The sequence below is a fragment of the Microcaecilia unicolor genome, chromosome 7 (assembly GCF_901765095.1).
Source record: "Microcaecilia unicolor chromosome 7, aMicUni1.1, whole genome shotgun sequence".
NCBI classification, from domain to species: Eukaryota; Metazoa; Chordata; class Amphibia; order Gymnophiona; family Siphonopidae; genus Microcaecilia; species Microcaecilia unicolor.
The window spans coordinates 88,092,566-88,164,654 of record NC_044037.1 but is presented as its reverse complement, the minus strand read 5'-3'; the positions used below and the strand labels follow the sequence as shown (position 1 = coordinate 88,164,654).

The 72,089-nt window shown below is 43.7% G+C and overlaps 3 protein-coding genes across 3 annotated transcripts; 1 reads left to right on the top strand and 2 right to left on the bottom strand.

The window, feature by feature from the left end:
• Positions 1-29,812: 29,812 nt before the first annotated feature.
• RPS4X (ribosomal protein S4 X-linked) lies at positions 29,813-43,031 on the bottom strand. The gene is made up of 6 exons (XM_030210745.1): positions 42,924-43,031; positions 40,924-41,104; positions 38,295-38,392; positions 37,103-37,274; positions 35,268-35,425; positions 29,813-29,994 (listed from the first exon to the last, which is right to left on the bottom strand). Exons 1-6 carry the CDS (start codon positions 43,029-43,031, stop codon positions 29,893-29,895), a joined length of 819 nt encoding a protein of 272 aa, XP_030066605.1. The 3' UTR covers positions 29,813-29,892.
• Positions 43,032-45,703: 2,672 nt separating this feature from the next.
• Positions 45,704-47,834, top strand: PYROXD1 (pyridine nucleotide-disulphide oxidoreductase domain 1). The gene has a single exon (XM_030210250.1). It carries the CDS (start codon positions 46,010-46,012, stop codon positions 47,513-47,515), a length of 1,506 nt encoding a protein of 501 aa, XP_030066110.1. The 5' UTR covers positions 45,704-46,009; the 3' UTR covers positions 47,516-47,834.
• An 8,330-nt stretch (positions 47,835-56,164) lies between these two features.
• Positions 56,165-69,294, bottom strand: CITED1 (Cbp/p300 interacting transactivator with Glu/Asp rich carboxy-terminal domain 1). The gene is made up of 2 exons (XM_030209386.1): positions 69,065-69,294; positions 56,165-57,997 (listed from the first exon to the last, which is right to left on the bottom strand). The coding sequence occupies exon 2, from the start codon at positions 57,976-57,978 to the stop codon at positions 57,466-57,468; it is 513 nt and encodes a 170-aa protein (XP_030065246.1). The 5' UTR covers positions 57,979-57,997; positions 69,065-69,294; the 3' UTR covers positions 56,165-57,465.
• Positions 69,295-72,089: the final 2,795 nt, after the last annotated feature.

Sequence of the window (72,089 nt, the reverse complement as noted above, 5' to 3'; positions counted from 1 at the left end):
GGTCCACCTGTCTGCAGTGCACTGCACCCACCACTAGACTACTCCAGGGACCTGCATGCCGCTCTAATGGGCCTGAGTATAACATCTGAGGCTGGCAAGTTATATTTTTAATCACATTTTTGGGGGTGGGAGAGGGCCAGTGACCACTGGGGGAGTAAGGGGAGCTCATTCCTGATTCCATCCAGTGGTCATTTAGGGCACCTTTTTGTGCTTATTCATTATAAAAACAGGTCTAGCTCAAAACACCTTCGTTTTAGTCCTAGATGGTTTTGTTTTGTTCCATTATGGCTGAGAAAACGTCCAGGTCTTAGAAACACCCAAATCCCACCCTGAACACACCCACAACATGCCCACTTGAGATTGGACACACTGCTGAAGAGCAGCATAGAAAACCATCTGTAGGTTTTGAAAATAAAGATAGAATGTTTTTGTGAGAAAGACGTCCAAATATTGCTTTATGCTACTTTTTAGACGTTTCTGTTTTGAAAATGAGCCCCTAAGTCATTTAACAGACCTTCAAGATCATTTTCCCCAACTAAATTCCAAGGGTTTACTCCATTGTATTCTCTCCTGCCTGAACGCTCATTCTTCTACTTAAAGTAAACTGTTCTATCCTAGAATACAGCTAACAAATGATAGCAGGGACTCTGAAGAGCGAGTAATGTGGTCAGTAGGTATCAACACAGCTCCCTGTGCCATACTCTCTTAACATCTTGTGGAGTTGTGTCTTTTTTCGGTTGTGCAGCTGCTGTTAAAGGATTAGGGGTACAGTACCCTAAGCTCCTGGTCTGTGTTTGAACTGTCTTTCAAAATGTGAGGGCAATTCAATGCACTTTCAGTTTGAGTCATGCCTTTTAAAATGTTGAGACCAGTACACAACACAACAATGACAAATAAAATACAATAATAGATAAGTAAATGTATTTAAAGAAACATAAGCCAATAATACAGTAAGGCTGTTCATGCATATCTAACTCATCTATATGGATATCCTGAAAACCTGATGGACCGGGGTTCAGAACCACTGCAATAATAATCTTGATAACAATCATTAAATACAGAAGCAGATTTTAGAAAGGACATTCAACTCCAAATAGGGACGTCCAAGTCAGTACATTGCATATAGACTCCCATTTCTCATGTACTTTAGAACAGGATCTGCCAACATACAGCATGTTCTAAAATACATGAGAAATAGATGTCCAAGTGCAGGCTACGTCCATCTTGATCATCCATTTTACAAACTGAAACATCCAAACTATGAGTGGGGCATAACAAGGGATATGGAAGTCTGTTTAGGAGCACAGGAATGTCCATATTATAAAATGGCCACAATAGACATCCATGTGGAGGTGTAGCCTAATGGTTAGAGCAGATGACTGAGAACCAGCGCAGAGAACCAGAGGATGCTGGTTCACATCCCACTGAGGCTTCTTTTATTTGTGAGTCCTCCAGGGACAGAAAATTACCTACTGTGACTTTCCTTACTTCTTCCAGTGGAGAACTGCTCAATCGGAGCACATTTCCTTGACCAGATCCATTTCCTTAACCTTAACCAAATCTAAATATAGATGTCCAACTTTTTTGAAATGGACGTCCCTTCCCCTTCTGCAACAGCAGTTGGATATCCATATTTTGGCCCCTGCTTAATTCCGCCTACAACATGCCCAGGCCACACCTTCTTGCCATATGGACATACTGCAATTTTAGACTTCCATATCCGGACTTTGTAAAAATGAGATTTGGATGTCCATGCAATATGAATGCTAAATGCCAATTTTCAGATGTCCAAAACAAGAATAGAGCTTCTAAAATAAGGGCCATAATGTCAAAAGTAAAAATACTTATAACTATAGCATTAATTAATAACAACTTATATCCACATTTAATAAATATTTAAAATACTTAAAGATATTTACAATAAACTTTTCACAACTATCAAACTTTCACTACATTTAAATTATATAACAAACATTTCCCCTCTAACTAAGGCAGAAAAGAGGGTGCTTAACCGTATCACTATACCCTGCACAATAAGTAATAAATATTATCTCAACATTTGAGCAACTGTACCAGTTATAACCACACTCCAACACCACAACACTAAATCCTACTAAATCTCTCATAGCTCATTGCTGCTCCCAAAGAACTTCCTACCAGATAACCCCCCTTAGGTTCATCTCTGGGTGAGACCCAGCTCTAGCAGGTACAGTACCAGAGAGGCAATCCATGCGGACTGGACAACCACAGGCCCTCTTAGTCATGCAGCTGATCTCAGTTTGGCTTCATGCTTTGCTCCTCCTTTCTCACCCTCTGCCTCATCTTATGAGCCAGGCTTTGACAGCAATGGGAATATATTTTGTTGTTCCATTAGTTGTCCTACACTTACTGGCAAAAATTTCCATTCTGATCAGTGCATTTTTTGTAGAAAAAAAGGTGCCGGTACTCATTATGGGCGGGGTCCACCCCTATGATAGCCACACCCCTTATATCCGCCATGGCGCATATAAACAGACATCATTGAAAATATACTAGTATAGGAGAAAAACAATAACTTGTGATTTTTTTTCATTATAAATCATTTCTGTAAGATGTTACAGCTCTAGTATACCCAGTGCAAAATAAGACAACAGATGTAAATTCTCAAATTGGACAAATTCCAAACACTAAAATGAAAATAAAATAATTTTTTTCTACCTTTGTTGTCTGGTGACTGTTTTCTATCCATACTGGTCCAAGTGTCTGATTCTGCTGCTCTCTATCTGTTCTCTTAACTCCGTTTCCAGGGCTTCCTTTCCATTTATTTCTTTACTTTCCTCCTTTCTTCTTCCATGTCCAGCATTTCTCCTCTCTTCCCGCCAACCCCTCCATCCATCTATGTCCAGCAATTCTCCTCTATCTCCTGCTCTGCTCTCCTCTCCATCCATTTCCAGCATTTCTCCTTCCTCTCCTGCCATCCCATCCATGTGCATCTCCTTCCTATCTTCCCTCCCCTCCATCCATGTCCAGCATGTCTCCTCTCCCCTCCCCTCCCATGTCCAGTGATTCTCCTCTCTCTCCTGCCCTCCTCTCCTATCCAAGTCCAGCAATTCTCCATTCTCCTCTCTCCCCTGCCCAGCAATTCTCCATTCTCCTCTCTCCCCTGCCCTACTATCCCATCCCCTCCATGTCCAGCGATTCTCTTTTGCCCCTATCCTCCCCCTCCCTTCAATGTCCAGTGACTCGCCCCAGCCTCCACCTGCCCCCGAGATCATTCAAACCCCAGCCCTACTTGCCCATACACACATACCCCCAGCCCTACTTGCCCACACACACACACCCCCAGCCCCACTTGCCCACACACACACACACCCCCACAGCCCCAATTGGCCACACAACCCCCCCAGCCCCACTTTCTCACCCTCCCCTGCTCGCTCCCTGTTGTTTGCACCAATCCCTGCCTCGTAAAACTTCCTTTCCCTGCATTCTGAGCGCGTCCCGCCCTCCTCTGATGTCATTTCCTTTCCTCAAGGGCGGGACGCGCTGAGAATGCAGGGAAAGGAAGCAGCCGACGCGATCGAAGGAGGCAAGCCTGTCAGCTGTTTGTTTTATTTCTTCAGTCTGCCGGTTCGCAAAAAAATAATTTTTATGAGGCAGGGATTGGTGCAAACAGCAGGGAGCGAGCAGGGGAGCCCCAGAAAAAAGGTGCTGGTACGCTGTCCCGTTGCGTACCAGCACAAAAAAAAAGCACTGATTCTGATGTACACAATTCCCCCCCCCCCCCCCCACAATACTTCCTGATAACATCTTATGAGCTTAACTTTGCACTCAGTATCTATCAAATTTTTTAAGCTGTGTTGAAATTTTACAAATGTGCAAATTGGAAAGGGAGATAGACTGTAAAACAGATTCCTTATCTTAGTTTATTTGTTAGTACACTTTATCACATCATAATTGTAGTGTTAAATTTGGTTTCCAGGTGTGCAGAGTGCAGATTTAAAAAATCACATGAATTTGATTGTTCTATCATTTCTGGAAAACAAAGTAAAAAGAATGCAGTGGTTTGAACTTGACGGAATAATGTGTTTTTTCAAAGGAAAAGGTCTCAATACACATTTTTATCTTTCTTTCTTCCAAGTTTCTGTGTTCTATACCTGGCTTCCTCTATTACTTCCTCTTTCTTAGATCCATAATTAGGGATCGATGAGAGAGAAGGGCAGCCATCCAGGGTGCAAAGCCCATTGAGGATGGGAAACAAAATGAAATGCTAGTGTAGACAGGCAGCAGATGAAAATCTAGGATGAATATAGTTCTCTTCCTAACATTCAGGCTGTGGGGAAGAGGACAGAACAAAAAAGGACAGCGCATCAGAGCGGAGGGAGTTAAGGAAAAAGGAGATGGGAGCAGAGTGAGAAATGTGGGGCACAGGTATTCTTGCCTGCCTTGGAGGTTAACACGCCTAGTTACAGCTCTACCTTCTCACCAAACACACACCTAGAAATCCAAATTGTTAAATTCATCCAAACCTGCCCTCTTGATACTTTACCCCTCCTGTTCTGTACTCACTAGGTATCTGTGACTTTCTTTTTCTTTTTAGGGTTTTGCTTTTTGTGTCTCCTTCTTCCTGAGTGGACAGTTGATAAGAGGTTCCAGCAGATTCAGTAGAATTCTCACTGCATGGCTGGATGTTCTTCTGAACCAGAGATTCTCCGATTTCAAAGATGTCAGGTTCAGAGCATGTGCCGCCTTCACCAGACACACTGGGTGCAGCAATCGCTTGCTGTATGTACAGCAATGGCTCCAGTATTAGGCTATGGAAGTCATCCTCTTCAATTACATTCTGGAACTGGAAATCTAGTAAGGAGCAAAGGTTTAAAGACTGGTATTGGTTTTGATTGTGTACATTGTCCACTGGATTGTCAGTAATTGCATCTCTAGACTGGAGCACTGAATCTTCCTGGGATACCAGTCCATTTTCTGTAGACTCTTGAGCCATTCTAGTTGCACTGTTGGAGGTGCTTGCCTGAGTCCCCCGTTCCTCAGACTCAGGATATCCGTCAATAGTAGAAGATATTTCATTCACCTGCACAGAGTCTGTTAATGTGCCACGTGAAAAGGCCATCTTTTCAGATCTTCAGAGATCTATGGCCCTGAAAGCTTAACCCCACAAAGATTTCAGAAGAAACTGAGTTCAATGCAGATAAGCTTAGCTGAGGAGCAAAACTATATGTAAATACTGATCTGTGAAATAGAAAATTAAACAGGACATTATCAATAGAAGCTCCATAGCCCCATTAATAAAGAAAGAACATTTCAAAAGAGTACAGAAACCCTAAAAGAATAAACCCATTAACCCTTCAAGAACAACTCAAAACCCCTCTTGAAAATGATGAGTTCCTCAGCCCAACCTTCAGAGAATGAAACACCAATCACCTACTCTCTTAAACACACTCAATCAAGCACAGAATCCAACCATCAGTTCAAACCTAACCTTAAAATTCACTGAAGGATACAGTCAGAATATCAGATGAATTTAGAGAAAGGTTACTACTGCAGGTAACAGTTAGAAAATCTATAATGACATACCTGATTATTTATAAAGAGAGAGAGAAAAAATATGGGTAAAGCATTCAGTACACGCCAGAATGCAGGTAGAAACAAGCTAAGTAGAAGAGATGACACTGTGACTCTCCACAAGCTGTCTGTGTACTCCGTTTGAAAAATGCCAGGAATCTACTGGTATCTTTTAAATTTGTTTGTTGATTTTTATTTCCACAGTAACCCTGAAGATTCTGTGATCCACTCTTCTAATGGAACCTGATGAGGTCATATTGATGATCAGAACTTTCAAACCCAGCTCAGAGACCAACAGAGTAAAGAGAGGGAAGGTTGCTGTATACCACATTGGGTGATTTTTTTTTTCTAAAAAGTGGTAAATAAATCCTAATAAATAAATTAATTGATTAATTTCATACACCTCTCAGTTTATCAATAGAAATCAAACAAAATAAAACATGGAAAAGAAAATAAGATTTTCTTTTCCATGTTTTATTTTGTTTGATTTCTATTGATAACCTTTAAGAGTGGACTAACACGGCTACCACACCTCTATACACCTCTCAGCAAATCTAAGAGAAACACCACCAACTTCCCCTTCAAGGAGACAGTGCAGCCAGAGCCTTCGCTAGAAGCAAACACACATTTAATTTTCACTGTGTCCTTATCCCACCTCCACACCCAACATGATCTTCTCTCTCTCTCTCTCTGCCCTCCACTGCCCCCCCCCCTACCGCTTCCACAATCCTCGCCCCCCTCTGATTCCCAGCACACCTGTACAATTTTCTCTCCCCAATTCACGATTCCTTCTCTCCCCGATTCCTTGCCTCCCCCCACTCCCACACAGAGTTTATTTCCCACAACTTCTCCTCCTCTGGCTGGCTTCATTCTGCTAATCTGAATGCTTGGTGTCAGCAGGTCCTGCAGGACTATGGGGCCCCATACATTCAAACTGCAGACTAAGGCCAGTAGGCAGAGGCAGACATGGCAAGAAGTACTGCTCACTTCTTTTTGAATAGGGAGAACAGCACGGTGTGGAAGATATCTGGAAAATGAGAGGGTCTTTTACTAAGGTGCGCTTGACATTTTTGGCATGCACTAAAATTGTGGTTGCGCTAAACGTTAGCAATGCCAATGCATTCCTACATAAAAATCATACATTTAGTAGCCAAGATGCATTAGGTCTGAAGATCCTCTACAACATACTACATATATATATTGTTCTATACCAACAAATTGCAAGTGTGCCTGGGAATGAATTGAAAAATAGAATGCATTCCTATGGACATCTCTAACATTTAGCGTGCCCACAATTTTAGCTTGTGCCAAAAACGTGAGCGTGCCTTAGTAAAAGATGCCCTGAGAGAAGATTAGGGGGGAAATAGGTATTTGGGAGAAAGAAAAGTTAAAGAGGGGAAATCATGAATTTTCAACAAGCAAAAGAGAAGGAAGGAGGCTGCTGTATAGGGGATCCTGAACCTGGACAGGAGCAGGCCAAAGAGGTGGGCAGATACAGCTAAGGACAGGGAATATATTTACCTATCTCCTCCGGACAGCTCTAGCTGAATGGAAGCTGATTTATGAAGTTCATCAGAAAATAGCCTGTAAAGTAATCTGATTGGTCCAGCAGTGCATTCGTAATGCACGTGTCACTGAATGAGTATTTATTACATCACAGATGGGCTTCTGACCTGGGCTTCAATCACCTTTCAAAAATCATACTGCTAGAAAAATAAAATGTGCTGAAAAACACTTTTTAAAAAGGAAATTTTATTCTAACTAAATTCAAGCCTTACAGCTCATAAATTGATGGTACAGTCAAGAAAAGAAGTCTGACTTCTCTTTCAGACTTTTGGTCTTCCAACCTAACCAGAACTGGCTTCTGTGATCACTGTTTTATATCCTTTTTCAACTCACTTAGCCTAACACTTGTAGTGACAGTCATTGGCTGGGGTCTACACACCAGGGCTCCCAATGGAAAATGGGACGTGGAGTGGACCCTAAGTCCTCTTTCTGCAATGTCTTCCCCCACATCAAAATTCCACTCGCTTAGTCCATTAATTCACCAGTGCTATCAATTATATACTCAATGTGCAAATTTGCTTCTAATCAAATGGAAGGAAAAAGACCTCAATATTGTAGCTGGGAAAGGGCTAATGCCAAGGGGAAAGGGGGTGGGGTGGGGAGGAAAGGAAGATCATTTTGTGCCCTAACAATGTAAACCTAGTGTTGGGACTGACACAACACAAAATATATTGAGAACAACTGTGCCTTGTAAATATATTCAGACATTTATATAGTTTTCACATTCTGCTTTCTAAAAAATGCAATTCAAGATACATTAAAGTAGGGGGTTGTTTTCACTGGTCTATAAAACAGACTCTACCCTTTCAAAGTGAAAGAACAATTACAGAAATATTCATAATAGAACAATAAAACCAGTGGTCTTCTTTGCCTAAGTCCTCATACCCCTTGAGACAATACTTAGGGAAAGCCAATTTGAGGATACAGTAACCCCTCTAATTCTATAAACTTGTGCTCAAAATTTCACATGCAGGTTATACAATACTGCCAGTTATGCACCTAACTTCATTGTTAAACTAGGCACTAATTGACTTTAAGTACCAATAATGGCCCTTAACTGGCACTGATTTGCAGTTATTAATTGCACTTAGGCATGATTCTATAAACATAGCATCTTTTTATTTGTCATTTTATTAGATTTATATCCCATAAGCATCCAGATATCAAATCCAGTTCTAAGTGTCTTACAGGAGTTATAATAGCAGCAAATACATATCACAAAAATGAAGAGAAAGTGAAATGAAATAGTAAGTAGAAAGCTATGTAGTAATTGTTAGCAAAAGGGCAGGTTAGTTTCAACATACATCAATTAATACATGTTTCTTAAGTAGAAAAGGTTTTAGGTTTCTATGAAATCTCTCATAAGACAGATCTAAATGCTATAGGGGGTCTTTTACTAAGCAGTGGTAGCATTTTTAGCTCACAGTAGAAATCAGCTGGCGGTAAATGCAGAGATGCGCAGCTCAGCTTTTACCGTCAGCTGATTTCTACCTTGAGCTAAAAATGATACCACAGCTTAGTAAAATACGCCCAGAGCACACCACTGCAACGGGGGTGTGCATATGAGCAGGTCACGAGCATGTCTTGCAGTTGCACACGTATGTGATATAATACTATCACTGGCGTTAATTGCTTGTGCCTAAAGTTAGGTATGTGAATGCCGACTTACGCTACTTTTCTAGAAAGGCAATTATTCGCATTTGTATTATCGAATTTATTTATTTATGCATTCCAATTATCCAAAAACAAGTTTCGGTTCAAAGTGGCTTACAATTTACATTTTGGTGGAGTTACAATAGTGTTGTGCAATGTTGAGAGGGCATCTAGAGTTTGTGTGGTTATTCATAGAGTTTTTGAAGAGATAGATTTGAAGTGGAAAAGGTAGTGGTAGCCTTTGTGTTCAATTGTAGAGTTTTGGTGATATTTATTCATATAGTTTTCAAAGACATAGATTTAAAAGGACAGCGACGATATCTTTATGACTAGCTGTAGAATGTTTTGAAGAGGTAGGCTTTCATTTCTTTTTTGAATTGGAGAAGATTTGTGATGCTTCTGATGGTTTTTGGTATCGAGTTTCACCATTTGGAACCCAGGTAGCTAAATCCTTCTGTGTAGATAGTTTTGTAGATGGTGTTTTTGAAGTTGGGTAGATGTAGGAGTAGGTACTTTCTGTTTTCTGGGCTGGCATTTCTTGAGGATAGTTTAAATGGCTTAAGAGGAATGAAAACTTTACACATATTTTTTCCAGCCTCAAATATCATACCTAGCTCCATGACAGCAGTATGCAGGTCCCTGGAGCAGTTTTATTTATTTATTTATTTGTTACATTTGTACCCCGCGCTTTCCCTCTCATGGCAGGCTGAATGCTGGGTACTGCAGTGCACTTCAGGCAGGCGGACCCAGGCCTATTCCCCTCCCCCCCCATTAAACTTGTGGTGGTAAATGTGAGCCCTCCAAAACCCACCACAAACCCACTGCACCCACATCTAGGTGCCCCCCTTCAACCCTAAGGGCTATGGTAGTGGTGTACAGTTGTGGGGAGTGGGTTTGGGGGGACTCAGCACACAAGGTAAGAGAGCTATGCACCTGGGAGCTTTTTCTGAAGTCCACTGCAGTGCCCCCTATGGTGCCCGGTTGATGACCTGGCATGTGAGCGGGACCAGTGCACTATGAATGCTGGCTCCTCCCACAACCACATGGCTTGGATTTGGTCGTTTCTGAGATGAGCATACTCGGTTTGCATTATCGCCAAAAATCGTGGACGACCATCTCTAAGGTCAATCTAAATGTTGAGATTTAGGGGTCCCTGACCATATTATCGAAACAAAAGATGGCCGCCCATCTTGTGTTTCAATAATACGGATTTCCCTGCCCCTTCGCAGGGACGTCCTGCAAGGACGCCCTCAGGAAAACTTGGGCGCCCTGTTCGATTATGCCCCTCTATGTGGTTTACAATTTCTATTACAGGTATTTTTGCACTGTCCCTAATGAGTTTACAATCTAAGTTCTATATTGTACCTGGGGCAATGGAGGGCTAAGTGACTTGCCCAGGGTCACACGGAGTTGCAGATGGAATTGAACCTGGTTCCCCAGCATCTCAACCCATTGCTGACCTTCAGGCACCAATGGGAATTGAACTCAGTTCCCCAGAGCCGCAACCCACTGCACTAACCATTAGGCCACTCCTCCACTATTTATTGGTGCTCATTGGCTTCTTAAGATAATTGAGCGCGAAATACAGAATATGACCTGAATTGCATGTGCAACTCATCGCACTACATAGAATCTGAGGTATTTGTATTCCCTGCTGCTGCTTGGCTCCCAAATAAATTCACAATTAACCAAGGGGCCCTTTTACTAAGCTGTGTTAGGTGCTAATGTGCACCTATCACAGCTTTAAATGGCATACGGCGTGATGCACTCATGCATCCTGCAGTAACTGCCAAATTAATACATGCTCATCCAGGCTCTAATACATTTTTTGGAGGGGTATATCAGGGTGGAGAAAGCGCGTTCCTGCACTAACCAGTTAGTGAATCCACCTTACCACATGCTAACTGGTTAGCACAGAATTACTGCAAGCCCTACAAAATAGGTGGTCATAAAGACTCACACGATAATTTTTTTAATGGCCACACATTAATGGCAACAATGTATGACAAAGATCTATTTTATTGATTTGACCTATCTTCAGATTAATACTTTGATAATTCTTCAACTATTACTTCACATTGTTTAAAATGTATACTCATCTCTATAATGTGGCAAGTATCAGACGGGGGACTCTGCATCAAACATGATTATGTTTCTCCCATAGGGCTGTCTCAAGGCCTGCCCCCTACAACCAAACCACTGACATGAAATATCGATCATGGGAAGCTGTTTTGTTACAATAATTTCTGTCACAGTATTGGTGAAATTCAGTCATTGATTTATTATGCACCATATACGCAAATTTTGCATGACAAAAGCCATTCTAAGTCCTCATCCAAAATTTTTACCGAAGGTGGTTTCACCTTTCTTTCTCAGTCAATCTATAATTTTCACCAGTTTTTTATCCATCGCCTCATCATTCTTCAAAGCAGGAAACTCTTCACACATTGGATTGTGCTAGAGCACTCATCACTTGTATTCAGCATACTCAAGTGGTTCATTGTCCATCACAATTGTTTCTTTAAATCTAGCAGACCCACGTCCACTTAGCAAAAGAACGCTTTCACAATGGATTGCTAAGTGCATTCATTTTTGCTACACGAATCAATTTTCTCCACACACAAAATCTGTTCCATCCGAGGACATGGATTACGGAGACCGAGTCAGCACGGCTTTTGTGTGGGGAAATCTTGCCTGACCAATTTACTTCAATTCTTTGAAGCAGTAAACAAACATGTGGACAAAGGGGAGCCGATTGATATTGTGTATCTGGATTTTCAAAAGGCGTTTGACAAGGTACCTCATGAAAGGCTACAGAGGTAATTGGAGGGTCATGGGATAGGAGGAAACGTCCTATTGTGGATTAAAAACTGGTTGAAGGATAGGAAACAGAGTGGGGTTAAATGGGCAGGATTCACAATGGAGAAGGGTAGTTAGTGGGTTTCCTCAGGGGTCTGTGCTAGGACCGCTGCTTTTTAATATAAACATAGTAGATGACGGCAGAAAAAGACCTGCATGGTCCATCCAATCTGCCCAAGAAGATAAATTCATATGTGCTACTTTTTTATTTGTACTGTCCTCTTCAGTGCACAGACCGTATAAGTCTGCCCAGCACTATCCCTGCCTCCCACCACCGGCTCTGGCACAGACCGTATAAGTCTGCCCAGCACTAGTCCCGCCTCCCAACCACCAGCTCTGCCACCCATTCTAGGCTAAGCTCCTGAGGATCCCTTCCTTCTGCACAGGATTCCTTTATGTTTATCCCACGCATGTTTGAATTCTGTTACCGTTTTCATCTCCACCACCTCCCGCGGGAGGGCATTCCAAGCATCCACCACCCTCTCCGTGAAAAAATACTTCCTGACATTCTTCTTGAGTCTGCCCCCCTTCAATCTCATTTCATGTCCTCTCGTTCTACCGCCTTCCCATCTCCGGAAAAGGTTTGTTTGCAGATTAATACCTTTCAAATATTTGAACGTCTGTATCATATCACCCCTGTTTCTTCTTTTCTCCAGGGTATACATGTTCAGGTCCGCAAGTCTCTCCTCATACGTCTTGTAACGCAAATCCCATACCATCCTCGTAGCTTTTCTTTGCACCGCTTCAATTCTTTTTACATCCTTAGCAAGATACGGCCTCCAAAACTGAACACAATACTCCAGATGGGGCCTCACCAACGATTTGTACAGGGGCATCAACACCTTTTTTCTTCTGCTGGTCACACCTCTCTCTAAACACAGCCTAGTAACCTTCTAGCTACGGCCACCACCTTGTCACATTGTTTCATCGCGTTCAGATCCTCAGATACTATGACCCCAAGATCCCTCTCCCCATCCGTACCTAGCAGACTCTCACCGCCTAACACATACGCCTCTCTTGGAGTCCTACTCCCTAAGTGCATCACTTTGCATTTCTTCGCATTGAATTTTAATTGCCAAACGTTAGACCATTCTTCTAGCTTCCGCAGATCTTTTTTCATGTTTTCCACTCCCTCCGGGGTGTCCACTCTGTTGCAAATCTTGGTGTCATCTTCAAAAAGGCAAACTTTACCTTGTAACCCTTCGGCAATGTCACTCACAAATATATTGAATAGAATCGGCCCCAGCACCGATCCCTGAGGCACTCCACTACTCACCTTTCCCTCCTCTGAGCGAACTCCATTTACCACCACCCTCTGGCGTCTGCCTATTAACCAGTTCCTAATCCAGTTCACCACTTCGGGTCCTATCTTTAGCCTGTCTAGTTTATTCAAAAGCCTCCTGTGGGAAACCGTGTCAAAAGCTTTGCTGAAATCTAAGTAGATTACGTCCATAGCACGTCCTTGATTTAATTCTCCGGTCACCCAGTCAAAGAATTCAATGAGATTCGTTTGGCACGATTTCCCTTTGGTAAAACCATGTTGTCTCGGATCTTGCAACTCATTTTCTTCCAGGAAATTCACTATCCTTTCCTTCAGCATCGCTGCCATTACTTTTCCAATAATCGAAGTGAGGCTTACCAGCCTGTAGTTTCCAGCTTCTTCCCTATCACCACTTTTGTAAAGAGGGACCACCTCCGCCGTTCTCCAATCCCTCGGAACCTCTCCCATTTCTAAGGATTTATTAAACAAATCTTTAAGAGGACCCGCCAGAACCTCTCTGAGCTCCCTCAATATCCTGGGGTGGATCCCATCCGGTCCCATGGCTTTGTCCACCTTTCGTTTTTCTAACTGTTGATACACACTCTCTTCCGTGAACGGTGCTATAAACACTCCATTCTCAAATTAACTTTTGCCAGTCCATCGCGGTCCTTCTCCCGGATTTTCTTCAGTAAAAACAGAACAAAAGTATCTATTTAGCAAATTTGCCTTTTCTTCATCATTATCTACATAGCGGTTTGCAGTATCATTTAGTCTCACAATTCCCTTTTTAGTCATTCTCCCTTCACTAATATACCTGAAGAAATTTTTGTCACCCCTCCTTACCTTTCTAGCCATTTGTTCTTCCGCTTGCGCCAGACGTACCTCTCTCTTGGCTTCTTTCAGTTTCCTCCGGTATGCCTCCCCGCTTCCACGGGTGTCCAATGACCCTGAGCATAGCTTCCCTGGCAATGAGCTCCCCAGCCCGAAAGGCTGGCATCCGTTGTCACCAGGCACCAAGAAGGAAGTGCGATTAGCATTCCCTGTCGCAGCATCCTGTCGGAGAGCCACCAATCCATAGTGTGCCGGGCCGCAAGGAGCCATGTATGCCTGGGACATTGGAGACCATTGCTGAAGCAGAGCATTCTGCAGCGGCCTCATGTGAGCTCTCACCCAAGGAACCACCTCCATGGTGGCCATCATCGACCCCAGGAGCTGAACAAAGTCCCAAGCTCGTGGGCGAGGCATCCTCAGGAACAGACGGACTTGATTCTGAAGCTTGCACCACCTGTGGTCGGGGAGAAAGACGAACCCCAAGGCTGTGCCGAACTGGACCCACAAATACTCGAGAGACTGAGAGGGGGTCAGGTGACTTTTGGGCCAATTGATCACCCAGCCCAGAGTCTGAAGAACAGTTATAACTCTGGTCGTTGCGAGTCGGCTCTCATCTGCCGAATCCACCCTGATGAGCCAGTCGTCTAAATACAGGTAAACTCTGATACCCTCTTGCCTGAGAAAGGCAGCTATCACCACCATCACCTTGGAAAAGGTACGGAGAGCTGTGGCTAGGCCGAAAGGCAAGGCCTGAAATTGGAAATGTTGCCCAAAACCACAAACCGGAGAAACCGCTGATGCGGAGGCCAAATAGGAATGTGCAAATAAGCTTCCTTGAGGTCCAGAGACGTGAGACACTCTCCTGGCTGTACCGCCACAATGACGGAGCGCAGGGTTTCCATGCGAAAGTGTCGCACTCTTGGGACCTCGTTGACTCTTCGTAAGTCGAGGATCGGCCTGAAAGACCCGCCTTTCCGAGGGACAACAAAATAAATGGAGTAGTAACCGCAGCCGCGTTCGGCGAGAGGCACCGGCATCACCGCTCTGAGGTGCAGCAAGACTTGCAAGGTCTCCTCTACCGCCGCTCGTTTGACGGCAGTGCCGCATCAGGACTCCATAAAAGCGTCTCTCACCAGGGCATCAAATTCCAATCGGTAGCCTTCTCTGATCAGGACTAGGACCCACTGATCTGAAGTAATCTTGGTCCACGCCTCGATGAAAAGGGAAAGATGACCCCCTACTGCAGGAATCGACGAGTGGACCAGCGTCCCATCATTGTGGAGGACGCCCCTGAACTCCTGGCCGTTGGCCAGCCACTGCGGAACATTTGTCCGAGCGAAAGGAATTCCTCTGCTGAAAATGGGCACGTTGAGAAAACCCAGCAGAGGGCGACACCTGCGAGCTTCGCGGAAACGTGGCCTGGAAGAGGAGGGAAAAACAGGACTTTTGGAAGAAGGCCGTGGCCTATCCTCAGGTAACCGTTGAGATTTAGAGTCCTCTAGGTCCTTCTCCAATTCCTCTCCAAATAACAGAAGGCCTTGAAAGGGTAACCTTACCAGCCTCTGCTTAGAGGCCATGTCAGCCGCCCAATGCCGCAGCCAAAGAAGGCGGCGGGCAGCAACCGCCACAGATATCTGCTTAGCCGAAGCTCAGACCAGATCATAAAGGGCATCAGCCAAAAACGACAGAGCAGACTCCATATGCGGGCCAACCTCAGAGAGGGAACCCGTACCATTCTCGGACTGATCAACCGCCTGCTGTAACCAGGAAAGACAGGCACGGGCTGCATAGGAACTGCAAATCGCCGCCCTTAAGGAAAGGCCCGAGATTTCAAAGGACCACTTCAGTGCGGATTCTAGCCGCCGGGCCTGCATATCTTTCAAAGCGACCCCTCCCTCCACCGGGAGAGTGGTCTTTTTAGTCATGGCCGTGACCAAACATCCACTTTAGGCATCCCAAAAGGGGCCAAGTGATCCTCACTTGTAAGGTAAAGTTGACTCATAGCCCTGGCTACCTTCAAAGGCCCATCAGGGTCAGACCATTGAGCAGAAATAAGCTCTTGGATGGAGTCATGCACAGGAAAAGCCCGAGAAAGCTTCTTGGTACTAGCCATCCTAGGATTAACAGAGGAGGCATCGCCCTTGGCCGGATCTTCAATAGAAAGGGTCTGCAAGGCATCAGAAATAAGCGCTGGCAGCTCGTCGCAGTGGAAAATCTGCACCGCTTTAGGATCATCCAAATCCTGTGGCAAACAGGGACCCTCATCTGGATCATCCATCCATGAGGGCCTACCAGACTCCTCAGACTCCCAACAGCCTGACCAGAGGGGGGAAAAGGGAGAGGCGCCACCCTCAGATGGGGAATTTACCCGTCTACGTTTAGCATCAGTCCAATGCTCGGGGAAGAAGGAAACTCAGGAGCGAAAACTGGACTATCAAAACCTGGAGGGAATCCAGCCCGCAACGCGGTGTCAGACGCCTCCGTTAGAGTCCTTTTTAACATAAAGGCCTTATGCATCAGCAGCACAAATTCAGGGGAGAAAAACTCACCCTGGCCCTCCGCCCCCGAATTAGGAGAAACGAAGGAAGGAGCTCCTTTAGCAGCCTCAGAACGAGGCGTTCCCCTGCACTCAGGCTCCTCCGCAACCGCGAGGGCCAAGTCACGCGGCACTTCCAAAATGGCGCCTGCTACCAGCTCCATCGAGTGGGAAGAATCACCGCTCACCATGCCCGTACTAGCACGAGCATCTAAGGAGCACCTACTGCAAAGCCCCGCTGCCGACTTGCGTTTACCACAGCGGGAACCGCACTTAACGCCTTCAGCAGCCATTACCCAACCGGATGGAAATATAGAAATAAAATGGCAGCTTCGCACCAAAACTTACCCCGCACAGAACGCTGTCCGCGGGAACCTCCACGGAGGAGCTGGACACCACTCTCACCTCAGAAGACCAAGTCAACAAGCTCCGGTCAAGCTGCACTGAACCAGAATCTCTGGAGAAAGCTTCAGAACAGCCACGCAGTAAAAGCACACCCATTTTTTTTTTCACACTGTGAGGAAAGTTGGAGGCAGGCAGCAACAGGGGGACTCCGGGAGGAGGGGGGTGGGGTAAGGCAGGGACAGGGAACAAAACCAAGTATGCCTTCAAAGTGGGCACCACCATCCACAACACCCCCGCTCTACTGGCAAAGCACAGGAGCCACCCCAGGCAGAATTCCAGGAGCTGATCAAGCGATGTCCACACCTGCTGGGAGATAGAGATATACTGAAGGCAGAAGGGGCTAGCCGTCCAAGGTCTCTGCGGTTTTTCAGTGCTCTCTATCTCCACCTACTGGTAGGCGGATACAACCCATCTGGGCCATTCCATGCCAAGTGGTCTAAACCTTCCCACCATCATGTCTCCAATTTTGTTCAAATTTTATCTGTTGTGCGAGTCAGGTGTTAAACGAAGTTTTTCAAAATTTGAGGTCTCTAACTGCAATATATTTATAAATGATTTAGAGATGGGAGTAACTAGCGAGGTAATTAAATTTGCTATGACACAAAGTTATTCAAAGTCGTTAACTCGCGACAGGATTGTGAAAAATTACAGGACGACCTTACGAGACTGGGAGACTGGGCGGCTAAACGGCAGATGACGTTTAATGTGAGGAAGTGCAAGGTGATGCATGTGGGGAAAAAAGAACCCGAATTATAGCTACGTCATGCAAGGTTCCACGTTAGGGGTTACGGACCAAGAAAGGGATCTGGGTGTCGTCGTCAATAATACATTGAAACCTTCTGCGGCTCGGAAAGCGAATAGAATGTTGGGTATTATTAGGAAAGGTATGGAAAACAGGTGTGAGGATGTTATAATGCCGTTATATTGCTCCATGGTGCGACCACACCTTGAGTATTGTTCAATTCTGGTCGCCGCATCTCAAGAAAGGTATAGTGGAATTGGAAAAGGTGCAGAGAAGGGCGACTAAAATGATAACGGGGATGGGACGACTTCCCTATGAAGAAAGACTAAGGAGGCCAGGGCTTTTCAGCTTGAAGAAGAGACGGCTGAGGGGAGACATGATAGAGGTATATAAAATAATGAGTGGAGTGGAACAGGTGGATGTCAAGCGTCTGTTCACGCTTTCCAAAAATACTAGGACTAGGGGGCATGCGATGAAACTACAGTGTAGTAAATTTAAAACAAATAGGAGAAAATTTTTCTTCACCCAACGTGTAATTAAACTCTGGAATTCATTGCCGGAGAACGTGGTGAAGGAGGTTAGCTTGGCAGAGTTTAAAAAGGGGTTAGACGGTTTCCTAAAGGACAAGTCCATAAACCGCTACTAAATGGACTTGGGAAAAATCCACAATTCCGGGAATAACACGTATAGAATGTTTGTACGTTTGGGAAGCTTGCCTGGTGCCCTTGGCCTGGATTGGCCGCTCTCATGGACAGGATGCTGGGCTCGATGGACCCTTGGTCTTTTCCCAGTGTGGCATTACTTATGTACTTAAGTTACAGCTCATAGACTTCGATCTATGGCAACTACAACAGCACATCTCCATAATGCCTCTTATGGATAGTTGCAGAGCAACTTGGATATCTATACATATGTTCACAAAACACTATTGTCTGGATTCTGCTTCTTGTGCCGACACCAGTTTCAGGTATGCAGTCCTAGATTCTACTACTTAAAATGACAATTGCTTGCCGCCTCCTCCTCATCCAGACACAGGTAACGGACTTCTACCTATTTATGCAAATCATTCCTATTACTTCTACTTTGTTACCTGCATTTTAAGCTTGGGAGTCTTCAACTGTGTGACAACCAGATCTTCTAGTCCATGGAAAAATAAAAGTTGCTTATCTGTAATGGTAGTTCTCCATGGACAGAAGATCCGATAGCCACACAGACCCTCCCTCCCTACCATCAGTCGTTGTGTTGCTTTTTTTCATTTAACTGTCAAGGGGGCATGGTAACATGGTATATAGGAAAGAAAGGACATGCGCATAAGGTAATTCTAGAAATTTTCATAGCTTTAGAAAAGACTGGGTCGGTCACATCACCGTGACATCATTCAACTGTGTGCCTACCAGATCTTCAACTCCATGGAGAACTAGAACTACTTTCCTGTGCTTTGCCCCCACTGCCTTCCCATTGACTGGATCCTACCTACAGTCTTCCCTGTCAGTTACAATGGAAGCAGGCAGGGCAGGCTCACTCACATTAGTTCCTCTGCCTCCCCCCCCCCCCCCCCCCCCCCCAATCTAAAGAACTTCAGATACAGATTTTAAACTCAGAAAAATATCCAAACATATTACCTACCCTTCTACCTGCAGGGCATTAATGTAAAATTCTGACTTCTGAAAAAAGCCAGACTGTTGGCAATCCTAACCTCCCGAGTCCTGAGCACCTCTCACAGTCACAGGGCCCCCCCTAACTGTAGGTACAAAATATACACAGTTTGCTCAATGGCTTAATCGGGCCAAGCCCACAGGAGTGGCCTAGTGGTTAGGGTGGTGGACTTTGGTCCTGGGGAACTGAGGAACTGAGTTTGATTCCCGGCACAGGCAGCTCCTTGTGACTCTGGGCAAGTCACTTAACCCTCCATTGCCCCATGTAAGCCGCATTGAGCCTGCCATGAGTGGGAAAGCGCGGGGTACAAATGTAAAAAAAAAAAAAAACAGATGTTACTTGGGAATACACATAGCAACCAATATAAAACTGATTCTTGAATTAGTTTCCAGAGTAGAAATAACAAAGCAAGACAATAAATGAAGGGATAGGAAATTACTAACATTCCCTGTGTGGGTCTGTTGCTGTTTGGCAGGACCAGGGCTATTTATGGGCTGTAGCATACAAGGGCAGGATGGTGGGGGCAGTCCGCCCCAGGAGCAGGCATGGGGGTACACGGAGCAGTTGCGCGGCTGTCGTCTCTGCCGGTCCCCTGCCCTTTTCTTTTTTTTTTTTTTGAAATATTTTTTATTAGCAAGAGAAACGTACAAACATCCGAAAGTTCTCCATATAGCAATGACACATATTATCACTCGAGTGCTTTACATTTACGAATAATAATAATAGTGATATGTTACATCGCAAACCAATAGTGGCACAAACAATCAAATGACATGTTCTATCTCATCGCTGTGTGCACATCCCTCTCTAATTTTCATCTTTTCTCCCCCCCCTTCCACCCCTACAGAACCAAGACCTGAGTGTCTAAGGTACAGAACGTTCCTGTCACCATGATTGGTTGTACCGAATGAGTTATGTTGTTGTGCAGTGGTTCCCTTGAACCTTTATTCCTTTGAATATCAATCATTAAACATTAACCCCTAGAGGCTTTCCCAGGGGGCAGCTGTGTCAGTTTCGCAAAGCTGTTTCTCCAAAGAGAGCGGCCCTGTGGAGGCCTATCCCATGGGAATTCAAACTGGCCTCCCCCTTCCCAGCCTGCCATTTGCTTCATGCTACGGTGCCACTGCGTAAGAGGAGGAGGGATTTCGTTCGCCCAATACTGTAGGATGATTTTTTTCGCTAGGATCAGCGCCAGTAAAACAAAACGGCATTGATACAGGTTCAGTCCCTGTGTGACCAAATCTGAATCCAAGCCCATTAATAGGACTCTATAATTCCATTCTATAGGTTGTGCTAGCACATCGTCCAGATGCCCCAACACACCGTTCCAGAACGTCCGCAATGCCGAACACTCTAGAAATTGGTGCGTCAGGGTACCTTTGTGGTTTACACATCTATTACAGTCGTCTGATGCCCATAGTCCCATGGCCTTTCCCCTACTCCTAGTAAGATACACCCGGTGCAGGATCTTCAACTGAGTTTCGTGACAGCTCACATTGGGGGTTACTTTGTAGGCCAATTCAAAGCATCTCTTAATCTCCCTTGCCGACACCGCGCTGCCCACCCCTGAGCTCCACCTGGCGGCCAACGTGTCCACATAATTGGTTGGCCTCCATGTTTTACCCACTTGGTACCAGACTGAAAGCTTATTGCGTTCCGGGGGCAGTTGCTTGAACACTACATCTAGTGCGGTAAAGGATGGGAGTTTATTACTCTTCTTTTTCAAGGATGACACATAGTGCCTGATTTGTAAATAAGAAAAAAATAAATGTTGTGGGATATTCCATTTAGCCTGACACTCTGCGAAAGATAGAATGTGGGATCCCCCTTCTTCTAGCACCTGCCCTACATATCTACAACCTTTCTGCTCCCATTCCTTAAAATATCGAGATCCCCTCCCTGCGGGAAAGTCAGGATTATCTAGAAATTCTATGAATGGAGAGGGACCTACTGCTTCCCCCACCCTCTGTCGCCACCAATCCCATGCCATGCGTAATGGCAATAAAAGAGGAGAGATCTGTATCTGTGATCTCCTACCATGTAAGGTGTTAAATACCGACCAAGGGTGGGCTGCGAATTTCCACACCCGTGGCGGTGCATATTTGAAGCAACCCGTGTGTATTTCGTGAATCCATCTAAGGAGCGCTGCAACATTGTAAAGACGGAGATCCGGTAAGTTGACTCCCCCTTCCTTTCTGTCCCGGACCAGCTTGCCATAACCTATCCTAGCCCTTCGCCCCCCCCAAATGAAGGAGGTTATAGCTCCCCGGTATACCCTCTCATCCTTACTGTGAACCCATATTGGCAGCATCTGTAAGCAGTACAGTATCTTAGGGATAAGTACCATTTTGACAAGTGCCACTCGTCCCAAGAATGATACTGGTAGGTCTTTCCATTGATGGCACAATTTTCTTATCCCGTCCACCTTCTCGGCTACATTCTTTTTATACATGACCTTGTGATCTACGTGAAGGAAGACTCCCAAGTACTTCATCGGCCCCTTTGCCCAAGTTAACGGAAAGTCTGGACAGCATTGGCACTTACAGTTTTTGGATAGCGCCATAGCCTCTGATTTGTCAAAATTGATCCTGAGGCCGGAGAAGGAGCCAAACCGTTGGATCATGTCTATGAGGGTGGGGATACCACAAGTCGCCTCCCCTAAAAAGATTAACATATCGTCCGCAAAAAGATTTATTTTATATTCCTCCTTCCCTATCCGAATTCCTGTTAGTTCTTGGGACTGCCGAATCTTACTCGCCAGGGGTTCCAAGGCCAGTACAAATAGCATTGGAGATAAAGGGCATCCCTGGCGCGTGCCCCGGAGCAGTGGGAACGACTGCGACAAGGCGTTGTTTATCAAGATCTGTGCCATCGGATTCCTGTATAGCGCTCTCGTCCCCCGCAGAAATTCCCCGTAGATGCCGAATTGGGGAAGCACCCAGAAAAGATATTCCCACAGTATCTTGTCAAAAGCTTTTTCTGCGTCTAGGCTGACAATAATATTATCTCCCGTCTTGCCTCCCTTATCCTGCAAGGCACTAATCGCTCTGAGGATGTTTGTGGACGCATATCTCCCCGGCACAAATCCCGTTTGGTCTCCATGTACCAAATGGGGAAGCACCTTCCCTAGCCTGGCGGCCATGATGCTGGCAAACAGCTTAATGTCTTGGTTTAGTAAAGATATAGGACGATAAGATCCCAGCACTTCTTTATCGCGCCCCGGCTTCGGCAGCACTATGATGGTGGCATGTGTCAAAGTCCCCGTGGGTTGCCCTTCCGTGCACAATGCCTCACATAGATCACCAAACGGCCCTGCTATCTTTCCTCCTAAAATCTTGTAAAATTCTGGCCCTATCCCATCAGGACCCGGCGCTTTGGCTAGTTTTAGCTTTTTGATGGCTGCTTGAATTTCCTCAACCGAGACTCTCTCATTCAACGCTTCTCTTTGGTCTTGAGAAAGTGTCGGGAGCTGAAGATTCTGGAAAAAGGCCTCCCTTTTACCCTCATCACAAGTCCCCTTATCATACAATGATTTGTAAAAATCCACAAACGCTGCCTGTATTTCTTCCTCCCTTTCTAGTTTTTGTCCCCCTCCATTTTTAATTTTAGTGATAAAATGTTTTGCAGATCTACTGCGTACCATGGATGCTAATAGACTCCCCGTTTTATTCCCCCACCTATGTAATTTATATTTGTATATTTGTATATCCCGCATTGCCCTTTTGTTCAACGTCTCGCTGATCTGGACTTTTGTTTCCTTAAAAGTGTCCTTTGCCCTCTCATCTCCTCTCATCATCGCTGCCCTAGCGTTCTGCAGTTTTGTGAGCTGGTCAAGGAGCACCCCCTCTCTTATCTTCCTAGTCCTAGCAGTGTATTCAATGATTTTGCCCCTCAATACAGCCTTCCCTGCCTCCCATAGTACGACCGGATCATTTACAGAGTTTTTGTTATCCTCTAGAAAAAACTGCCATTCCTGTTGCAGATAGTCTCTAAATTCTTGCTCCTGGTACAGTGTTGGGTTCATTCGCCATCCCGCTTTACTCCTAGCCCCACCCAAGGCCACATCCACCCATACCAGGCTGTGATCTGATACCACGGCTATTTCAATCCCCGCCGCCTTGCTCACAGAAAAAAGGCCCTGTGTTAATAGGATACAATCCAGCCTTGCCTGACACCCGTGGACAGTGGAAAGGAAAGTATATTCTCTCTCGTCCGGGTGCAATACCCTCCACACGTCCACAAGTCCCAGGTCCCTCTGTAGCAACCCTACGCCTCTGTCTTCTGCATCCTTAGGCCTCATCTTTGGTGGATTACAGTCAACTAGGGGATCTGCTGTGATGTTAAAGTCCCCTCCCACGATCAGTTTATATTCTTGTAGTGGAACCAGGGCTGCTATAAGTTTGAGAAAAAATTTTTGGGAGTATACGTTAGGGGCGTACACCGAACATAAAGCCACCTTTGACCCACTCAGGGTGCCCATCCATATCACAAAGCGGCCCTCAGAATCTTGGACCGTCCTGTGGCACGTATAATCTAAGCTTTTACTTAAGAGGATGGCCACTCCCCTCTGCCGATTGTTAAAGGACGAGTAGGCTAGTTCTCCCACCCAGCTTTGTTTCAATTTCAGATGTTCTGTGGCTGACAAGTGGGTTTCCTGTACCAATAGAACCCCTACTTTTAGTTGCTTGCTATATTGCAAGATCTTTTTGCGTTTAATGGGTGAGTGTATTCCATCTGCATTTAAAGAGGCTATACGAATGCTACCCATTTCTCCACACTAGTGTTTTGTTACTGTGTGTTCTGCCTTTGAAACCCTTCCGGAGCGGCATCCCAGCTATGCCTCCCCTCAAAGTCATTCTCCGGTGTGCGTCTTGTGCCACCCTTAGCCTCTGAGCACCACAGTGAGAGCCCTGATTCCACTGCCGCATTTCCCTACCCTTTCTCCCAGGTCTCGGTCCTATATGCCTAATTCCCCTCTCCCCGTCCCCTCGTCCCTCCCAGCCCGCCCCCCCATCCCCTCTCCTCTCCCCCCCTACCCTGAGATCCCAAACAGCCTCCTTTCTCATCCCCAGACTCACAAATGCATCCATTCTTCGTGACATCTCATCCTTTCCCCATCCATCTTCCATCCACTCCCTCACATCCTCACTCACCTTCCTTTTGTATCCTATGATTGAGGTTTGAACCCCCTCAACCAACCCCGACTAAGATATGCCTCAACTCCCCGCCCCCGCCCGCTCCCCCCATATCAACATTGTTGATTCAGAAAAATAATTTGCATTCCAACATATCAACATTCCAACTTTAGGACCATAGCCCATTCCCACTTATCTGAACTGCAAACGAAACCCAAAAACATAACATTGAATAGTAAATGGTAAATAGTATGGTACCTAGATCAGTTTTAACATTGCAGCAATTTAAGCCTCATTTTAAGCTTACTGTCTGTCTCGGATGGACTTTATATCGTTCATATATTTCGCCCATACATTTCGCCTAGCCGCTCCAAGGCCACTGTGTTAGTGGCTCCCGGCGGCCAGGCCAAACATACGGTCCCCTTCAAGACTCTATCGTTGGTCGAGTGACCAGCGGTGACGGTGATCCCTGGCTCCTGTGCCGCTGAAGCTCCGCTCCACGTGCGCAAAGTTTATTCACCAGGCGTCTCAGGCCAGTCATATCTTTCATTGATCTCCGATCCGCTAAAGCACTGATCCATTTATCTGCCAAAACTTTTTTTGCACACATGCCTCCACATCAGATCGACCACACTTAGGCCGCTGCTCCATTCAAGGCTTTCCAAGTCCATTGTCTGCTCTGTTACTCCTCTAGTGAGGTACCTGTTCGAGACAGTTCCTGACTCACTGCTCTCCCTCTGCGATCGCCTCCATGTCTTGCCGCGGCGCTTTCGCCACTCTCTCCAGAAACGCTTGGATTTCCTCCACCTTTGTGTAGGTGGCGGTGCGGTTGTCGTGAGTAACTCGCACTTTGGCCGGGTATTGGAATGCGAACTTGATGCCTTGCTCAAATAGTTTCGTGCAATATGGCGCCATCAGCTTCCTCTGCTCCATGACCCGGAATGAAAAATCTTGGAATAATAAAATCTTTTTCCCTTTGTATTCCAGATTGCGTTGTCTCTTGTATTGCTCCAGAATTTTAGCTTTATCTGCATAGTTTAAATATCTGGCAATGACTACCCTCGGGCGATCCGTTCCCTCTCTTCGCGTTCCTATGCGATGGATCCTCTCCATCTTGCCCGATTCCAGTGCAAGTCCCATCTGTTGGGGCAGCCATTTTTCTGCCAGTTCCTTTAGGTCCGAGTCCAGAGCTGTTTCGGGGATGCCAACAAATCTAACATTGTTGCGTCTTCCCCTATTCTCTTGGTCTTCCACACGGTCGAGCAGTGTGTGCATCTGGGATTCCAGGGTGCCGAGACGCCCCTCTGCCGCCACTGCTTGGTCTTCTTGTGCAGAGATGCGCTCCTCTGCTTGCTGTAGCCTGGCTGCGTGCCCTGCTAGGCACTCCTTAATTTCGTCCATGCCGGTACGCAGTTTAGCTAGTTTGTCATCCAGCAGCTGAGACATATTTTTCAGGGACATTTGGACTATGTCCTCATGCTGCGGAGTGAGGCTCTGACCGCGTCCCGGCGATATCGATGAGGCAAATGGGGATTGCGCCGCCATTTTGTTTTTCGCCACGTTGCTCTTCTCCTTCCCCGATCGCAGCGTCTTTACTGGCATGCCGCTTCGCTCTAGCCTTCTTCTAACCTCACGTCCCGCGGCTCAGCTGATTCTGTGTGCGCGCTGGTCTGTTTTAGAAGTGATTAGTCATCTAACTCTTGTTCCATGGGGGAAAAATTAGGTGAGGAGCGGGGAGCCGAGCCACCAGGCGTCCGCTCAGGTCTCTTGCATCACGTGACCCCCCCCCCCTGCCCTTTTCTGATGTTACTTCTTGTTCTGGGGCAGGAGACCGGCGGAGCCAAAAGCCGCGCAACTGCTCCATCCACCCCCAGGTGGTGAGAATGATGCACTTGGGGGTGGGGGGGTAGCAGAGACCAACCCTGGGTGGCAGCCAACCTAGGTATGCCACTGCAGAAGAGTAGGGAGAACTGCATCTTTAAACTGCCTTGCCCTATTCATATTTCTATGCTACAGCAGCTGGAACTCCTTTTCCCATAGAAATAGCCATAATTTGGTGGTGGTGGGGAATCATTTCAATAGAAGCCCTGGGCAATTTGGACCATTTTAGAACTCATGTATTTTTTTTTTTTTTTATTAATTTATATTTTACATTCAAGTACAATTCTTGAAGTTAGAAAAAGATGATTATAAGTCAATAATAGATACAGGAACTTAGGTATTACATAATATTTCAAAGTATTGATTCTATTTCTCATCTTTAGTCCACTATTAAGGGACATTACACAGTACTTAAGGTAACCAAAAACAGAGTTACAAATTAACTTCTTTGATAAGAAAAAGGCGGCTGAGAAGACGACCCAGGTATAATAATACTTATTACGGAGTTGAAGTTGTTATGGGCCTTGGTTGTAACATGGACAGCTCAGCCAGCTTAGCTTCCAGAAGAGTTTAACTGTTTAGGTTCAAAAAATACATATTTATGGAGTTTAACTTTAAGACACATTTGCAGGGAAAGTTCAGCCAAAATAAAGCGCCCAATTGCGAAGCTTTCGGGTGTAATTTAAGAAACTCTTGTCTCTTCTTTTGTGTAGTCTTAGAGACATCTGGATATTCTTATTTTCAATCCAAGAAATCTTGTTCTCTATGTAAAAAATATTGCTTAAGTATCCAGTCTCTATCAGGTTGTAATATGAAAGAAACTTTGAGTGTATCTAAAGTTGCTACATGCTCATCAACTCTCTCTCCTTGTTGTAATTACATAAGTAGTGCCATACTGGGAAGACCAAAGGTCCATCTAGCCCAGCATCCTGTCACCGACAGTGGCCAATCCAGGTCAAGGGCACCTGGCACGCTCCCCAAACGTAAAAACATTCCAGACAAGTTATACCTAAAAATGCGGAATTTTTCCAAGTCCATTTAATAGCGGTCTATGGACTTGTCCTTTAGGAATCTATCTAACCCCTTTTTAAACTCCGTCAAGCTAACCGCCCGTACCACGTTCTCCGGCAATGAATTCCAGAGTCTAATTACACGTTGGGTGAAGAAAAATTTTCTCCGATTCGTTTTAAATTTACCACACTGTAGCTTCAACTCATGCCCTCTAGTCCTAGTATTTTTGGATAGCGTGAACAGTCGCTTCACATCCACCCGATCCATTCCACTCATTATTTTATACACTTCTATCATATCTCCCCTCAGCCGTCTCTTCTCCAAGCTGAAAAGCCCTAGCCTTCTCAGCCTCTCTTCATAGGAAAGTCGTCCCATCCCCACTATCATTTTCGTCGCCCTTCGCTGTACCTTTTCCAATTCTACTATATCTTTTTTGAGATACGGAGACCAGTACTGAACACAATACTCCAGGTGCGGTCGCACCATGGAGCGATACAACGGCATTATAACATCCGCACACCTGGACTCCATACCCTTCCTAATAACACCCAACATTCTATTCGCTTTCCTAGCCGCAGCAGCACATTGAGCAGAAGGTTTCAGCGTATCATCGACGACGACACCCAGATCCCTTTCTTGATCCGTAACTCCTAACGCGGAACCTTGCAAGACGTAGCTATAATTCGGGTTCCTCTTACCCACATGCATCACTTTGCACTTGTCAACATTGAACTTCATCTGCCACTTGCACGCCCATTCTCCCAGTCTCGCAAGGTCCTCCTGTAATCGTTCACATTCCTCCTGCGACTTGACGACCCTGAATAATTTTGTGTCATCGGCGAATTTAATTACCTCACTAGTTATTCCCATCTCTAGGTCATTTATAAATACATTAAAAAGCAACGGACCCAGCACAGACCCCTGCGGGACCCCACTAACTACCCTCCTCCACTGAGAATACTGGCCACGCAATCCTACTCTCTGCTTCCTATCTTTCAACCAGTTCTTAATCCATAATAATACCCTACCTCCGATTCCATGACTCTGCAATTTCTTCAGGAGTCTTTCGTGCGGCACTTTGTCAAACGCCTTCTGAAAATCCAGATATACAATATCAACCGGCTCCCCATTGTCCACATGTTTGCTTACCCCCTCAAAAAAATGCATTAGATTGGTGAGGCAAGACTTCCCTTCACTAAATCCGTGCTGACTTTGTCTCATCAGTCCATGTTTTTGTATATGCTCTGCAATTTTATTCTTAATAATAGCCTCCACCATCTTGCCCGGCACCGACGTCAGACTCACCGGTCTATAATTTCCCGGATCTCCTCTGGAACCTTTCTTAAAAATCGGAGTAACATTGGCTACCCTCCAGTCTTCCGGTATTACACTCGATTTTAGGGACAGATTGCATATTTCTAACAGTAGCTCCGCAAGTTCATTTTTTAGTTCTATTAATACTCTGGGATGAATACCATCAGGTCCCGGTAATTCCTTCTTTACAAGAGGCAAAATATAGTAAATTTTGGATATAGGAGGATGTGACTGTTCCGGGATTTTCAAAACATGTTAGATATTTTTAAAAAGTCAATAGAGGTGAGATTGAAACTTGCTTCGGAAAGTTTATTAACCTAAGGGTGTTGGAACGTTGATAATTTTCTAAAATTTCAATTTTGTTTTGAAGGAAAAGATTTTCTTTAAAGAGATTCACTTGTATTTGGTGACCATTCTGAATTGTCTTAGTATTTGTTTCAATTTCTTTACCCATGGTTGTTAATTTATTTTCCAATATTGGTATTTTAACATTCAGAGTAAAATTGCTGATTTAAAGATTTGAACTTTTGAGAAAAAGAAGCTTCCAAGCCTACCAAGGCTTCCCATATGTTATCTAAAGTTATTATATCAGGCTTGTTTGGCAAAAAAATACTTACTTGGTAAGTCCGGTTCTTTGTTGGACCCCACCGCTGGTTGTCTCTCCAGTATTTCAGGATTTTCCCCAAGGACTTTCTCCTCCTTCTGCACCCATTTCCATCGCAGGGAATGTCGGCGTTTCTCATCTCAAGTCGGCACCTGCTCCTTGAAACCCCGTTGATTCTTGTACATCCGGGGATTCCTGGGCCATCCTTGATGTCAACTCCGGGATAGGAGGTGGGCCTCTCGTTTCGGGACTGAACGATGTTTCTTCTTCCAGTCGGAAAGATGGCAAACCTCTCCCCAAACTTTCCGGCAACGGAGTACCCGTTAAGGATCCTGGACTGAGGAAGCGGTCGATGTAAATAACTAAATAGATACGCTCTGAATACTGAGCACCTGATTCTCATAACATGATGTCTATTTTAGGGGCCCTTTACCAAGAGGAAAAAAAATCTTTGCATGAATATAACACATGCTAGGATGTCCCCTCCAAATGACACACTGATTACAATTTATAACAAATTACTACTCTACCAATGAAATGTTATTCTGTTATTATACTTCCTCTGTGTACATCCTGTGAGATTAAAAATGTACCAACAATAAAGAACGACAACGTGGATGCAGCAGCTCATAGGTTTGTTTGCTTTGTTTTGAGTGTACACAGAACAACGGCTGCGTGGGGAAGGGGAAACAGACTAACCTAAGTGGCTTCAACTTTTTGACATAATGCCATCTCCTGTTCTCAATTAAACCTCCTTGCATCTGAAGACAGCCCACACTATATTTACATGAAATTCAGAACAATGACAATAAGTAAAGAACTGCTTTATTGGCAAAAAGTATTTCACAGACAGAACAGGTATTTTGTCCATAGTTGAGCCATAATTCAGCCGCTGCTCTGCTTGGCTGCCAGTCTCTTGTCTCTCTCTTCAGCAATGGTGAGACGGATACCCTTTCCTCGGGGCAGGGAGATCCAAGGCTTGTTACCCTAGAGTTAAAGACAAATCATCAATGCACACTGCAGATACTCAATCTCATGGACTTAAAAACAAACTCCCTGGGAAGATGGACTAAAAAAGGCTTTCTTCCATAATGTATCATCTTCTGGGTTTGAAATAACAATTTTGCACTCATGCTAATCTCTAATCTACAGAACTAAAACTAGCAGAGAAACCTAATGCAGACTCAAACATGGGCATAAAGGCCTCTATTTTAAAAGCATCTCCATATGTAAATAGCAGCATTCCAGCATGTAGATTGCATACACACATAAATGGCTATTTCAGAAAGTCACTATTTACAAATGGAGTTCGTTACACAGGGATTAAGGGGCCACAGCCTGGGCAGAGTAAAAATCTACTCATATATTCCTCATTTCACATATCCCCATGGGGTTTTACACCAACTCAGAGCCATGCACAGCTTATTTTAAAACTGCTCATTTCAGCCAGGGCTTTACAAAAAGGAGTCATCTCCTCAAGCACCCACTGTTACATCCACCTCCAAAATGAAACTCAAATTTAAAAAATAGGGCCTCACTACATAAATGGTGATAAACCAACTAACAGCCCTGACTGAATGGAGAGAAGCTGAGAGCAAGAGATAATGGCCAAGCACATGACCAGAAGCAGTAAGGAGGGCCTACCGCCTGACTCGGGAGACCAGGAGGCGCCTCCTTCCCTGGGCTGCAAAGCCACTGATAATGTATACCAGAAAGGCTGGGAAGAGAGTCCTAGCAAACAACCCAGAACGTTTACAGACCCCAACTCTTAAACTGACAGCAGATCCAGTACCAAAACGAACTATGCAACCACGACAGGTCGGAAGAAGCCCTAGGAGACATCTCTAAACAGCCGAGAGAACTCACGCATACTGAGACGAACAGGAGAAACCCCAACAAGTATCTGAAAAATATGAGAAGGCTAGGCTCTAAGGCAGCAATAGCTCCATAAAACTGCCCCTTGAAAAGGCAGAAGGGAAAAACAGAGGCTGGGCCCGGGAAGAACACCAGCAAAAGTCCCCATAGCAGAATAAACATCAAATATAGAGTTATTTCTTTTATTTAAATGTAAGTAAATTTAAATATATTGATACATACCAAATCCACACACCATAGTGCTACAGCAAGAGTTGTTAGGAAGGCACACTGAAAGAAGCACGGGAAACAGAACTGCTAAAGAAGGCCAGACAGCTGCCCTATCATGCAGAGAGGAATGCCACCCCTACAACCACTGCCCGCATACCGCAGGAACTGAACGAAGGCCATCCCGAAGAGCAGGTCATGAACTGCTCGGTCACGCTAGCCCGGGGAGCTGTGTCCAGGTTTCTGCTTTTAGGGATTTTTTTTTTTTCTAAAACACAGCCAAAGCAAGTGATCCAAAATGGCAGCGGCAGGAGAGCAAACAGATACGGAGCCTGCCAAAATTTGCACTGAGGCCCCCTCTAACCGGCTCGACAAAGCACCCTGGACCAACACAGCAAAAGGGGAGCAGTAAGCAGCCGACGAGCATGCAGCATCATACCCCATCAGCACTCCCCGGGAACAGCCATCGGAGCAGTGCTAACAGCAGCCATTCGGGAGAAGAAAAGGGGAAGGCAAACACTTACAATGCACAAAGCCCCAATGGTGCTGACAATCGCCACCGAAGCAGCATGAACTGCCCCACTGAGATGAATAAAATGAAAGGCAAACACTTGCAGTGTCCAATGCAAACAGAGCAAAGCACAAACAGGTATAAAAGTACTCCCTGCTCCCAGCAGTGCCCAGAGCTCTTTTTTTTTTGTTTGTTTTTAAGAGCAGTGGGAGTTCTAATGAGGATCAGAGGATGACAAAGGGGATGAAACAGAACTCATAGGAAGAAAGGCTGAACAGATTAGGGCTTTAGCTTGGATAAGAAATGAGAGGGGATGTGACTGGAGGGTTATAAAATTATGAGTGGGGTGGAAAAGATAAATAGGAGTGTTGTTTATCTATTCAAATAGGACTAGTGAACACGCCATCAAAACAAGGAACAGATTTAAAACAAATTGGAAAAAAGTATTTTCTCACTTAATGCATAATGAAATTACAGAAGTTTGTTGCTGAAAGATGTGATCAAAGCATCTAGTACAGCTGGGTTTAAAGAGATTTGGACAATTTCCTAGAAGAAAAGGCCATAAACCATTATTAAACAGGTAGACTTGAAAAAAAGCCATTTTTACCCCGAGAATGAGCACAGGAACATAAGAATTGACACATCAAGCCCACCATCCTGTTTCTAACAGTGGCCAATCGAGGTCCTAAGTACCTGGCAGAATCTCAAAAAGTAGTAACATTCCATGCTGCTTACCCCCAGGGATAAGCAATGGCTTCCCCTGTCTACAGTAATACTCTATTGAATTTTTCTCCAGGAACTCGTCCAAACCTTTCAAACTCAGTATGTTAATTGCTTTTACCATATCCTCTGGCAATAAGTTCCAAAGCTTTGTTTTAAATATATTTTAACTTCATGGCATGTCCCTTACTCTTTGTATTCTTGTTTTTGAAGGAGCAAACAAACGATCTCTGTTAACCCGTTCCGCTCAGAGTTTGTACTGCCCTGCAATGGCAAAAGGAAGCAAGTGCCTCTCTTTATTTAAGCATTTGCTTACTTTTGCCACTGCAGGGCAGCAAAAACCTCTATCATCTCTTCTCCAAGCTGAAAAGCCCTATCCTCCTTAGGCATTCCTCAGAGTGATTTCCTCTGAATTATTTTTACCGTCCTTCTCTCTATCTTTAGTAACTCTATGTATCTCCTGTATCTTTGAGATGTGGAGACCAGAACTGCACACAGTACTCAATGTGTGGTAACACCATGGAGAATGCTCAGAGGCTATATGATATGCTTTGTTTTCTATTCCAGTTCTGAATTCCCAACATGGTTTGCTTTTTTGACTGCGAACGCACATGGAACAGAAGATTCAATGTATTGCCCACAATGAAGTCTAGATACGTTTCCAGGAGGGTAACTACTAATATGGAACTTAGCATCATGTAGCTATAATTTGGTCTATCCTTCCCTACGTGCATCACTTTGAACTTGTCCACATTGAATTTCATCTATCATTTGGATGCCTACTCTTCCAGTCTCACAAGGACCTGCTATTTTTCACAATTTTATTTTATTTGTTGCATTTGTACCCCACATTTTCCCACCTCTTTGCAGGCTCAATGTGGCTTACATAGCACCGTGCGGTGTTAGCCACCTCCAGTGATGAAACAAATACAGAGTGATGTTGTTACAGAACATTAGAGAATCAAGAGAAGAGTGATATATTGTTCATTGCAGGTTATGGCTTCGTTGTGTTGCTGAGTTCAGTTACTTAAGTTGGATCAGTAGGGTATGCCTTTTCGAACAGATCGGTCTTTAGTGATTTCTGGAAATTGAGGTGATCCTGTGTTGTCTTTATGGCTTTCAGTAATGCGTTCCATAATTGCGTGCTTATATAGGAGAAGCTGGATCCATAAATTGATTTGTACTTGAGTCCCTTGCAGCTAGGGTAGTGAAGATTTAGGTATGTTTGTGATGTTCTAATTGTGTTTCTGGTTGGTAGGTCTATGAGATCAGCCATATAACTCGGGGCATCGCCATAGATAATCTTGTGGACCAGGGTGCAGATTTTGAAAGTAATACGTTCTTTGATTGGGAGCCAATGCAGTTTTTCTCATAGGGGTTTGGCGCTGTCGAATCGGGATTTACCAAATATAAGACTGGCTGCTGTGTTTTGAGCAGTCTGTAGTTTCTTTATGAGTAGTTCTTTGCATCCTGCTTACAGTCCATTGCAATAGTCAGCATGGCTTAATACCATTGATCGTATCAGGTTGCGGAAAGTTACCCTCGGGAAGAATGGTTTCACGCGTTTAAGTTTCCACATTGAGTAGAACATTTTCTTGATTGTAGAGTTAACTTGGGTCTCGAGTGTGAGGTTACAGTCAATTGTGACACCAAGGATTTTCAGACTGAGACGGGAAGGGTGTGGTCCGGTGTGACTAAGTTTGTAGGTATATTCGTGTTGTGTTGGGATGAGGCAGTGTGTTTTCATTTTATTTCATCTAGGACCTTACCGCCCTAGCCTGTTCCAATGTGACATTTACCAACTCAATACTGGGAGTAAATGTTGCCATATTTATTACCTTTCCTAATTTCTATTTGCATTTCATCATCTGTCATTCATTTTGGCCAAATGGATGCTAGCATACCCCCAATGTTGAACAAGGAATGTATCGATGGCATTATCACAGAGACTTCAGTCTGACCAGCAAGGAACTTATGCTCTTATTACAGCTCTGAATTTGAAATCCACTTTTGGAAGTAAAATACTAAAGATTAGGGATTTGAATTAATTAGTATGCATTCAGTTTGTTAATGCACCTTACAAATTTTGGGATGCACTAAATTAACACACCTTAATCAATTTAGCATGAACTAATTTGTCAGTGTGTGTTAAATCAATGTAGCATGCATTAAAATTCCAATTAAAATAAATGTGTGAAAATGAAAAAACTGCCAAAAAAAAGGTAACTCAATTTTTCATGTCTGTGCACATCCCTACTAAATATGTGGATTATTCTTAGAATAGGTTTCTTATCAGATCATTTATTGTCCATTGTTCTGCAAGCTTTCCTTATTTTTTTTTAAAGGCATGGCCATTTTTTTTTCACTTTCCTCTTGGCTGCTAGCTCAGGCGGAACAGAGACTGGGATCTGGTACCATAAATCTTTATTCATAACACCCTAAGGAATTTTCCCCCTGTTGCACATCTCCAAATTTAGCTAACCCACACATTACAGCAACAGTCCTCAGGCAGGGACTGTGCACCACAAATCTTTCCAGAACATGGGCCATAAATCCAGCTACTGTCATAAGAAGATGATAGACTCCATTCCCCCACCTCCTAGAGTAGAGATTGCCCTAATGGTTAGGGCAAGTCACTTAATGCTCCACTGCACCAAGTACAAAATAAGTAACTGTATATAATATGCAAACTGCTTTGGCTGTAACCACAGAAAGCAATATATCAAATCCTATCCCCCTAGAAGTTATGAACACTGCTTCTGTAGTATCCCCAGCCCCATCTGACCTGAGGAACAGAAGACTTAACCTGGGCATCAAACTCAGGTCCTCCACGAGTGCACACAGAACTGCCACTGAACTACTGGGCTGGCCCAAACCCAACATTTTTTTGTGTGTGTGGGGAGGGGGGGGCTAGCAGTTCCCTACTCCTTTTCAGACTTGTACTTACTTTGCCAATCACAAAGATGTTTGAAAGCCTAGTGGCGAAGCTGTTGCCATTAGCATCCTTCACATGGACAACATCAAATGAGCCAGGGTGCCTCTCCCTGTTGGTGATCACACCAATACGACCCAAGTTAGCACCGCCAGTCACCATGCACAAGTTACCTGGAGCAGCAGAAAAATATAGTTATTAATTATGCACAGAAGTTACAACAGGCCTTTCAAAGAAAAGCAGCCCATAACAGATTTTCCTGGTAGTAAACTACAAGGATACTTGTCCCTTCAGCTAGAGCTGGTATTGCCTTTAACTAAATCACTCAAGCAGCTGGCCATGGGTACAGTGCAGCCAGACTACAGTTTGATACTGAAATATTTTACATTGATACTGCAAAAATCAGGTCTTTCCTAGGTGAGCTGTGGAGTCTGTTAGAAACAGAACATGAATTGTTGCCTTCCCGTATTCCACCAAGGGCAAAAGAGCAGTTTTGACATCAAGCAAGAGGCCTCTTACCTCAATGCTCTTACTCAGTAATATTTATTTACTTTTATTAGGATTTACCATCTTTTGGGAAAATTTCACCCAAGGCGGTGTACAGCATGAATAAGTATGGCCTCTCTGGCCATATTCATATCCTGGCTATGAACCTGCCTGTGAGGCTGCTTTGAATATCTTAAAACCTGGCTTTCCCCAGTCAAAGCCACACTAATCTGAATAATGTTTTCTATAATAAACACTTTTTGAGGCTTGTTGTAACTAGACTGTATGCTCCACAGAGCAAGGACTGTCTTATGCACTTCTGCACAGCACTGTATGTATCGCAGCGCTACAGCTGAAATAATTTATAACACTGCCTTCCTACAGAATTTCAAGAAAAATTTAAAGACTTACTTTTGGGGGGGGGGGGGAACTTCAAGGAATAGGCAGTTGGCAGGCTTGCAGCTATGTGAAACAGTGATGTATGATCGACCCTATCTTTATTTACTTACTCTATCCTGTATAAAATATAAATCCCATCTAAGCCCTACTGTTTTCTATCTTTTTCCATCTGTATCATTTGGTTAATGTATTGTAAACCACTCAGCAGGAACCTTCAACAGTGATATATCAAAACAAGTGTGCACAAGAACGTACTGCCACTAAAACCATCAGTACTGATCAGCCCTGTCACTATGTAACTCAATTTAGCATATCAGAATTGAAGAGCATTAAACAAACTTTACAGTGAAATTTCAGTGCTACAGAATTCACACTTGTAGCAACTGTGCAAGAGAATCAGCAGAGCGCCTCCAAAAGGGATCAACAGGAATAGTGTCTGTGGGACAGTACAGCAAGTCTCCAACAAGGAGCAGGAAGGCCTGAAGGAAGTCTGCAGCGGTTTTTGTACTAAGAGAGCTTTCTGACAGGCCCTTGATTTGCTGCAAGTGATGAAAAGAGGTTTAAATCCTGTGTGATTCCACACTGTACAGTGCTGAGTTTTTGGTTCTGTAGTAACAGACGCAATACACTATAGACTGAACCCTTAACTTTCAAAGCTAATTTACCAAGGGGGTGTGCTGGCCACATAATCCAGACATTCAAAGACCTTGGATTATAGGAGGAGATATTTTGCCCAGTGCAAGGCCTTTATTCAAGAGTGCATCTATGTAGGAATTTACTACAAATATGCATCTATCTCCAGGTTCAGGGTTTCAGCTCTCTGAGCAATACCTTCCAGGAGTCTAGAAAGGACTAGCACTATTACCACCAACTCTGAAGACCAGTTTTTCAGTTAACACCGATTTAACTTGTCTTCACATCCAGCACTCTTACTCTGGGGGAAGGCTGGTGGCAGAATCTCATACCTGTGTCAAACTTGATGAAGTCAGTAATCTTGCCAGACTCCAGATCAATCTGGACAGTGTCGTTCACCTTAATAAGTGGGTCTGGGTAACGAATAGTGCGGGCATCGTGAGTCACTAGATGTGGGATTCCCTTGGTGCCAATTAAAATTTTCCTCACTTTGCACAGCTTGTACTGTGGAAAAGAAAATACAGTAAGTAGACGTATGTTCAGCTCTAGAAATAAAGAAACAAAAAAAAAAATACATCCCCTGAGGCTCCACACAATTCAATTTTGCAACAAAATGCTTTGGGCTGATGAAACAAAGGTTTCAAGCTCGTCAAGGTTTTCTTTTGCTCACTTTGTATTACTTTTGTCTTGAGATTGTAGAAAAAGGGTTTCCTTCTGATTACTCAAAAATGATCAGCATGGGCGAGTCATCAATGTTATACTGTGGACCTGTGGCCAATTAATCCAGTATTAGCTAAACTTTTCAGCAGGTTTTCTTTACAAATCTCACCAGTTTTCGGACAATTCTATCAACGATTTTTCTTGGTCTTCTACAACTTGCCTTGGCTTCCGAAGTACCATGTAATTAGTATTTAACAATGTTTCTGACACTTAAATAATTGCTAGCTGGAAGCCTCTACAGATTTTTTTATACCCTCCCTCCTGCTTTGTAATAGGGAATTATCTTCATTTTCAAATGCTTGGACTGTTGCTTAGAGAAGCCCACAGTTATTAAAAGTAAATAGAATATCAATCACAAACTGAGAAGTTAGAAGGATAAGAGTATTCATTCACCTGTGAAATTATCGCCACCTAACTGAAGGCCTAATGAGTTATCAACTTGGATTAAAAAAAAAAAAAAAGGTAGCGCAGAATCAACTGTAAGGGTGCCATATTCACATTATTATTTTCAATCTATTAAAAACCAGCAAATAAACTAATTCTGTATTAAAAATTGCAGAAACATTTCATGTTTAACTTTGTACCATACAGAGATTGTGTAGGCTTCTGTTTGCTTAGGGATTCGTTAGAATATAATTTGACAGGCTTGCGTAAACCTTTGCACCCGACTGTAGGTCAGAAGGGGACATAGCAAACTCAGTACTAATTAATTGACCAGAAACAGTTCAGGAAGGTGCCCTGTGCTAACCCCATGGCTGTGCACTTCCTAGATATAAATGATCTTTCTCAGTCAGTTCTCCTCACCTTGGCCTCTTCAGCAGTGATGCGGTGAACTGCAAAGCGCCCCTTTGTGTCATACACCAGGCGGAAATGCTCGCCTGTCTTGTCAATGCTGATGACATCTGCACAAAAGCAAAATCTTTATATTAGGTTTACTACATCCAGCAGCTATCCAAAGTGTTTACCACTCCAACCAAAAAATGGGTGCCCATGAAGGGATTTCCAGAGGGCACTGCTTTCAAAAGTCACAACCTAAGGCACAGTGCCAGTTTTACTAACCTGATAAAAGTAACAAACTGCTTCCCTTTCAAAAACAATCCAGAAGGCTTTCCAGAGTTAGGAAATTAATGCACAGACAACCAAAAGCTGTAATATATGCCGCTTGCAAGATAAACATACCAGAGAAAAGTCAATAGTAACTTTCAATCCATCAGTCTCCCAATTTCCTGCCTTCTCAGCAGGGCTCATGTACAACATTGGTCCCATCAAAGCACAGCCACCTCCCCCTCCCCACCAAAATGCTCCCACCAAGCAGACAGACAACTGCCAACAAGGAAGAGGCTTTTGATGTGTTTTATGTGGAAAATAAAAACATTCCACCTTGCAACATGCACATTACATTAGATATAGTTTTTATGGCTCTACAGGTTAACAGTTGAATTTTGGTTACTACCACTACTACTATAAATCACTTCTATAGTGCTACCAGTCGTACGCAGCGCTTTACAATTGAACATGACGAAGACAGTCCCTGCTCAAAAGAGCTTACAATCTAAATCAGGACCAACAGACAGGACCAAAAAGGAGAAGGGAAGGACAGACAGAAGGACACATAAGGATAAGATAAAAGTTACAAGTCAGGAGTCGAAAGCAGCATCAAAAAGGTAGGACTTTAGCCCAGATTTGAAGGCAGCCAGGGATGGAGCTAGATGTAATGGCTCAGGAAGCCTATTCCAGGCAAAAGGTGCAGCGAGATAGGAGCAAAGTCTGGAGTTAGCGATGGAGGAGAAGGGTGCAATTAGGAGAGATTTGCTAGTTCTAGGGAAGGAGTGTAGGGAGAGATGAGGGTGGAGAGGTAGTGAGGGGCTGCAGAGTGAATGCACTTATAGGTCAACAAGAGGAGCTTGAATTGTATACGGAAACGGAAAGGGAGCCAGTGAAGTGATTTCAGGAGAGGGCTGATATGGGCATAACGACTTTGGCGAAATATTAGTCATGCGGCAGAGTTTTGAACAGACTGAAGAGGAGAGAGATGGCTGAGTGGAAGACCTGGGAGAAGCAAGGTTACCATGCTGGAATCTTTGTAGATAGCAACAGTTCTTACTGGACTAACCAAAGATGCTGTTATACATAAACTTTTGAGCACAAACAGCCTTTCACCAGCAGTCTAAAGAGGAAACTTACGAGGCTCTTGAAACCTCTTGTACTATAATCAAAGGTATCACAAACTTGTGAACATCTTGACACAAACTAAAAAGACAACAGGTAAGAATTATAAGGCAAACCTAGTGTTCTGCTCCCATCTGCATGGAGGCAGGCTGTTTGTTTTTATGAATATGTATTAAACATTCGCTCTTCTTGGGATCTGTAAGAGTTAAGTGTGCAGCATTCTCCTCTGTGAATTGAATCTGCCTATGCCACACTTTGCAGTATGACCCCCTTCAAGCTTCAGTGAAGCTATCAAGATTTTACCAGTGTAAGAATATAAACAGCATTACTACGCAGTGTTGTTGAATCCCTCCCAGCTTCTCTCCTGCACGGAGAGACCTAGTTGAGAACAGACGCCCAGTTTACAAGGCAAAACTCTTGTCCAGCACATCTGTTCTGCAAGTTATTTTTACTTGTTTGATTACTGCATTAAAGATTTTGGTTCAAGAGCTCTGAGTCTTCTCATGGTGATGTTTGATACTCTGGTTTAAGCTACAGACAGTGAGAGGGCTGAACGTCTAGTCTTCCCCATTTCCTTCCAGGTGCAATGCTACAGACCTGGTGATCTCTGCCTTTCCCATCATTTCTTCACAGTAAGGAATTCTCTGATCTTATACCAGGCTTTCAGGTATTTGCCTCCACTAGGAAGCTACTTCATATTTTCTGATGTCCACAATTGGTCCCATAATAAACACATTATTCAACAACTGAAGAAAATCAATAAACTTATTTCTCTACCTCAAGAACTCAGACATTCCAAGAGTTCTATCATTCAGACCTAGAATTACCCTTTTCTATTACTGACTGCAAGTCACCAAAAGGTTGGTTAAACTGTGCCTTTGAAAACAAACTGAAGCAAATGCCTGCAACATAGAAGAATACTAACATAAAATCAGAATATCTTGGATTCTGCTCAGTAGTGGACTGGGAATGTTTACTGGCAAGCAAAACTCACAAAAATAGAACACATAACTTTCTACATGTACATCAGCTTTGTTCTACTCACGTTCCAGACCAAGCTGTAGTTGTATAATAAGGTGAAATACAAAATTAATAGCAGAGAAACAAAACATCCTACTCAGATATGCCACTATTATTACTTCTCAACCTGTCTGCAGTCCTTAGGGTCACTCCAGTGACACTACGCTGACCAACAAACTGACCCAACAAAAATTCACCACAGTGCTAGGGAAGGCCCTTTATTAATTATACATGCAAGGCTTACCCATGAAGCCAGAGGGATAGGTGATGTCAGTGCGAACCTTGCCATCAATCTTGATAAACCTCTGCATGCAGATCTTCTTGACCTCATCTCCTGTCAAGGCATACTTCAACCTATTCCTGAGAAAGATGATGAGAGGAAGACACTCCCTCAGTTTGTGGGGACCTGTTGAAGGGCGAGGAGCCTAAAAGAGAAAAAAAAAAGTCAGTCATTCATGACAATTAAAGACAGCCCTACAGAATAAAATCAGAACCTGTTTTGTTTCTTACCTGGAAGCCTAGAAAACTGCTCCAACCACAAACAACTAACACCACAAATCTGCTTCAGCTGGGGTCATTCTACTCAAGACCAGCTTACCCTCAAATTTAAATTTAGCAAATTCTATTTTTTGGTGGCTTCATTCTTCACAAATCTAACAACAGATTAACAGGAAAATAAGATAAGCATCTCTGCAGATAGAATTATGATTTTTGGTAAAAGCTTGTAACCTCTAACCACCTTACTGGAGCCAGATAGAAATGGAGTTCTCAACTGCTTTTTCAGCCAAAGGGATGGGCTTTTCTTTCCCCCACTTACAAAAGTTTCAATTTATTCTGATTTTTCAAGAATTATGCAGGGAGAGGAAATTTCTATTATTTTACTACAAGGCTGTCCAGTTAGAGGCAGTTTCTTGTAAACTGCATTGTGAAGTATCAAAGCTTTTGGTTTTTAAACTCTTATCCAGTTCCTTTAGAAGGGTTTCTGGAAAAAAAACATGCAGCCACAGTGGCTGGTAAGGTATACGGTGTTTTTTGTAAGACTCTTAACCAAATTCTTTTCTTTTGATTTTGTTATATCCGACCTATCACTTGCCCTGTACCCTCTTATCCCCACCTCTTTAATTCCCTTACCTCTTAGTTGTTCTGTCTGTTTGCCTGTCCTATTTAAATTGTGAGCTCTTTGAGCAGGGACTGTCTTTTCATGTATGGTGTACAGCACTGCGTATGCCTTGTAGCGCTATAGAAGTGATAAGTAGTAGTAGTAGTTGCTTATTTTCCTCTTTTTTTTATGACCTAGAGGCCGCACATACAGAAGCAATATATTGCCCCTCACAATAACTGCACAGCACCCACACAAACACAGTATTATTCTAATAAAGATCTGAAGCATGGAATTCAAAAAAAGACAATTACACAACTAGCACTGTCATTTCAGACAGAACCACGAGGGGAAACAGAAAAAATATCAGTGGAACTCCAAATACACTTTATTTCTTCCCAGACAATCACCAAAGGCTCACATTTGCTGATGAAAAATGTGGGTAGACACCTACTTTAAAAAAAACCTGATAATCCTAAATCAATTGAATTACTTCCCCCCCCCCCCCCCATTATCCTCGACTTCCCATTGCTTTCTCTTGAAATATTCATCATATAGGGCTCCTTTTACCAAGTGGCGGTAAAAGGGGCCCTGCAGTGGCATTGGCACACAGCCTTTTAAGGGCTCCAGCAGTAGCGCAGCACTGCCTGATTACCGTTGGGCATGCCCCTGGCACTAGAAAATACAAAACTACTTCCCCCAGCAGTAGAGCCACTGCACTTTTGTAAAAGGTCCCCATAAAGAGCTGCCCTAGAACCTAAATCTTTACTTTCTGTACCTTGCAATCTCAAACAGTTGTCAGCCCAATACAAGATCTCTAAGGGCATGATTTATTAAGGATGTTGCATTATTCTATGTTCATTAACAAAACCTTAATGAATTAAGCCACTAAATTCTAATCCTGGAATTAAGCCTAAACAGCATTTTACACCTCCAACAAATCGCAATACCTCTAACCATGTAAATAAGCAGTAAAGTCAAAAACTTCCAAGTGCCGACAAAAAAATGTTTGCTATAACAGTTCAAAAACATCCAAGTGCCGACAAAAAAATGTTTGCTATAACAGTTCAAAAACATTCTCAATCTACATGGTGTGCCACTGTAAACATCATTAGAATGTGTAAAAATCAAAGTATGGTACTTACAAACACACCAGTCAATTTATCCAGCATCCAATGTTTCGGAGCTGCTACGCGCTTCAGGTGCTTCTTGGGACCACGAGCCTTGTGGAGAGAAAATAAATGTAATACCATTTCTACACACTTCTAAATAACCTTCTATTTTCAAATTACTGCCAATGACTACATCTGAAACAATCCAGTCCTCAAAGCAGAGTGATACTATCCATTCCTCTAATATAAAATGATAACTAGCAGCAAGTTAGAAGTTCTATAAATTACACTGCATTTAAACAGAAATTCAAATGTAAAAAAAATAACTACATTTGCTTTGTAGTCACATTACAGACTTGGTTTGTGTTGCGGTAGACTCGCATATGTGAATGTGCTTGCTGGTTGTATCTTTTGGTGACTTCAATACAATATATTTAAATATTAAAATGTGCTATTTGCATAAAATATATCAATTTCCATTTGACACACACTGCCATTAATAATTGCAGTCCAAAAGACTCAAGTACACACAAAATTAAACAAAGGAAGAAAGGATGCAAGAGAGTCAAGAAAACAAGAACTACAGGGAAAAGATGAGAAATTTATATTTCTAAGGGTGCCATCAAACTGTATCTAAAAAGACCGAACATTCTTGGTGATGCCCATATAAACAAGCAATCAGAAATGAAAAGGGTTAAACTATCATACATAAAGATATATTTAAATCATGCACATCGCTTGGCAACAAGACCCTTGGACATGTCTTCAAGTCTTTTAATATACAACTAAAGTGCTGAAGACTACTTGCATCAAAATCTTTTAAACCTTACTGTGTTGCACTGTTTATTGGGCTATGGCCATTCAAAATAAGAAACACACAACTCACATGCTTAGAAATAGGATCTATATTACACTCATTTAAAATCAACGATTATGAGGAATACTGGAATAATAAAGACAGTTTTGTGATTCTGAACGGGCACCTAGTGTCTGTAAAGAATTAAATCGCCCCAGTAATCCATCTACTTCCCCTTATTACTCCTGGGGAAATTCTGCACAACAGAGCAATGCAGAGTTTCCCTCCTACACACAGAATTCAGTGCTTCCAGCACAGCATTCTGCACAGTTCCCAAAGGGCACAGTTAAGCCTCCTCATCTCTCCAAAACTTTTCTGTGAGCTCTTTTAGCCCCAGGCACATACTGTCCAGTTTATCCCGTTAATTTCCTTAGGTCCCCTCCGCTCGACACAAGAAGAGGAGCAGAAGGAGAGCAGATGCACATCGGACCTAACCATACTCATCTGCCATGCTGGTTCTCACTGCTAAATTCCAAACTACAAGGCTCTGTGGTGTCCCTCATGGTTCAGATTCAGCAGTGAGAACGAGTGTGGCAGATAAGCAGGACGCCACCACTCTCCTCCTGTTCCTCTGCTTGTATCAGGTGCCAGGGAGGAAAACCAAGGAAATGAAGGAACTGCACATTACACACCAGAGGGGGGGAGAGATTAGGGAATGAAAGGGAAGAAATAAAAGAGGTAAACTGAGGAGAACCCACAAAAGGGAATGTATACAGGGAACGAGATGGAGGTGCTATGGCTGAACTATGAGGATACCATTGGAGAGGGTAGGTGTATGTATGTGCCAAAGGGCATAGGGAGAGAAAGGGCTGAGAAGGTTCACTGGGGGATTCACAAAGTTGTGGGGAGAGTGTGTAAAGTGAGAATGGATTCAGACAGCTATAAAACAGTGAATGCTGGAGAGATTGAGAAAACTATGGTAGGGTGCACGCATAGTTTGGGGGGGGGGGCCAAAGTGACTGATAGCTATGGTTGGATGCCTACTGGAAGGGGGAATGGGTGTATACTAAGGGAAAGTACAAGAGAGCGTTCCGGAAGTATGGGATGATGTGTGCACTGGGAGGAAGAGGGAGAAGCTGTGGGGGGGGGGGGGGGTTTAAGCTAATAAGAGTGAAACTGCAGGGGAGGAAGGAATAAAGCCTGAGCAGGTAGACAGCTTAAATGATGTTAGTCCTGGAGCATGCAAAAGCTAGGCATTTTCGCTGGAGAAATTCTATGCAAAAAAAGTTAAAAATAAAAATGCAAAAATTTAAAAACAAACAATTTTCAAAATTTTCAGGCTAGGAGTACCTTACTGACACAAAGCGGCTACAATTCTCCAAAATTCTCAGCTAGCGTTCAACTCACTCAAGTAAAGGTCTATAATGGTCTGTAAATCTTCCATACGTTCTTATCTCAAACTTTGGAAGTTTAAAATAGATAAAGTTAAATCTCCCAGAAACCAAGACCCACAACGTCTGTAGAGACAGGCTAGATAGGGGTCATGGATTTGATAAAGCACCTTTTTGTAGCACAACCAAAGCGGTTTACGTTTGTTATATACAGGCACAGGCTGTCTACAGTGGGCTAGTCACAATTGTGTTTGACCCTGGGACTAAGTGAATTACCAAGACTCACAAGGAGCTACAGTGGGAATCAAACCTGGATCCCCATGTCCTTAACCCACTGCATTAACTATTAGACTACTCCTGAAACAACAGTCCGCACCTGCCTATATTTGCACTGTTCACCACCACAGGGCCCAAGCAGCAATGGCCGCTCCTTCCTCCTTCGCTACCCGGGCTTCTCTCCTAACCACCGAACCCCGTTGCCTGAACATTGGCTCAAATTCAAAGCCTAGAGTTCTCGCAAGTTCGGAATATCTAACAAGAACCCAACAGTGTGGTGCAAAACAAAAGGATGGAAGTGGATGACCCATCACAAGTACAGCAATCCTCCCTTACCATGGCTGTGTCTGCAGTGAAAAAGATCGTCTATTTCCGGTCCGCTGGTGATAACGGGCCTCCGGCAACTGGGAACCTGGACGGGACAAAGTGGTGAGTGCACTGCACCGTCCGACTTCACCGACACTGCCCCCTGCCTGTGGAGGACTCCGTAAAGTCTCTGAGAAATGAATAGGCGTCGTCAGCTCCTCCTCCGCTTGTGTCAGTTTCTCTACCAAGCAGGTTAGATTGCGGGAGGCTCAACGCAGAGTTCCCGAACGCAAATTCGTGAAGTTGGAGCCGTGCGGCGCTCCGTATATGGGTGTAGTTGCTGCGATAACATGGCGGAATCGGCGGCGGCGTTGGTGGTCGCAGGAGGTGGAATCGCTGGAGTGACCTGCGCCGAGCAGCTGGCCCTGCTCTTTCCATCTCGTCCAGTGCTTTTGTTAACAGCGTCGCCCTTAGTTAAAGCCGTGACTAACTTCAGGCAGCTCTCCAGGGCCTTGGAGGAGTTCCAGGTGGAAGAGCAGGCGAGCACCGTGCTGGAGAGCCGCCATGCCAACATTCAAGTGATCCAGTCGACCGTCAGGCGGCTGGAGAGTGCGGAACACCGGCTGTGGACGGACGACGGGCAGCAGCACCGTTACGAGAAGCTGTGCGTGTGTACAGGAGCCAGGCCCAAGTTGATCTCCGACGGCAACCCTCACGTGCTGGGCATCCGTGACACGGACAGCGCCTGGGAATTCCAGAAGCACCTCACGCAAGCCAGACGCGTGGCAATCGTAGGGAACGGGGGCATCGCGCTGGAGTTGGCGTACGAAATCGAAGGCTGTGAGGTGATTTGGGCAATCAAGGACAAGGCGATTGGTAACACTTTCTTCGACGCGGGGGCGGCTGAGTTCTTGATTCCACAGCTGGTCGGGGAAAAGCCGGAAGTGCCCGTTGCTTGCAAAAGGACCAAATATACAATGGAAAGAAAGTCAGAACGTGAACAAAAAGGAGGGAGACAAGGAGACGCTACTGAACTGGGCTCTGCTTTGGGTCCTGATTGGCACGAAGGCTTAAAACTAAAAGCAGCTAAGGACTTTTCCCATAGAGTTCACCTTGAGACCTTGTGTGAAGTAAAGAAGATCTATGTCCATGAAGAATTTAAGCAGTTAGGTGAAGTGTCTCTGGCTTTTCCTAATGGTGAGAATGATGAGAAAAATACAAAGTTGGATCTGGAGATGTGGCCAGTCTATATTGAGTTGACAAATGGAAAGATATATGGCTGTGATTTTATTGTGAGCGCAACTGGAGTTTTACCAAATGTGCAGCCTTTTCTGAGTGGCAACGATTTTGCTGTAGCTGAAGATGGAGGCCTAAAGGTGGATGACCATATGCGTACTTCCACAGCTGACGTGTATGCAGCAGGTGATGTCTGCACAGCTTCCTGGAAACACAGCCCACTCTGGCAACAGATGAGACTGTGGACTCAGGCTAGACAGATGGGATGGTATGCAGCTAAATGCATTGCAGCGGATATATGTGGCGAACCTATTGAACTGGACTTCTGCTTTGAACTCTTTGCTCACGTTACTAAATTTTTTAATTACAAGGTGGTTTTGTTGGGAAAATTCAATGGCCAAGGTTTGGGTTCAGATCATTACTTAATGTTGCGATGTACCAAAGGGTGTGAATATGTTAAAGTGGTGATGCAAAACGGACGAATGATGGGGGCTGTGTTGCTTGGGGAAACAGACTTAGATGAAACATTTGAAAATTTAATTTTAAATCAGATGGATCTTTCTGCATATGGGGAAGATCTTTTGGATCCAAATATTGATATAGAAGATTATTTTGATTAACAAAAACATTGCTTTGGTCTCATACCCTGTAATATATAAAAATTGAATACGTTCTCATTTATTTTGGGGGGAATAAAATTGTGTATAGTGCCTGGTGAAGAAAGCTTATTCTTAAAAGTAATCTCATAAGTACTGTGAGTGAGCACTTAGCTGGCAGAAGGAGGGTCACTTTAGTGTACAAAAGGATTGTGAAACAAAATACATGTTGGCTTCATGGAGCACAAATAACAACTCATCTATAAACGATGTTACAGCTGCTGCGACCAGCTTATGGATTGGCTATCTTAATAAATCAGTCACCTCATCTGAACAGTTTAAATGTCACATTCTGCATTTTAAATGTTCTGATAGCATTTTGATAGGGCCTCTGTATAAATGCTGATAGGACCTCTGCATAAATGCTTCTTTTGCTTCCAACTGTCTGTTGGAATTGATGAGTCAAAATATGCTGAGTCTGTAGTAGTGATTCGCCTGCAGTGCTCTGGCCATATCCAGCAATACAGTGAATATGGATTAGAGATTTGCAGTTGGTGGAAGCTGTATATGCCAGTATCTCATGCATATTCAGTATGGATAATCTGAAAACCTAATACGCTAAGGCCCTCAGTTTCAAAAGAGAAAAACATTTTTTTTAAGTGTCATAATGCAGCATTTGGACAAAAATCTTCTCAAAATGTCCAAGCTGGTATTTTTAAAACCTGTTTTACGAACGGCTATGCAATTTTGTCTGCAGTGCATTCAAATCACAAGGGTGCATTTTGAAGGTGGGCTTAGGGTGTGCCTAACACCTGGACATTTTTCAGCCATAATGGAACAAAATGAAAACGTGCAGCATGAAAATCTAAATGCTTGGGTCTAGACCTGTTTTTATAATGAAGAAGCAGAAAAAGGTGCCCCAGCTGACTACTGGAGCCAATCAGGGATGACACCCCCAAAAAAATAAAAATAGTACTTACCTGCCTCTATGACAGCCTCAGATGTTATATATCTAGGTCTATTAGAGCAGCATGCAGGTCTTTGGAGTAGGTTAGTGGTTGCTGCAGTGTACTGTAGACAGGTGGACCCAGGCCCATACCGGCCCCTACCTGTTAGACTTGTGGTGGAAACTATGAGTCCTCCAAAACTCAACCAGAAACCTACTGAACCCACACATAGGTGCCCCCTTCACCCATAAGCTGTATTGTAGTGGTGTACAGTTGGAGTTAGTGGGTTTTGGAGGGCTGAACAGACAAGATAAAGGAGCAACTGTGAGATGTGTACCTGGGAGCATTTATATGAAGCCACAGCAGTGCCCCATTGGGATGTCTGGAGGACCAGTCTACTATATCCCAATGGCTTGTTTCTACATTTTTCACTTGCAGTTTTTTTTTTTTTTTTTTAATGGCCTGAAAAGATAAATGCACAGAGCACAAAAACTTGTAACAAATGGTATTTTTGAGAAAAAAAAAAGACGTTTTGTGGTTTCAAAAAGGGTCATGTTTTCTATTTGGAATTTGGATGTTTAGTGCAAAATGTATAAATTCTGACTGGGATATCATTTCAAAAATGCTTCTCTAAGTATATTCTGAGAACTGCCTGTTTCTGGATCTGATGGGTTCTGGCCACAGCCTTATTTTCCCATCATTTTAAAAATTAATTTTTGTCTAAAGATTTTTAGCATTTGACTTGTACCAGCTTGGGCATTTCAAATGCCAGAGCGTGGTCCAGATCACTATTTATTTATTTAGATTTTGCTCACACCTTTTTCAGTAGTGGTAGCTCAAGGTGAGTTGCATTCAGGTACTCTGGATATTTCTCTGTCCCAGGAGGGCTCACAAGCTAAGTTTTTGTACCTGAGGCAATGGAGGGTTAAGTGACTTGCCCAAGATCACAAGGAACAGCAGTGGGATTTGAACCGGCCACCTCTAGATTACAAGACTGGGTGCTCTAACCACTAGGCCACTCCTCTATGAACACTAGACTAAGGCCCCTATTTACTAAGCCGTGCTAGAGGCGTGTTAATGCTTTTAGTGCGCACTAACTTTGTAGGCGCCCACAATATTCCTATGGGCGCCTACACAGCACATGCTAATTTTGTACACATGCTAAAAATGCTAGCGCACCTTAGTAAATAGAGCTCTAGGTTTGCTAATGTGCATGAATGCATGTTTCTTAACACAAGCCCTATTTGCAGTGGGACTTAGCATATAACTAGCATTAATAAATTTAACCCTCTATATGGCAAGAAGAGAGCAGCTGCAAACGTTTCACCCTATAATATTAGTCCATTCTATAACGCATGACTTTTGTGTAGTCTATACCAAGGTAGAGTAGAAATATCACACTGGGCCACAAACATCCATGTTTGTTTCTGAAGGTGAAACAGCTGTAGAGCAACTTTGTAAGTCTGGCATAGGAATAATTTAGCAGCACTAGTGTAAAGATTTTACTCCTTGCCTAAGTACAGAGTGTAATTTCGTTTGAGTGCTTGTTGCCCTGTGGGGGATGATTTTTTTTTTTTTTAAATATGCTCTGTAGAGAATCCCCAGGTACGCTGCTGTTACTAAGTCTATATTGGAAGCAGGTGTGAATACTCTGATCCTTATTTTCTATCTTTTATATCTAGAATATTTCCAAATACTGCTTCTACTGATTTTGCCAGCTATTGCTGTATGTAATACTGTAGCAGTCTTTTGGCAGTTATTCTAAAGTGTCACTAGGATTAGTATATGTGAAATGATTCAAAAGAAACAAAGGGTTAGCCCCTATCTGGCACTGACACACTCCAACTACATGCATGTAGCATTTAGAAAATAATTTTTAAAAAACCTATTTTGGTTGTAAAACACCAAGTTACTTGCTTTCATGTTCTCTAGGTCCTCTCTTAAAGTATGCATAGTGTAATCTGGTGCACAGTGGGTGTGCATAAATCACAGCTCAACTCCCACATATATTTAAAAATTCACTGGTAAAGTATATTCCAACATGCCTGCTCTTGATAATATATAATGTCTGCACATTCATTCTAAGTGTAATTTCTGCCAGATTTGTGCTAATATTTTATACAGACACCTAGGTGCATTTTATTAACCTAGGCACCCAGTTTGTTTGGATTTAGCTCACATTTTTCACTAGTACTGTCAAAGTAAGTTACATTCGTGTACACGAGCTATGTTTCTGTTTGTGGAGGCTTTACATTCTAAGGGATCCTTTTACCAAGCGGCACCAAAATGCACTACCATGAGGTGCGTGCAGATGCCCTGCAGTAGTTCAGGCATTTGCACATTTCTCTGGTGCTAAAAAATAACTTTGTGCCCAGCGCTAGTCGGTTGGCACAGCTGCATGGCAAACAATTAGTGTATGGTTGGTGCAAGAGCCCTTTCCGCCTACTAAATAGGTGTAGATAAGGGTTCATATGCTAATAAAATTAGCACCTGGCCAATAATAGAAAAAAATGGAAATGGAGCCATTTTACAGCCATTCTAATCATATTGCATGGCCCCTTTTAGCATAGCTTAGTAAAAGGGCCCCTAAATTTGTACGAGACATGTCCGAGGTCACATGGAGCAGCAGTGGGATTTGAACAGTCTGGTACTCAAAGCAGAAGTTGATCATCCTTGAGACAGCACAGCCTTAGCTTAGTACCTGCTTTTGTTTGGAACAAACTTTTTTTTTTTTATGTGGACATTGGTGGTTGAGCTCATGTTTAATTATTGATTGGGATTTATTAAATTCCTCTGTGAAGAGATTCACCAAATTACAAATATGGAGAACAATTTAGTGGTCTGGACACATTCCAAGGCATTTCTGAATATCTGTAATGAAATTTTGTAAGGATATTTTAGAAGTTATAGTGTTTACTCTTACATTGGTTAAAATACAGCATTTATTAAGAACTAGTAAAAAAGACCTGTTTCTGACACAAATGAAACGGGCGCTAGCAAGGTTTTCCTTGGAGTGACTGTGTGTGAGAGAGTGTATGTGAGAGTGACTGTGTGTGAGAGAGAGAGTGAATGTGCGAGTGTGTGGGTGAGAATGAGAGTGTGCAAGTGCGTATGTGAGACACAGTGTGAGAGAGAGAGAGAGTGTGTTTCACACAGATACAGTGTGAGAGAGAGAGTGTGTGTGTGTGAGACACAGGCTGTCTGTGAGACTGAATGTATGAGACCAAGAGAGTGTGTGAGTGACTGTGACACAGAGAGAGTGAATGTGATACAGTGTGAGAGAGAGAAAGACATTGACTGTGATAGAGAGTGTGTGTGTGACAGAGATACATCCTCCCCCCTCGCTCTGGTGTCTGAGCGTTACAGGGAAGGACGCTGAGCTCTGGCTGTGCTTCAAGGAACTGACCAATGCTATTTAATAGAATGCACTCCAACATTCTGAAGCTGAGAAACCTCATGTGGTTGGTCACTTCTGCTTGTGACAAACCCGGAAGTACGTGATATCAATTCAGGAGATGGATACAGAGAGCAGGAATGCCTCAGCCATGCAGTCAGCTTCTTCCTCTATAACATTAGCAAAATTCACCCTTTCCTCTCTGAGCACACCACCCGAACTCTCATCCACTCTCTCATTACCTCTCGCCTTGACTACTGCAACCTACTCCTCACTGGCCTCCCACGTAGCCATCTATCCCCCCTTCAGTCCATTCAAAACTCTGCTGCACGCCTTATCTTCCGTCTGGACCGATATACTCATATCACCCCTCTCCTCAAGCCATGTCACTGGCTTCCGATCAGGTACCGCATACAGTTCAAGCTTCTCCTACTAACCTACAACTGCACTCGATCTGTAGCCCCTCCTCTACCCTCATCTCCCCTTACGTTCCTGCCCGTAACCTCCGCTCTCAAGACAAATCCCTCCTTTCAGTACCCTTCAACACCGCCAACTCCATGCTCCGCCCTTTCTGTCTTGCCTCACCCCATGCTTGGAATAAAGTCCCTGAGCCCATACACCAGGCCCCCTCCCTGCCCATCTTCAAATCCTTACTCAAAGCCCACCTCTTCAATGTTGCCTTCGGCACCTAACCTCTATACCTCTATTCAGGAAATCTAGACTGCCCCAACTTGACATTTCATCCTTTAGATTGTAAGCTCCTTTGAGCAGGGACTGTCCTTTGTTAGACTGTACAGCACTACGTAACCCTAGTAGCACTCTAGAAATGTTAAGTAGTAGTAGAATGTTGGAGGTGTGTTTTATTATATAGGATTAGATCTGTCAATTCCTCCTCTTCCCATTTTTTTTGTGTTTATTTGATATATTTCATTATGATATGTAATCTTTAGAAAGTATACTGCAGCACAAACAAACTTAAAATAGAGGACAACAGCATTTTGCAAACTTGTTAAATTGAACATAGGAGAAACATATGTTAGAGCAATTAGATCACAGAGCTGTTGAAGGCAGCTTTAATTCGATTTATGAAAGTTTCCAATCTAAGAGCTGTTGCCAGTGCATTCCACAGGACAGGTGCAATAAAGCTCTGGAGTATGATCTGTTAAGATTAAACCTAGCAAGAGAGGAGACCAACCACAGCTTAGTATTGGATGAGCCAAGAGAATGAAAAGGAGTGCAAAGGTATAAGCAAACTAAGCAGAGAGAGATTTAACTTTACAGGTCAGCTAATATGTGTCAATACCAAGAATTTTAAAGTGTAGTATACAGTAGTCTGAGAACCAGGTACTGCAGCTTTGTGATCCTGGGCAAGTTACTTAACCAGCCATTGCCCCAGGTACAAATGTAGGGAAAGAGAAAGAACCTATATGTGTAAACCACTTTGTTGTACCACAGAAAAAGGTAGTATCAAGAATCTTCGTAAACACAATGGTGCACAAGACATGATCCTCTTTTTGTTGCGTAGAAGACATCCCAGATTTTAGATTAAGTAACAGAAGTTTTCCTGGCTAAAGGGTATATGTTAGAGCATGCTCAATGAGTAACCCCCCCCCCCCCCCCCCCCCATGGTGCTTATACAATGCATCAGCTATGCAGGCATTCGGGGGGGGGGGGGGGGGGGGGGGGGGGGGGAAGAACCCAGCTAAGGCTTTTTTTTCTTGTAGTGGGTAGAGAAGAACCTGGTTCTTCTTTGTATTATGCCTGCCTCGCCTCACTTCACAGCAAGAGCCCATTGGGACTGCCTAGGTAGCAGTGGTGACTGCTCAGTGCTGGTATTTTTCCTATGCAGGAGCTGTAAGTTGCTAACACTTGTGAGTTAAATTGCAAACCCTGTCCATATTCAAGTTCTTTTATGGCACAGTCAGAGATAGTTTCAGGTTTGCTCGATTTTCCGCTAAGGAAAGCTACCTCAAACCTCCGAACAAGGGACCATTCCAACGGAATTTAAACACACCTTGTATAATACGGAGTAGATTAATATCACAGGTTCCTACTGTTCGTGCAGGTCCAAATGGGGAAGAACAGACCCTGGCTCTTTTTATATATATATATATGGGTCTTTAATAGTAATATGTACTAACTGTGTGCTATTTGCAATAGGGCTCAGTTTATGGACTGGGCCCTGTGGTAAAATTGTGTATTAATTGCAATTTCACTAACAGCACTTGCTGGCACTTCCTACTATGTAAACACACCCACCATTTGCCTAGTTGACTTCCCAGCATAGCCACAGTATATTTCAATATGCTGGAGGCTTAATGTGTGCAAAATCTGAATAGGCAGATCCTGCTCTCCTAACTAGCTGTAGGGTCCTTAGGACAAGTTTGGGATGCCCTGGCTCCATCCAAGCACAGCTAGAGAATGTTAACCTTCCAACAGCCACCCCACCCCCATTTGCACCAAATGCAGAAGTTACAGCATCTTCTTCCACTTTAGCCTGTGAAGCAGTATCCTATAGGCATAAAGATACCTAAAGCAGATGTAGTGTAGGCTAGTATGTCAGTGAGAAAAAGCCCACTGTTGTGGGAAATGTTTGGAAAGGAATTCAAAATGGAGGTGTTGAAATAAGAGCCAGGTGTCAAGTTTTCTCCAATGTGAAAGTTGCTCCAGGATCCACAGCCTAGAGCTAGTTCCCCATTTATAAATAGGCCTTAAAAGGTAAGCATAGTGGTGTATGTGCCCACTGGACTATGGCACTAAGCCATAGTTGTAGGCAACCGTCTTGTCAACAGCAGAAGTGCTGCCATTCTGTATATGATTTTTTTTAAAAAACGCTTTGGCACACTGAGCAGGTCAATGCTGCACATACCTATTTATCTGTATACTCACAGTAGGCTTGCATCTAATGTATATCCAGATACTACTACTACTTATTTCTATAGCGCTGTAGAAATGATAAGTAGTAGTACTAGTGGATTATCCTATCCTGCATTAAAACCATGTATCTACTGAACATAGCACTGGGATTTAATCACTTAAAGTGTTCTTGGTCCCCTCCTCTTTTCTATCTACACTTCTTCCCTTGGTTCATTAATCTCATCCCATGGCTTTTCCTACCATCTCTTTGCTGATGACTCCCAAATCTACCTTTCTACCCCTGATATCTCACCTTGCATCCAAACCAAAGTTTCAGCATGCTTGTCTGACACTGCTGTCTGGATGTCTCAATGCCACCTGAAATTAAACATGACCAAAACCGAGCTTCTCATTTTTCCCCCCAAACCCACCTCCCCGCTCCCCCCGTTTTCTATTTCTGTTGATGGCTCTCTCATTCTCCCCGTCTCCTCAGCTCGAAACCTTGGGGTCATCTTTGACTCTTCTCTCTCCTTCTCTGCTCATATCCAGCAGATCGCCAAGACCTGTCGTTTCTTTCTTTACAACATCTTTAAAATCCGCCCCTTTCTTTCCGAGCACTCTACCAAAACCCTCGTCTACTCCCTTGTCACCTCTCGTTTAGACTACTGCAATCTGCTTCTTGCTGGCCTCCCACTTAGTCACCTCTCCCGTCTCCAATCGGTTCAAAACTCTGCTGCCCGTCTCGTCTTCCGCCAGAGTTGCTTTACTCATACTACCCCTCTCCTCAAGTCGCTTCACTGGCTCCCTATCCGTGTTCGCATCCTGTTCAAACTTCTTCTACTAACCTATAAATGTACTCACTCTGCTGCTCCCCAGTATCTCTCCACACTCGTCCTTCACTACACCCCTTCCCGTGCACTCCATTCCCTGGATTATCCTTCTTATCTGTTCCCTTCTCCACTACTGCCAACTCCAGACTTCGCGCCTTCTGTCTTGCTGCACCCTACGCCTGGAATAAACTTCCTGAGCCCCTACGTCTTGCCCCATCCTTGGCCATCTTTAAATCTAGACTGAAAGCCCACCTCTTTAACATTGCTTTTGACTCGTAACCACTTGCCTCCACCTACCCTCCTTCCTGTACACATTAATTGATTTGATTACTTTATTTTTGTCTATTAGATTGTAAGCTCTTTGAGCAGGGACTGTCTTTCTTCTATGTTTGTGCAGCGGTGCGTACGCCTTGTAGCGCTATAGAAATGCTAAATAGTAGTAATAGTAATACAGAGGCCCTTTATCATATTATCAAATACAAAATGTGTTCTACTTCAGCCATGATGTGATGCAGGACAAATCACAGAGGAGGAAGAGTGAGCAATGATGCCTCCAGTGTGGAAAAGTCACTTATAACTGATCCCAGGATCAGTGTGCTTCACACCCTAGTACTTGATCAACAATCCTGAACGCTGATCTCTCATATGCATATTTATTTTGCAGCTTATGACAACAAAACAGACTGGGTTATGGCCCTTGAGGACTAGACTTGCTCCCCCTTGATTATGTATGATACTGACGAGGTCTTCAGTTACATTGAAGGCTAGTAGGGGAAGCATATATGGATGTCTGCTCAAAATCTAGGCTAAGAAAAAGGGGAACACAAAAAAAAGATCCTTCAAAACAGAAATGTTTCAAACTTGAACATTTTCATTACATTGTCAAAGCTCCATCTTTGTACAGTAGTCATGAGTAATTTGCTTTGTGACCACTAGGTGGCACCATAGCACTTTGCTATAGAACCCCTAACCAAATTATACAAAACATTTTGAAAAATCCCAAAATGAAATGCTAGTGGGTACCATATTCATCTCTTTATCCCTTCAGTAGTAGTCGGTATTTATAACAGTCAAACTTTCGCATCTATGAGTGTCCTATTGTTGAGGAAACTTAAAAGGATCAGAACAAAAAAACAAAACAAACAAAACTAATTTTTCCTGAGCAAATCCTTCAGAACTGAGTGAAACCCATGCTTTTGGGGCCAATGCTGTCCTGGCTTTTACCATGTTGCATGTACGGACTTGTTCCGACTACAACTGCGTTACAAATCTGTACATGCAATCAAGAAAGTTGGCCAAATCTACCTTTCCTATACCATCACCACACCTCAACTCTATTACCAACCCCCAAGCTGCTGCAAACTGCAAAATTGAACAAGCAAAAAAAAAAAACACAGCTGCACGCTGTTCACAGCCATTTGAACAAGTTCCTTTGCATTAGCTACAAGGTGTGGAAATGTCCTTCCAGGATTTCAGAGCAACTCCAGGTTTTCAGTTGCACATTTTTTCCTAATCACCTCTCCTGTTGTGCTTTCCAGAGAGAAACAGCATATACTAACTCCTTCAAAAATGGGAGAAGCTACAACAAAGTTAGGCAGATGTACCCGCTTCCTACCAAGATGTCTACCAGTTCATAGAAGAGTATTTCTTTTTCTTGCCAGGGAGGAACAAGATCTTGACCTGGGGTTTCCATTTACCTGCCTGGAGCTAGGCCTGCAGAATTCACTAGCCTGTTTTGTTGGAATTTAAAATGAAATAACAAAAAAAAAAAAAAAAAAGAGAATAGTGATGGTGTCTCTCAATACAACGAAGAGGGGCAAAAACAAGTAGACCAAGGCCTCTTAGTTGGGGGCTAGACACCTTCTAAAATGAGCTGTATAACCATCCAAATTACCATTGTCACTGTTCCTTCTTTCATTTTGAATTCCTTGTTTGAATGGAAACAAGTCAGCAGTTTGGCGGACAATCTGCTGTAAAGTCAAACTCATTCTGCCCCAGCCAAAGTTCTGGGAGCTCATTGGCTCTGTCTAATCCCAGCTCCACCACCAGTGACATTAGAACTTCTTCATCCACAGGGTCAGAGTCAATAATTCCAGGGCCATGGTGGGTACTGCTTGTGGGTGCCAGTGCTCCTGAGCCCAGTGGCTGGGAGCCAAAACTCCAGGTCTGAAGGGAAGCAGAGTCACCCGGATGTGCAGAAACGGTCACTCCATGGTACTGGCTGTTTAGTTTCTGCAGCTGCATGCTGGCCAGTAGATGAGGTGACGTCTGCAGGCTGAATGCTGGGGCTTTTGTTGGCTGTGCCATGGAAGCTGCAGAAGATGTTATTAGTCCTGCAGCAGGAACATGAGAGCTTCCACCACTGGCCTTGTTGGCACTCATGCCTGTCCCTGGATAGTGTACAATTGTCACAGCCTCATGGTCCTTCATGCTCAAACTGGGAAAAACCAGAGAACTCATCTCCTGCCCTTGAAGGGTCCTGAAACACAAACAAACAAAGAGGGCTTAGATAGCAGGTGGTTCCTTTACAAAATATGAAAGTGGGACCTTACAGCCCTCGACATAACCTGGGGAGGGGGATGCTACAGAAACAGCCTAATATTTGATCTCCTCCCCACCAAAAAAAAATAAAAAAACACACACATACAGATCACTGGTGCAGATCCCTGAATCAGCAGCTTTGAAAATTTTTCCTACCTGCTGGGGAGATCTTTTTTTATTACACTACTTAATAGGTGGGTTACAAAGGAAGTAAATAATATACATTAACTACCTCTACTTCAGGAAGCAGGTGAAAGCTTGGCTCCTCAACCAGGCCTTTACTGGAAGAAGTAACTAACTTGTTAGTCTCACACACACAAGGATTGACTCGGGCTGCACATACTGCAGTGGGACATGTTTATCCACTCCTACCCTAGCTGAAATAATATTTAACCATCTCTCTGACCTCACATGCAACTTTCTTCAAATCAATCACCTTACTTTCTAATTCATCTATATGTTACAACTTTGCCTTACCCCTCACTACCAATTATAATGTTCTAGTACATATTGTGTTGTCATTGCAAGTAGTATACCATGCCATACTTTGTATTGTTGCTCGAATATTTTTACTGCTCTAATTGCCTACTGCTCATGTTTGATCTATCCTTACTGTACACCACCTTAAGTGAATTCCTTCAAAAAGGCTGTAAAATCCTAACAAACTGTGACAATGTTTCCAGAAGTTGTCCCAGCTATGTGTACTGACAAAGGTTGGGCACATTCCTGGATCCGGAAGGTCAGTGTATGATTATCTGCTTAGATTCTAGGTGTGAACCCAGAGACAGACCATCTGAGTTATGAATGCAATGTTAAGAGTTGTTAGCTTCCCACGAATGCCTCCAAGGACATGCCAAAGTCAACAGACCTTGAGCACAAAGGAACTTCCCCACTCAAGCTCCTTTAGTGATTTGTCAGGACTGGCTCAGTCAGCAGCAGAGTCCAGTATGAAAACTTGTTTTAGATGACGTGGAAGGGCATAATCAAACAGGGCGCCGAAGTTTTCCTTTGCGGGGAAACCTGTATTATCGAACAAGATGGGCGGCCAAATCTCAACATTTAGGTCGACCTTAGAGATGGTCGTCCCCGATTTTCGGTGATAATGGAAACACAGGACGCCCATCTCAGAAACGACCAAATCCAAGCCCTTTGGTCATGGGAGGAGCCAGCATTCGTAGTGCACTGGTCCCCCTGACACGCCAGGACACCAACTGGGCACTGCAGTGGACTTCATAAAATGCTCCCAGGTGCATAGCTCTATTACATTGTGTGCTGAGCCCCCCCCCCAAACCCACTCCCCACAACTGTACACCACTACCACAGCCCTTAGGGATGAAGGGGGGGCACGGGCCTGGGTCCGCCTGCCTGAATTGCACTGTAGTACCCACTAAAACTGCTCCAGGGACCTGCATATGATATTTGAGGCTGGCAAAGAGGCTGGAAAAAATATTTCTTTATTCTTTTTTTAGGGTGGGAGGTGGTTAGTGACCACTGGGGGAGTAAGGGGAGGTCATCCCCGATTCCCTCTGGTGATCATCTGGTCATTTAGGGCACATTTTTGTGGCTTGGTCGTAAGAAAAAAAAAGGACCAAGTAAAGTCGGCCAAGTGTTCGTCAGGGACGCCCTTCTTTTTTTCCCATTATCGGCCGAGGACACCCATATGTTAAGCACACCCCAGTCCTGCCTTCACTATGTTTCCGACATGCCCCCGTAAACTTTGGTCGTCCCTGTGATGGAAAGCAGTTGAGGACACCCAAAATCGGCTTTCAATTATGCTGATTTGGGCAACCCTGGGAGAAGGACGCCCATCTCCCGATTTGTGTCGAAAGATGGGCGCCCTTCTCTTTCGAAAATAAGCCTGTTAGTGGCACATTCAGGCTACTTTATGTTCAGCTTCTGCTCTTCAGGCCAGTCCAACCATGAAGCATCCACCTGGAGTGACCACATTTGGGGGGGGGGGGGGCAACAGTGCAGCAGGCATTTCAGCACATTTACACTGAATGCACAGAACAGTCTTGCAGATGACTAGGTCTAATTTTTGAGGAACATTTATCTTTTACATATACAAAGTTAATTAAAAAAAAAAAAAACACTACTCTATGAAAAATTCCATTGTTAACCTAACTATATAACTCCTGTAGGAAGGACAAAAAGCTCAGTCTGACCCAATGCAGAGGGCCAGGTTACAAGGTCTGTAAGATCAGGAAGCTTTGTTTTGGGGTGTTTACAGAATACTGCTGGACAATGCGTGTGCACCCCTGGTATTTTTCTTCCCTATAGAAGAATGTAGCCACTGCTGGATTACATACTAGTTGCTTGACTAAAGCACCCCATTCCTTTTCCTCGCTTCACTGTTATATAGGCAGTATTACTGAAAAACTAAAAAGAAAAACATAGCATAGCCATCTTTGAGTCCCAGCCCCTTCCTCCAACATAGACTTCCTGTAATCTAGGAAACCAGTGCAAGGGGTAGGGCCATATTAGGACACTAGGGTCCTAAAGCAATGTGCTGGATTTGTGCCATCACAGCAGGTGCCCTGGTTAACTCCTCTCCTAGTCCATTTAGACTTTAATTATTCATATATAGACAAGTTTTATACATAGTTATAAAAAAAATGTTGCTTGGGAACACACAATGCAAATGGTAATTTAAGACACTCAACATGATACATAGAGGGGCATAATCGAGCACGGTCGCCCAACTCCGAGGACGGGTCCGCGAAGGGGCAGGACAGACTGTATTTTCAAAAAATATGGGCGTCCATATTTTGTTTCGATAATACGGTTGGTGCCGGGCAAATGCATTGGATTTGGGCAGATTTGAGCTAGGCGGTATCGATTTTCAGTGATAATGGAAACCAAAGCTGCCCAGCTCAAAAATGAACAACTCCAAGGCATTTGGTTGTGGGAGGGGCCAGGATTCGTAGTGCACTGGTCCCCCTCACATGCCAGGACACCAACCAGGCACCCTAGGGGACACTTGTAAAAAGTAAAATACCTCCCAAGTTCATAGCTCCCTTACCTTAGGTGCAGAGCCCCCCAAATCCCCCCCAAAGCCCACTCCCCACAACTCTACACCATTACCATAGCACTTATGGGTGAAGGGGGCACCTAGATGTGGTTACAGTGGGTTTTGGGGGCGGTTTGGAGGGCTCCCATTTACCAGCACAAGTGTAACAGGTATGGGGGGGGATGGGCCTGGGTCCACCTGCCTGAAGTCCACTGCACCAGGGACCTGCACACTGCTTTGATGGAGCTGGGTATAACATTTGACGTGGCATACAGGCTGGAAAAAAAGTTTTTAAAGTTCTTTTTTTTTTGGTGGGAGGGAGTTAGTGACCACTGGGGGAGTCAGGGGAGGTCATCCCCGATTCCCTCCGGTGGTCATCTGGGCAGTTGGGGCACTTTTTGGGGACTTGTTTGTGAAAAAAAAAGGGTCCAAAAAAAGAAGCCCAAAGTCTCGCTACTGCCGCCCTTCTTTTTTTCAATTATCGGCCTAGCGCGCCCATCTCTCCTCGGCCGATAAACACGCTCCAGTCCCGCCCTCACCACGCCCCCGTGAACTTTGTTCGTTCCCATGACAGACTGCAGTTGGAGGTGCCCAAAACCGGCTTTTGATTATACCGATTTGGCGCCCATGAGAGAAAGGTGCCCATCTCCTGATTTGGGTGAAATATGGGCGTCTTTCTCTTTTGAAAATAAGCTGGATGGTATATTTTAAAAAAACTATTAAGGAGTAACATGCCTAGGTGCCTCTAGCATTACACGTAATGAGGTGGATTTCTGGCATGGAAACAGGCCATTTTGTAACGTTCCTTGTTTACAGAACAAATAGAAAAAAAAAACTGCAGCACACAAAGCCGGAGACCTGAGAGCACCTTCTAACTCAGGAAGCAGAAGAACATGAGAATTCAAGCTTATGCAAGTGTTTGGTGCACTGAATCCAAAGCCTAAAACAAAAGTATTTGTGTTCTACAACCCAACACAAAAATGGCTTCCAGCCATCAACTAATCAGAATTTAACTTGAGCATTTATCTTAAGTCCTAATGGACAACATTGACTGTTTAAATCCTAGTCCCAACTATGAACTACAGGGAGCAACACCTACTGTACATGATTGGGCAATAGAGCAATTAGTGGTTCTAATCTAATGCTCGAGACAATGGCCCTTTATTCAGTAGTTCCAACGTCAGCTTCTCGTGCAGTATGCTGCTATGGAAAGCGACCTTCATTGTCTAGAAAGCTTTGATATGCAAGTGTCTATATTCAACATTGTATTGCCTCTTCTCATTATCTTCTAGCAACTGATAGTCTGTAAGGAGTTCCATGTGACTTCCCAAATTTAGATCTTCATTTTACATAAAGAATCAGAGGTGGGTGTCAGTTCATAAACAGAGTGCCTTATGATTCAAGGATTTCAGGACATGCTTGCTTCATTATGGCAAGATGGCAACACTCAAAACAGCTTTTGAGAAGGAATATTACCTAGCATAATATGAACCTGTAATGCAAATCTGTCGCCTGTACTCAGACTGTGACTACCTAGTGCACATGTAGTGCTTTAGCTAGTACTCCCAGACTGAGTCACTGCTTGTATTCTGTGTGTAGGTACACTAGATAAATGGAGTTTGTTCTAGCTATATTTTTAGACATGGCCTCCAAACACAAGACTTCCCACAAAAGGGTTTTACAATATCACAAAAGAGCTTAAGATCTCATGCCCTCTTCTTAGTATAGGAATACCCTTTTCATACTGCAATCTGTTGCAAGAACCACTACTCAGTACTATATTAAAGTATGATGTATATTCCTGTTGTATGCTGTGCTGCAGAACATGGAAACAAATCATGACAGCAGATAAAGACCAAAGGGCCTAGTCAGTCTTCCCATCCATACCAACTGCTCAGCTCTCCAATCCCTTCCTCTCCCCTCAAAATCCTCTGGGCTTGCCCCGTGTTTCAGATATTGTCCTTTTCTCCAGCACCTCCACCAAAGCTTATTCCATGCATCTACCTCTTTCAGTTACTCTGTTTATCCTCATCCTGTGAACCCCTCATGCCAGAGCCTCCATTCTATTGAAGGAAGTACAGAATCCCTGGAGATACAAGAATGATCAGGACAGGGCGTCAGTTGTGTCTGTTGTCTCCTTCCTGGTTGAGCTTGCATGCTCACACACTGACTCAAAAGGCAGCATGGTGCCACCCCACACTCAGCTTGATGCCCTGGGTATCTGCTTACCCATACTAGATAAATGATGAATCACTTGAGTAACATGCACAGGGTGGAAGTTCAATACAGAAGAGGAACAGTGCAACTATTTTATCCTTGGGTAACCTGCACAGAGAGGCGGTGATTCTCTATTGATCTAAAAGTTAGGCATCGGGATGATATGAGCTAAATGCAGATTTTATAATGGCAGTTGTGTGTACAACTGCCATTATAGACTACTAGCATAAACCTACATTTCTGTACCTAACTTTAGGTGCGAGCACTTCTGCTAGCTCAATGGCACATAAATGCTTTCATCTAACTGTAATCAGCAAAACAAAGGAGGTAAAATACCTCACGTGACCGTGAGATGTAGAAAAAAAGTGAGGAAAAAACCAAGGAGGATACCAAAAAAAAAAAAAAAACTATTAGGATTAAAAGCAACCCGACATGCCATTTTTTCAAGGAGAAAAGATTGGAGGAAGATTTATATTATCCAATAATTGGGCATCAATTCTCATCGGTGTATTAAATTACACTGCTACACCCAGATTGCTCAAGACCCCCGAGGCAGGCCTTAGGGCTGAAACACGGCCGTGTTGGGTCGCTTTTAATCATAATAAAGTTTTTTTGGTATCCTCCTTGTTTTTTTCTGCATCTAACTGTAGACACACCCCTGACCTGCCCATGCCCCTCTTCAAGTTGTGAGCTCTGCAGTTTGAGCATGCAACCGATAATACTAAGGGCAGTTACAGCCAATTAGCAGCTAATTCATTAAGCTACACATGCAACTGACCTTATTTGGTTTAATATGCAAATTTGCACACTTGTCAGAAATGTGAGTGCGCAACTTTATTAAATTAGGAGGAGAATTTGCAGCAGTCCTAAACTGAGTATATCAGGCAACCAGGTAAGCTGTGAAGGGGCTTTTGTAGCAGCTGCAATCCTAAGAACAATGTTGGTGCCAATATTAGACTTCCAAGGCGGCTTAGGAGAAAATCCAGAAAATAAACCCAGTGTCAACAGGTGTAATAGGATAGGAATTTAAAACCAGGACTGTCTACAGTCAATGATGTGAAGCTGCTTGATAGCTCCGTTCACAAGCATTCCACAGAGATACCATCCTCTTACATTTGCCCTCTTTCCCTCCCCACAAACTATTGTGGTCTGACTGGACTTCTAGGACAACAGTGATCTGATGAGAATGAAAGGCCCAAGAGCTTGTCTCGACGGGCCCAGTTAAACGAGGGCTGGGCCCGTTCGAGAAGGCTCTGAGGGCAGTGGGGTGAAGAGCATGTGGTTATGGGGGGGGGGGGGGTCGTGTTCGGCTGGTGAGCACGTGGGCAGCTGGGATTGGTCAGATCAACAGAAGCTGACAGCACAGAAGCAACACAGGCAGCTGATTGGAGGATAGGTTGCTGGGGGGCGGGGCTGTGGGAAGGGAATAGGGGCTCTGCTTCCTCCGAGGCTCAGGGCGTCGTCTGATCCTCGGAGGCAGTTTTGCCCTCCCACCCTCTCATGTACTGGATGTGAGGAGGCTTATCTGTGTGGTGTTGTAGATGTTTTTCAGGAATGGCATCGGAGTTTGTCGCAGCAGCAAAAAACCCGAACTACAGAAGCAATGGCTCATGGGGGGGCTGAGCCAGGTCATTAAGATGGGTCAGGTGACCCGGAATAATGTGTGGAGGTCCACACGGGCCAGGCCTCTTGCTGTGAAGGCGGAGTCGAAAGGGTGAAGAGTTGCGGTGACAGCCGGAAGTGGAAGTTGCTGCTTTGCTATCATGGCGAGCGGCGGAGGGGGCAACTGTGGGTGCTTTTGTTATGACAACTGTAGCTCGGGGGTGGGGGTTATCCTATATGGATGTTAATTGGAAGTTTAAATGTTAATAAATCAAGCTGCGGCCTATGGTTATTCCACAATTGTGTGCAGAGAGTTATTGAGTGAAAGCGTACGGGGGGGGGGGGGGGGGGGATGTGGGGACATGCCTGGTAGAACGGGTCCCAGCTCCAAGATTTAAGGATGGTAGATGCATGAACAGCCTTCCCAGGGAGGTGGCGAGTATCTGAATTCAGGATAACATGGACATCCCACAAAGGATCTCCAAGGGAGATGAAGTTATTGACAGGCTGGGTATTTGGTTTGGATAGGTAGACCCGATAGGTCATATAATGCCATCATGTTCCATATTTCTACAGTATGATGGCAGAAAGACCATATGACCCATCCAGCCTGCTCAACTGATATTCTTCCACTTTGGATAAATGCTGAACTGTAACCCAACACCAACTCTTCCCCATGACTTACTGTATAGCCATGTGTGTTTACGGGAGAGTTGTGCATGAATTAGCAGGGTGGGAGGAGTGGAGGGACATGAAAAAAATGCAGGGATGGAGTCTGAAAGGAGGGAGAAGAAGTAGAGGGATGAAGAGATGAAATCTAGAAATGATAGCAGGAAGGAAGGGGAGAGAAAAAGTTGACGAACCAGAAGTATGTTGAGCATTGAAGAATAAGAAGAGCTTTTAATGGTGATAAAGAGGGAACGGTCACAGAGATACACAGAAGGTCAAGTGTTCAGCAGAAATGGAGAGGGCAAAAGGTGAGTGAATGAACAAGGGAAATGGGTGTGGGGGCGGTTTTATATCGGGACTACCAAACTCTTGCTCTTGTTGGGGGGGGGGGGTATATTGGAGATGAGACCCCCCCCCCATCCTATAAATTTTATAGTGTGTGTGTGTATAAAACTGTTTGCAGATCTCGAAACACTATTAGGATGGAAGCCCAATAAATAAGGGTTGCATAAAATGCAACCTGAACTTCCTCTGCCCAAAACTTAGTTCCTAGGGGAGGATCTTCTGCCAGGGAGGATACTGCAAACCAGGGAGGTGAACCTATTGTTGTTCAAAATAACCAACAACAATTATAATGTTCCCGTTTCACTTTTCCCTCGTCCCCACTTTTTGGTTCTGTCCCTTTCCTGTACTAGCTCCCTCCCAATTTTAGCTGGTTATCAGTGGTATGGATGGAGTTTCTCCAAGCCTCACTCTCTTCTTCTCAGTTTATATTTTACCTGCTTGTCAGATGGTTCATCGGTTATCACCAGTAACTTCAGCTCAGTAGCAGATGCTTATCCCCATTTACCAGCGGATCAAGTCCTTTAATACACTGTGAATTGTTGGGGTTCAGCTCAGGCCTTTTCAGTAGTAGGTATTTTCCAGTTCCCAGAGGGCTTACACTTTAACCCCCTAACTGGTGCTGATTGGCACTAATTTCCTATTCCACAAATTGTGCGTGCAAAATCCATGGTGCACAACTGGAATGGGGTGTGCCTGGAACTTGGCATGCAAGGTCTAGAATACTTTTCTCTCCATTTAGATTTTGCTCACACCTTTTCAGTAGTATCTCAAGCTGAGTTACATTTACACTGGGTTATTCCTTGTCTCTTGAGGGCTCACAATCTAAGTTTGTACCTGAGGCAATGGAGGGTTAAGTGACTTGCCCAAGATCAAGTAGTGGGATTTGAAATGGTCACCTCTGGATGTCAAGACCATGCTCTAACCACTAAGCCACTCCTCCATCCTAGCAGTCATGCACCTAAGCATGAGCATTTATACCATCCATTGAGCCTAAGTGTTTGCACTTAAAATTAGGCACCTAACCGTGGACTTAGGCTAGTCTTCTATAGGTAATTACTGATATAAACATCACGTGGACCCATTCTCACTCTATATGAACCATTACAGTTCTTTCCAAAGATGCTTTGTATTGTGTTTTTAGTATATTATATACCCCATCATAAGCAGGCTTTCTGACTGGTTTATCAGATACACAAACTTTTATCATCATCTAACTTTAGGTGACCTTTTGAGAATTATAAGTCTGTACCTGAGGCAATAGAGGATTAAGCAAGTTGCCCAAGGGATGTCAGTGGGTTTTAAGCCTGGCTTCCCTGGTTCTCAATTGACTGCTAGCCACTAGGCTACTTGAAAGACAGGGAGGGGATAAGAACCCAGAGATTTGATGAGACAGCTCTGAGTTCTAATCTCCACTCTGCCTCTCAAGGACATTTGTCAACTGAAATAGTTCTAAATATGAAAACTCTGAACACCAAAAAACAAACAAAAAAAAGTGTTGGCAGTCAAAAGAGCTCATAGTAATTCCGTTTTACTTTGATCAGCCTCTCTCTTTGGCACCTTTTTTATATCCTGCTGTCTTCCTCGTTTGATTATTGCACTACTGCGTAATTTCCACATCAATTGCTTTTACTTAACGGGTGTAAGCCACATAGAGCTGAATAATTACTATTCGGATTATGTGGAATATAAGAACCACAATAAATAAAAGAACCAAACAAAATGTTTCACACAGGGATTTACACTGTAAATCAAAGAAGACGAGAGCCCTCCCTGAAGGTGACCTTTGTTCGACGAGGGCTGGGGCAGCCAGAAACTAGTCTGGGTTATAAACCGCACTTTACTACAACTGGTCCCAGCACACAAAATAAGACGCCGCTTTCATCTCGACAACCCCCTTTGGCCACATTTCGCTTTCTGATCGTTGTGTCCTAGATTTCATCAGACCGCTTTTTCCAAGCTGCTCCGAGTACTATGATCGTAAATGGAAACATTTAACAAAGTGGTCCAAAGTTTTAAAGCAGGTTTCCTTATTAACACTTCCAAGGCTGAGGAGGGACACTGGGTTTCTCAAAAACCCTTTAACTTCGGCCATATCAAAGGCTAGACCCCGAGACTGGACTGCCTCCGAGAATCAACAGGCTTTGTGTATAGAGAAGGCAGGAGGGCGGCTGTAAAATATGCAAATACCACATAGACGTTTATCGGACTCGCAAGCGCTTAGAACCTTTTCTGGCAGACTTTAATCTCTCTCCTTCTCCGGAGACAACACCAAAATAAGATTTTGATGCCTAAAAACTACCCAGAACTACCTAAACTGTAGGAAATCATTGAAAACAGTATTGTTCAAGAAGGCTTAGGTTCAACATAATCAGAATTATCCCTTATTATAAGATCCAATAGACTCTAATCACATCTTATCTTTCATATTTACTACTGATTAATTGTTATTCATATCCTACTTCAATACCCATCGCTGTTTAACTTATTTTTTTATTCTGCTAAATTTGAAAAATTGTACTTCTTGCATTGTAACTTACAATATTCTTGTAAGCCACTTTGAGCCTGCTATCATTGGGAAAAGGTGGGATACAAATGTGATAAAAAAAATAAAGCGTTACTGTTAACGGTTCTGCACTGTTACGATTCGCTACAAGCTCACTAGATCTTAAAACTTTAAATTTACTATAAGAATTATCAGGCACCCAACCCCCCCCCCCCCCCCCCCCTACACACACACACCAGAAAAGCACCCAAGGCGGATACCCCTTCCCTAGCCCCGCGTAGGGGCAGATGGTACCAGCAGGTTTCATAACTTTCATGCAATCAGAGCCGGTCCCCATTTATTTGGTTTAGATAAATCGGCGTCTAAAGTGCTTTGCAACGTGCAAGCTTTCAGCCTCTTGTTTACATAACCCCCGCCCGTGTTTAAACTTAGAGCAGAGTCCCCTGAAGACATTTTCCCCTGAACTTCGCTGCATTAATGAATTGCAGATCTGCTTCGGTTCCACTGCTCCGTTTCTTCCCCAGTAAGACCAAAACAATGGGCGTTAAAAAAAAAAAAACAAAGTTAGATTAAACCCTTCTTTCCATAAAAGCTACCTACAATTAATCATTACATTCCCCAGCGATCGGCACATCCAAGTTCAGGAAATGTTCGCTTACCAGTCAGAGCAGCACCGGCTGGGCTTTGAACAGCAAAGTCAAACTCGCCTGGGAAAGATCGGAAAGGAGCCACCAGAACCACGGAGCCCATGAATGGATCCCTGAACCTCTACCGTCCCCCTTCGGGTTGTCTTGTGTATATGTTGCTTGAATAAGGATCCCGGAGGAGAAGAACTAAGCGCCTACCCCGGCTTCTGCATTTAAGTAAAGCCTTCTCTCTCTTATAACCGGTTCAGAATGATCACTGCCTGCAGCACATGTCAAAAGCAACGGGGGGAGGGGGGAGGGCAGTTTCAGTGGTAAAACGCGGGGTGGAGTGCTGGCTAAAGAACTGGACTGCTGGGAGCTGGTGGTACCCACAGGATGGGGGAGACGACTAGCAAACGGGAATCAACTAAAGCCAGCCCCCTTCCTCTAAAACCTGAGAGATTTTTCACCCCTCATTCTTAGCCCTCCACCGACCGACGGGGAATTAACTGATTATCAGAGCGGTAAAGAGTGTGAAAGTCTTACAAAACTCACTTCAACCAGAGATGTGGATGCCAGGGAGGGGCAGGATGGAGTAAATGTACTCTGGACTTAGGGGAATTGCCATTCTTGATGAAAGAAAAGGACGTCAGTATCCCTTCCCCTGTTGTAGGGGAGGAGGAGGGGGGGGGGGGGAGAGAAATTAGGGATGTCTTATGCTGCCACTGATGAGAAGAGGGAAATTTCTAGGAGGAAGATGATACTGAAGGGATAAACTTCTATAGAGAAATTCCTTCCTGCATCCAGAGACACATGACAGCTCTGGAGTCACGCTTTGACGCTGGCAGTTAGGAATTATAGCTACCAATATTAATCCAGAGGTGTCAGGTCTAATCCAGATGCCCGGAGAAGAGTTTAAAGATCAGAAACTGCCAAAGAACATAATCTACATTTAAAATAATAATAAAAAAAATCTAGCAAGGAAAGATGTGGATGTGTGGTTTATACAGAATCTGAACGATTAATTTAATCCCCTAGTGTCCGATGTAAAAAATCAAATTCCGTAAGAACCGCTCCATTCAACGAAAATAAGCAGGGAGTATGATCAGAAAACTACTAACGATTTTATGTATTTTAAAAGACATTCAATTAGCACACCAATGGCTACTCATTCGTGCCGATGTTAATACAATAAGAAAATTTTCGCTTATAAATTAATTGTATGGTCGACTTTGATCCAGCTGCAAATTAGGCACCGGCTTTGCAACAAGATTATCTCGGAGGTGAAATCTGAAAGAAATGTCAAAAGGATACCATCTCATTGCTTGCCAAAATTAAATAATACAGTCATCATGCTTTGAGCTATATCAAGATATATCGGATATATCAAGAATCTAATAAACATAAACATGAGTCTGAAACAAAAAATTTCGACTGGGATTATTGGCATTTTTAAATCGCCAGCTTTGGGATTTTATATAATAACTTGGTTGAATACAAAGCCAGAACAGATAGAAAAGTGTGTGTCCACGGTCATCTAGAGAATCAGTTAGACTGTTAGAGCAATGTTTACTTATTTTAGGAGCCCAAATTATGTTTTTTGCCAACTGGAGATGAGTAGGCAAGTGTCCCTTGAGCAGGACCTAGCCAGTGGTAGAGGAAAACCGTGAATTTATGACTCAGGACAGAGGTTTTCAATCCAGTCCCTGGGGCACACCTAGCCAGTCGAGGTTTTCAGGATGTCAATGGGGATATCCTGAAAACCCCTATTGGCTAGGTTGAAAACCTCTGCTTTAGATCACTGTCATTCCTGAGTCTTTTAAACAGAAAACTTCTGAACTAATTTAAAGGGCATGTACCCTTTAAAAAGAATATTGATAGAGTAGATATTAATTTAACACTTTATTTTGTCTTGGGGTTCCCCTGTTGAAATTTGATTGTTATTGCAATCATTCCCCACATTTTCTAAAGTTAAAATCCAATAAATTTAATTAGGGAACGGGGAATCTCAAACCTTTAGGTTTTGGATTATTATGTCATAACATTTTATAGAATGAATTAGAGCTGCCAGGGTTGCAATTCTAACAAGGGTTCTATTGATTTTGTACTAAACCATGAGGGGGAAAAATAAACACTTTAATGATTTGGGATTACACCTGACCCCCCTGGATTTTATTCCCACCTGAAATTAATAGATCCCCACCTGGTATTTGTCTGTAACCCTAAAGCCTGCATGATTGATGAGGATGGACTGGTTTATCATTTTCAAGCTGTCCTTCTCAGAGGTTCTGTTTAGATTCCCACCCCTCCCCCTCACACACAGTGCTTCTCTGACTAGTTTCCCCTTTCACTGGCTGGCTGCCCTCATCAGACACAATTCCCAGGGCAGCAGAAGTTTAATAGGCTGTGATACCTTCAAAGGGCCAGCAATAACATGTTAGAGTACACAAGCTTTTGTCACACATGTGTCTCTTCTTCAGATGTTACCTGAAGTCTCTCTCATCCCTCCTTTAACTTAGATCATTTTTTAATTACAGGCCAGCAACCCAGATCCCATAAGTTAAAAACCATTTTTATCTAAGTTAATTTTGTCCATAAACTATTCTGCAACTTCTTTTTCCTGCATGCAGTCTTGCCCTGCACAGCTGCATATGCTAATTACTTCGTTATTTGTTTATGATAATCCTTGGGGTCAGTCATCAAGGGTGTGCTATCACTGTTTTTAAAGCGGGGACTTTTCTCATTCCTGAATTAAACATAGCCAGCATTACCCAGGCCATTCTCTATCTATAGTGTGATATAGTGAATCTCTGCTATCCTGACATGTCCTGAGAGAAAGCTATTTCCCATCTACGTGGATCATAGAGAACCTTAACATCATTATCCGATTCTCTGGTCTCCAGTATGGGAGTGACAAACATCCCTACTGTATATTTCTTTAACAGGGTTTGCATGAATTGTAATTATACAATTGTGAAGACATTTCAGAATATTTTGCCACCAAAATAGAGCGCACTAAACCTGAGCTACCTCTAGAACAAAGTCAGAGTTTCATGGT

Bases quoted from the DNA above. Each gene is read 5' to 3' on its own strand.
- RPS4X (XM_030210745.1), bottom strand. From the start codon at position 43,031: ATGGTATTACATTTATTTTCTCTCCACAAGGCTCGTGGTCCCAAGAAG. The intron at 38,393-40,923 runs GTAAGCCTTGCA...GCTTTTGTGCAG, and splicing joins CTATCCCTCTGGCTTCATGG to ATGTCATCAGCATTGACAAG. The intron at 35,426-37,102 runs GTATGAGATTCT...CTGCTGCTCCAG, and splicing joins CTTCATCAAGTTTGACACAG to GTAACTTGTGCATGGTGACT.
- PYROXD1 (XM_030210250.1), top strand. From the start codon at position 46,010: ATGGCGGAATCGGCGGCGGCGTTGGTGGTCGCAGGAGGTGGAATCGCT.
- CITED1 (XM_030209386.1), bottom strand. From the start codon at position 57,978: ATGAGTTCTCTGGTTTTTCCCAGTTTGAGCATGAAGGACCATGAGGCT.